At 37.1% G+C, this 72,089-nt stretch overlaps 1 long non-coding RNA gene across 5 annotated transcripts; it reads right to left on the bottom strand.

Moving 5' to 3' along the window:
* Nucleotides 1-27,603: 27,603 nt before the first annotated feature.
* Nucleotides 27,604-63,695, bottom strand: LOC120543220. 5 transcript variants are annotated; one of them, XR_005636317.1, is made up of 10 exons: nucleotides 42,283-42,484; nucleotides 41,561-41,798; nucleotides 40,867-41,048; nucleotides 40,369-40,735; nucleotides 40,025-40,278; nucleotides 39,780-39,882; nucleotides 39,030-39,147; nucleotides 38,235-38,946; nucleotides 33,483-33,654; nucleotides 27,604-28,245 (listed from the first exon to the last, which is right to left on the bottom strand). It is a non-coding gene; the product is annotated as an uncharacterized LOC120543220 (long non-coding RNA). The 5 variants fall into 5 exon arrangements; XR_005636318.1 differs by having other exon boundaries at nucleotides 38,235-38,401; XR_005636316.1 differs by lacking the exon at nucleotides 42,283-42,484 and adding an exon at nucleotides 63,597-63,695 and having other exon boundaries at nucleotides 38,235-39,147.
* Nucleotides 63,696-72,089: the final 8,394 nt, after the last annotated feature.

Below are 72,089 nucleotides of genomic sequence, written 5' to 3'. Positions count from 1 at the left end.
TCTAATGGGCCCTGAGCTCACTGCCCAGCAGCATGCAGCTCGATTGGCATTCGCCATAGAATATCAGAATTGGCAGATGCACTACTGGTGCCCTGTGCTTTTTACAGATGAGAGCAGGTTCACCCTGAGCATGTGACAGAAGTGAAAGGGTCTGGAGAAGCCATGGAAAACATTATGCTGCCTGTAACATCATTCAGCATGAGCAGTTTGGTGGTGGGTTAATGATTGTCTGGGGAGGCATATCCATGGAGGGTCACACAGACCGCTACATGCTTGACAAAGGCACCTTGGCTGCCATTAGGTATCAGGATGAAATCCTTGGACCCATTGTCAGACCCTATGCTGGTAAAGTGGCTCCTGGTGCACGACAATTCCTGGCCTCATGTGGTGAGAGTATGCAGGCAGTTCCTGGAGGATGAAGGAATTGATACCATTGACTGGCCACCACACTTCCCTGACCTAAATCCAATAGAACACCTCTGGGACATTATGTTTTGGTCCATCCAATGCCACCAGGTTGCACCTCAGACTTTCCAGGAGCTCAGTGATGTAGTGTGTTAAAGAAGCAATGAAAAGAAAAGGAAACATTCTGAAAATAACGTAACATGATTGTCAATGTAATTGTTTTGTCACTGTTGTGAGTGATGAGTGTTGCTGTCATATATATATATATATATATATATATATATATATATATATATATATATATATATATATATATATTTACACACACACACACACACACATAAACATATTATATACATATCTATACATATACACACACACACATATACATACATATATATATATCTACATATATACACATACATATACATACACACATACATACATACACACACATATATACACACAAATACATATATATATATATATATACATACACACACACATATATAAACATATATATACATATACATACATATCTACATATATACACACACAGCTATTTCGTATCAGTGCAATACGCTGCTTGTTAAAACGGATAACTCCCGCTCTTACGTGCAAGTCTGCGTGGATATTATGAACTATCATATTTGTTCAAGTTCTATTTAAATTTTAAATAGAAGGAATTTTTATTTAGTCGACAGAAATATCTTTGGTAGGAATGGTAAAAACAGACAGGAATATTATTCTGAATAAATCAACTCAAACCTTAAACAACTTATAATATTTTGCTCTCCATAAAAATATATCCTGTCTAAATTATACAAGTTAGAAATAAAGTAAACGTTAAAAGAACAAACATTCAAATTTCTTTACTCTTATGTAATTTTATATAAAAATAAACTTAGATTTTAAATATCCCAAAAGATTTTGCTCTCCATAAAAATATATCCTGTCAAAATTATACAAATTCAAATATGAACATGCTGCATAACAAAACCTGGAAATATAAATAAAATGTGTTCCTTTCAGCAATAACAAATCAAATCATTCAGTTGTCTTTGCTCATATGTCATTTTAGAGCTGGACGCCTGGCATCTTTTTTTGGCAACAAGTTCGTTTCTGTTTGGTGTGAGGTTCTGTGTTGTGGAGATTCTCAGGATGGATTGCAGGTGCTCATCAGTGAGGCGACTCCTGTGTGCTGTTTTGTTAGTCTTTATCACTGAGAAGAGCTTCTCACACAGATATGTGCTACCAAACATGCACAAGGTTCGAGCCGCATGTAGACGGACTTTTTTTGTTCTTCAAAGTCACCAAAGCGCCGTGCAAACTCAGTGCGCTCAGTTTATCAGCAAAGTGCGATTTGGGAACACCGTAGTGACGACTTGGTTTAACATTACTTGGCAACAGGGAAAGTGGGGCAATTGCACTGGTGCATTTGTGTCTCCCATAAAAGCAGCTTCACTTGAAATCACTTTGTGATTGTGCACGGTAAAACGTCCGCTGAAGTGTCAGATTCTTATTTAATTCTTCTGCTTTCTGTATCTTCTGCATTGCATTCAGGTTACCCTGATGTTTTGTCTCATAGTGCCGTCTTAGATTAAATTCTGTAATTACAGCCACATTAGCTCCACAAATGAGACACACGGGTTCAGTAAACATATACTCAGCCTCCCATCGGTTTTAAAGGCTCTATTTTCAGAATCAACTTTTCTCTTCAGCATCGTGTGAGCTAGCCGCAATAACTTGCAGCATCATAAGCTAGACTTGATTAACGCGGTAAGTGTTCGGCAAGGCAGCTGAAGCGCTGCATTATGGGATCTGTAGTTTATTGTGTTACCAGCGCTTCATATACCCGGCCATTAATAACAATAATACAGTATATAAAATGATCTCGGGGCGGATATAATTACACGCGGGCGGATGTGGCCCGCTGCCCTTGAGTTTGACACATATGGACTAAATAGAACTTGAAAAGATATATTTTTTCAAATGTGATCGCGCAATTCAGATAGAGTTGACGCGCACTACAGCCTGCATGCCTCAATAAGTCATCCTCCCCTCGCTCTTACTTTTTACCGCTCATCTAATGAATACACTGAGTATGGCTTTACCAAAACAATCATTGATGGCTAATAAAGTATCCATTATTCGAGTATGTAGATCGGGATATATATATACATATATATATATACCAGCGTATCGCAGCGAGAAGTAGTGTGTTAAAAAGCTAGAAAAGAAAAGGGAACATTTTAAAAATAACGTAACATGACTGTCAATATACAGTATTTGTTTTGTGAGTGTTACTGAGTGTTGCTGTCATCAAGGATTTGATTATCATTATTTCTTTCAATCAGGTTCGTATTTGTAGGATGTGTTGTGTTCAAGTTACATTCCGTGTTTGTCAATCGTTGTAAAGATGACAGGTTTCATTCATCGATTCGTTTCTTACTGCATCAATAAACAGCTCGTCTTCTTCTTTATCTGAGACCTGACACACTGCATGCACGGGTTTTTTACACTGTCTTCCTTTAGCGGACATTGACTTTTTCCACGTGTGCTTTGTTTCCGCAGTAGCTGGATTTATGATATATATCATATTTTTGCTGCCTTTTCAATTGTGTAATTGGTTTTGTTCAGCTCTTTGGAACTGTTGCTTTTATCTGTGCACTGCGCCAGTTCACGTGAGCCTTGGTGTACATGCATCGAAGTTCCCAGCTGTGCTGGTGCCATCTCGTGCTATGTCCATGGCTGTATTTAATGTTACCTTAGTCCTGGCACTTAAAACTTTCTCTCGCAGTTTCGCTGAGTTTGTGTCAAACACCACCCTGACCATCTCATCTTCCTCTCCATAAGCACAGTCCTTCACCCGTGAATATTTAGTGGAGTTTGCTATTGGATTGCCGCTGACGGACGGCCTTATATGGGCAGGCACTAAATTACAAACGCCAGCGCAGCCTGTCTATGAACTTAATTTAAAGTGTAGGTTTACATGTGCTTTGTTTCAAGTAGCAGAACTCATGAATATGGTTGTATATGTCACTCGCCGCTTCTTATTGTTTAGCTGCCTTCTCAATTATATAATGCATGTTTTCTTCAGCGCTTTTGAGGTCTTCCTGGTTTTCTATGTACTGCGTGATTACGGGGAGGCGTGATGATGTCACACGAAACTCCACCCCACGGCGTTCAAGCTCATCTCCATTACAGTAAATGGAGAAAACAGCTTCCAGTTATGACCATTACGCGTAGAATTTCGATATAAAACCTGCCCAACTTTTGTAAGGAAGCTGTAAGGAATGAACCTGCCAAATTTCAGCCTTCCACCCACACGGGAAGTTGGAGAATTAGTGATGAGTGAGTGAGTGAGTGAGGGCTTTGCCTTTTATTAGTATAGATATATACATATACATCCACATATATATACATGTGCACAAAACCACTCTTTATCAAGGCTTCCGTCGGTTAGTCTTTTGAAATGAAATTTTCCTCCAATCAGTCTTAGCAGCGCTTTCTTCCGACTGTTACATTTTTGTAGCTCTGATGTGTACATCAATGTATCATTACTTCTTTAACACACTATTCCGCAGGCACAGGTATTTTGCTATATATATATATGAATTACCTCAAAGAGCTGAGACTTTTGATATCATGACGTGTACAAAAACTGGGTCTCCTGCCCAGCAAAGTCGAGCAGCCAGCGTCGTAGCTGTGCCGCCTTTGAGACGCTGACGCGTTTCTGCCTAAGTCAAAGTGAGCACTTTTAATTTTTCTTCCTCCCCTGCGCTATAGCCCAGACAAGTGCAAACACGGGACCCCTTTTCTACACCACGGCAAAATAATATTAAGGCGATTCCACTTTCTTTTGCCGTAATCGATTATGAGGTCCCAGCTCGGATTATGAAGATACGCACAGGAGTGAAGGACTGACAGTGCCATCACAGCCGATTAATGGCGGAACGCCTCACCAGTCTACACAAGACCCACTGCGACTGTCCCCAAAAGGCGATCATAACGCAGCAACACATCTCTGTACTATATAAAGAAAAAGGCAACTTTCCTTTACACCTTTTTCCTTTTATCCCAAACCAAAGCCTTTCTCTTAACACTGCAGAGGACACAAAACTAATTTTTAATTGCCGGTAAGGCACATTACCAGAGGCACAAATTTGAACGCTCACATAGAAAATGTAATTTCTATACCACAGCCGTGTGCGCTTTCAAAAGGGATCTACTACCGAGAGATGATCCATATACATTTTAGCTGCTGTTAGTTACTTACCTGTTGTGTTACAGTCTTTAAAATGTAGTTTACCCGCAACCACTCCAGTAGTGCTCAATGTACCTCCATCCATCCATTTTCTAACCCGCTAAATCCGAATACAGGGTCACGGGGTCTGCTGGAGCAATCCCAGCCAACACAGGGCACAAGGCAGGAACCAATCCTGGGCAGGGTGCCAACCCACCGCAGCTCAATGTACCTGTACTTTTAAAACGTAATGTTTTACTGTTTAATAACTTATAGACTATATTTATTATTTTTCGCTGCACTCAGTGACCAAAGCTATACACACACATATAGACACATACAAACATACACACAAGTATATGTATGTGTATATATATGTATGTATGTATGTGTATATATATATATATACACAACACACACACACACACACATACATACATACACACATATATATAATTTGTGTGTGTATTGAGACGGACAGCCGGGTCCCATGCCCGGCCGGCGCCTGATGCATACGCCCTGGGGAGCATCATGGACTTTGCAATACCTCCCGGGCGCTTGGGGGCAGTCTCCTGGCAGTGGATTCCCCCTCAATCTCCCCGTGGCTCCATGGGACATGGAGTCCACCACAACAGCCCGTTGGGAGATGGGGTGGCCGCTAGGAAGTGTTGAGATCCAGCCACCACACTGGAGGTTTATCAGCCCCACCCGGAGGTGCAATTAAGACCAGCTGTCAGCACCTGACCTGGTGGGGAATGCTGCCTCCCAGCAATCGAGGCTAGAATCAGAGGCTGCTTTCAGGATTGTGCAGAATTGGTTTTGTGGTTTGGTGCTTGGGACTGTTGTTTGCTGTGCACTGGCAAGACGTGGTCACAGTGACAACAAAGAATCAACCTTGTGGTGACACGTGCTTTCATGTAAATTTTACCTTAGTCTGGCACTTAAACTTTTTCGCAGTTTGTGTGATTTGTAAGGATATACACTACCATTCATTTGTTGTTGATATGACAGTCCTAACCACTGTGAAATAGTAGGAGTTTGCTATGGATTTCGACAGCTACGGAATACGCTTTGATGGCAGCAATAATACAAACAATACTTGACAATCATGTACTTAATTTAAAGTTTAGGTTTTCATAAGCTTTGCTTTCCGAATGCAGAACTCATGAATATGGTTGCTATATATTACTCAGCGTTTCTATTGTTTACAGTGCTATCAATTATATTAATCATGTTTTTTCAAAGTCCTTTTGAGTCTTCCTGGTTTTCATTACTGCGTGATTACGAGAGCGTGATTTGATGTCAATAATCACCCTATATCAATCATCTCATTACAGTAAATGGAAAAAACAACAGTTATACCATATACTATGCATAGAATGTTGAAATGAAACTCTCTCAAACTTTGTAAGAACTGTAGAATGAACCTCATTAAATTTTGCTTTTCCACCTACTGGAAGTTGGAAATTAGTGCATGAGTATTTGAGTATATATTTTAACCTATATTATTACAATAAAAGATATATACATATACATCCACATATATATACATGTGCACAAAACCACTCTTTTATCAAGGCTTCCGTCGGTTAGTCTTTTGAAATGAAATTTTCCTCCAATCAGTCGTAGCAACGCGCTTTCTTCCGACTGTTACATTTTTGTAGCTCTGATGTGTACATCAATGTAATCGATGTTCCAGGAAATCATGCATTGACAGAAGTTCCCTTTGTTTGGAATGCAAAGTGTGATTAAATGGCATTATTTTTAACGCATTATGGAGCACATGCATGAGGCTTCTCAGCTGTGCTTGTGCTAAGAAAAGGAAACATTTTAAAAATAATGTAACCTTTTGTAAGTAGTGCCTGGAGGATTCAGAGTGTGGAGAAACTCTAAGTAGAGCAGCATGTGTATTACCTTGTGGATTTTTCTGTGAGTATTTGGTGGCAGCGTCACAAAGTTGGTTATGCAAGACTGCGTTAGCTGCGGAGCTCAGCTCAGAGCAAAAGAGGGTGGGAGGGGGATGATGATGACACCCCCACCTGCCTTAACTGTCAATCCCCACAAAGACAGTCTCTTGAATTTGCATAAGCAAGCCCTCACCATCAATTCTTAGTTACAAAAGTGCAAAACTCGTTTATATCCCTCCTCTCATTAAACTTGTATTCGCATTAGCCCTGGGCATGACAAGCGCAGCGCTTCATGAACTTAATTTAAACTTTAGGTTTACACCGTGCTTTGTTTCCGAAGTAGCTGCACTCATGAATATGGCTGTATATGTCACTCGCTTCGCTTCTTATTGTTTAGCTGCGTTCTCAATTATATAATGCATGTTTTCTTCAGCGCTTTTGGAGCTCTTCCTTGTTTTCTACGTGCGTTGACAGTCAGTTCACGTGATTACGTGGGAGGCATGATGATGTCACAAAACTTCGCCCCACGGCCATCGAGCTGAACTTCATTACAGTATATGGAGAAAAATAGCTTCCAGTTATGACCATTCGCGTAGAATTTCGAAATGAAACCTGTCCAACTTTTGTAAGTAAGCTGTAAGGAATAGCCTGCCAAATTTCAGCCTTCCACCTACCGGAAAGTTGGAGAATTAGTGATGAGTGAGTGAGTGGTGAGTCAGTCAGTCAGTCAGTCAGTCAGTCAGTCAGTCAGTCAGTCAGTCAGTCAGTCAGTCAGTCAGTCAGTCAGTCAGTCAGTCAGTCAGTCAGTCAGTCAGTCAGTGAGGGCTTTGCCTTTTATTAGTATAGATAAGTTAGTAGGGAAAAGGATGGCCTAGAGCCAGAAGAAATTTCTTCCTTAGTGTCAGACTACCAACTGCATTATTGCAAAATCAAAACAAAAAATGATAATGCAATTTTCTGGCACACATGTTCATCCAAATATTCACTTTTCTGTTAAACACAAATAAAAACATTTTTTTTCCAAGACAGAACAAAAAGTTCCTCTAAAAATAAGTCTTGTCCTTGTCTCTCTGTAATTTTCAAAACATACTTTTCTCCTGCAGCTTTTCACGGATGAAAAACAAAGCAATGTGAGGAGTGCTTTTGTCTCTTGACACTGCAATGAACGTCAATGGCACAGATTGATGATGTCATCAACACAAAATGCAAATAAATAAATAAATGAAACCCTGCCGAAATTCCAAAACAAGAAAAACATAAAATGGTAGAAATGGCACAGAAATGTGCTCATAAATCACTAAATTCTGGCATAAGAAAAGGAATTTGCCCATGCATTCAATTTTACAAATACACCTATTATATTGTAAGAGTAGCTATTATATTGTGACAATACATTATCTCACTCTAGGGAGATGACAGAATTATGTTGCTTGTCTGTAAAGTATATTCATTCCAATTCATTCTGAAGTAACTCTAGCTAGGTTTATTACCATAACTTAGGGTAAGTTATAATAGTACACATAGCAAAGTTGTATTTTGCCATTTTATTTAAAAATATATTCCAGTCATTACTTTTTATTAAATCAAGTACAAAGAGTTGCTTCTGTCCACTGTGAGCTGTGCTTGCTTTTTAAACATACAAGGCATTTTATTGTTAACATTGCATAAAATATTTGAAAATGAATGAGCATGGGGTCTTTCCATCAGAAAATATTGTCCAGGTGAATTTTATAATAAGCTAAGTATAGTGTAATACCAGTAGTGGGATGGAAGGTCACAGCTGATGAGGTCAGAAAATGCAAAAAATTTAGGAATGCATCAAGCTTATTTGATGATGACAGAATGGAAATAATTACTAAATAAATAATAACAATTGTTAATTGTGTAGGCAGTGGTTAATTACAGGGGCATCATAACAGTGACAAAACAATTACATTGACAATCATGTTACGTTATTTTCAAAATGTTTCCTTTTATTTCTTTCCTTCTTTAACACATTACTTCCGCTGCCAAGCTGCTGGTATTTTGATATATATATATATATATATATATATATATATATATATATATATATATATACATACAGATATATATATATATATATATAAATAGATAGATATGACAACAACACTCATATCAATGACAAAACAATTACATTAACAATCATGTTACGTTATTTTTAAAATTTTTGCTTTTCTTTTTCGTACCTTCTTTAACACACTTCTCCATGCGGGTATTCTGCTAGTATATATTTATACACACACACACATAAACATATATATAAATATACACACATATATATAGTATATATAAATATACATCCACATATATATACATGTGCACAAAACCACTCTTTTATCAAGGCTTCCGTCGGTTAGTCTTTTGAAATGAAATTTTCCTCCAATCAGTCGTAGCAACGCGCTTTCTTCCGACTGTTACATTTTTGTAGCTCTGATGTGTACATCAATGTAATCGGTGTACCAGGAAATCATGCATTGACAGAAGTTCCCCTTTGTTTGGAATGCAAAGTGTGATTAAATGCATCATTTTTTAACGCATTATGGAGCACATGCATTGAGGCTTCTCAGCTGTGCTTGTGCTAAGAAAAGGAAACATTTTAAAAATAATGTAACCTTTTGTAAGTAGTGCCTGGAGGATTCAGAGTGTGGAGAAACTCTAGAGACAGCGTGTGTATTACCTTGTGGATTTTTCTGTGAGTATTTGGTGGCAGCGTCACAAAGTTGGTTATGCAAGACTGCGTTAGCTGCGGAGCTCAGCTCAGAGTGAAATGAGGTGAATGGGAGGGGAGATGATGACGTGATACCCCCCAGCTGCCTTAACTGTCAATCCCCCCCACAAAGACAGTCTCTCTGAATTTGCATAAGCACAGCCCCTCACCATCAATGTTAACTTAGTTACAAAGTGATCAAAACTCTCGTTTATATCCTGCGTCCTCTCATTAAACTTGTATTCTGCATTAGCCGTGGGCATGACAAACACCAGCGGCAGCCTGTCTATGAACTTAATTTAAACTTTAGGTTTACACCGTGCTTTGTTTCCGAAGTAGCTGCACTCATGAATATGGTTGTATATGTCACTCGCTCGCTTCTTATTGTTTCGCTGCCTTCTCAATTATATAATGCATGTTTTCTTCAGCGCTTTTTGGAGCTCTTCCTTGTGTTCTACGTACTGCGTTGACAGTCAGTTCACGTGATTACGTGGGAGGCGTGATGATGTCACACGAAACTCCGCCCCCCCACAGCCATCGAGCTGAACTCCATTACAGTATATGGAGAAAAATAGCTTCCAGTTATGACCATTACGCGTAGAATTTCGAAATGAAACCTGTCCAACTTTTGTAAGTAAGCTGTAAGGAATGAGCCTGACAAATTTCAGCCTTCCACCTACACGGAAAGTTGGAGAATTAGTGATGAGTGAGTCAGTCAGTCAGTGAGGGCTTTGCCTTTTATTAGTATAGATAAGTTAGTAGGGAAAAGGATGGCCTAGAGCCAGAAGAAATTTCTTCCTTAGTGTCAGACTACCAACTGCATTATTGCAAAATCAAAACAAAAAATGATAATGCAATTTTCTGGCACACATGTTCATCCAAATATTCACTTTTCTGTTAAACACAAATAAAAACATTTTTTTTCCAAGACAGAACAAAAAGTTCCTCTAAAAATAAGTCTTGTCCTTGTCTCTCTGTAATTTTCAAAACATACTTTTCTCCTGCAGCTTTTCACGGATGAAAAACAAAGCAATGTGAGGAGTGCTTTTGTCTGCGGCACTGCAATGAACGTCAATGGCACAGATTGATGATGTCATCAACACAAAATGCAAATAAATAAATAAATGAAACCCTGACAGAAATTCCAAAACAAGAAAAACATAAAATGGTAGAAATGGCACAGAAATGTGCTCATAAATCACTAAATTCTGGCATAAGAAAAGGAATTTGCCCATGCATTCAATTTTACAAATACACCTATTATATTGTAAGAGTAGCTATTATATTGTGACAATACATTATCTCACTCTAGGGAGATGACAGAATTATGTTGCTTGTCTGTAAAGTATATTCATTCCAATTCATTCTGAAGTAACTCTAGCTAGGTTTATTACCATAACTTAGGGTAAGTTATAATAGTACACCATAGCAAAGTTGTATTTTGCCATTTTATTTGAAAATATATTCCAGTCATTACTTTTTATTAAATCAAGTACAAAGAGTTGCTTCTGTCCACTGTGCAGCTGTGCTTGCTTTTAAACATACAAGGCATTTTATTGTTAACATTGCATAAAATATTTGAAAATGAATGAGCATGGGGTCTTTCCATCAGAAAATATTGTCCAGGTGAATTTTATAATAAGCTAAGTATAGTGTAATACCAGTAGTGGGATGGAAGGTCACAGCTGATGAGGTCAGAAAATGCAAAAAATTTAGGAATGCATCAAGCTTATTTGATGATGACAGAATGGAAATAATTACTAAATAAATAATAACAATTGTTAATTGTGTAGGCAGTGGTTAATTACAGGGGCAATTGTTTTACTCAAACAAGTAAGCCTCATTCCTTTGTTGTTTCACAAACATGTTATTGTTAAATATGCTGTCAAACTGACATTTACTGAACAATCTAGCTGGTTGTCATCAGTTTCCCAAGCTTTAATTTTATTTAACTTGTTACAGAAAAATATCTGTACTTCTGTCATAGATACTTCACAAATTTTGTTTTGCATATGGTGGAAGAAACAGTATGCCCTGGGGGAAATAAGGGTCCTGGACAAATAGATGAAAACAAAAATAGAATGGGAGACCTGAAAGCATAGTCAATATTTACTTTTAAGTCAAATAAAGAAAGAAACACCAGAATGGCAGATGATCAAGCACCAAAAAAAAAGAAAAAGTTTGATGCACAAAAAAGCTTAGGCAAAGTTCCTAAACGTATCTAGTATACTTTACTCATATAAATCTTACATCCAAGACAAATTTTTATATTTGAACCCAAAGCTTGAAGATCAGGATTACTACACAGCCGTCTTAGGTATTGTTTGTGTGATGACATAAGTTATATAACCAACAACAACAATGCATGTACTTATCAATAGATTGTAAGTAATTTTGAATTTCTTCATTTGTAGATGTACTGCTAGAGGTGGAGGAGGTAATGGCAGACCACAAGCACTTAAAAAAGGATCAATGGATGAAACTGGGTCAAAAAACGACCAGCAGGTGAAAATCAGGAAGACGTCATATTCACGGTTAGCCCAAAAAGCTAAGCAAAATCATACACAAAAAGCATTCTAATGAGGTCAAGCTTTGGTCAAAAGGAAAATTGTCTAAACCCAGAACGTTAATTAAACCTTGTAGACAAAATTTCTTTGCAAAATTCTAAAATCCAAAGTCAAAACAGCCAAAGAGAAGTTGTGCAATGAACATTTCATCTACAATCTTGGTCAAACTAAAAGTACATATCACTAACATTTACACTGTCACAAAAATGATGTCAAATATCACACAATAAATGGCTTATAAAAAATGACATTGTAAAACACGCAATGGCACTGCATAATAAAGAAAAAATATGTATAATAGTTTTAGTCTTAAAGACAAAATCAAATGTGAAAATCAATAATACAAATAAATTTGCCATAGGCTATAGCCCCTAGTTAATAAGTAAAAAAGCAGTCTTGACATAAATCAAAAAGACAATTTAATTAAAACAATAGATGGTCCAAGTTGCTTTGTAACCTCAAACAATATTACTTCTGAGTGTCTCTGGAAACTGTTATTGATCTAAGCATAACATCTACCAATTCATAGGTTTGGTTCAGAACCAGTAAGACTAAATCATTCATCTTTTTGTAAAGCAATGCCAATTAAGATGCTCTCAAATAATTTAAAAATGTCCAAATCTGAGCTGAGCAATGTTTGCCAAAAAACAGCTGTCTAAAAAGAACAAAACAATGCAAACAAAACTTTGAGAAAAAGGGGAAATCATGTACTGTCAAGAAAAAAAATGTCTGAGCACACTGTCTGTTGCTTCTGGTTATTCGTGAGCATACTAATGTGGTACTTTTGTGCCTGTTATGCTAAACACCATAATTCCTGAAGTCTGAATGTTGTTAACCTTGTGTACATTTTCATGTTAGTTACATGTTTTGTTGTTAGTTACATTGGAAATGCAACACAATTTTTTCTTTAAGTAATAGTAAAAGTTTTAACAATGTTTTAGTAACATGTTTAGGCAACCTTCTGTGTCAAAGTGTGTTACGTTTAATGTTTAAAAATGTATAAAGTATGTTAAAAAAAGCTGTTTCTTTATTCACAGACACATCTGTAAAGAAATATACAGCTTTTCACAGCCATTGCAACAAATCCTTTTTTTAAAATGTTCAATGGTTAATTAACACAACAATTACAGAAGCCTACGAAAAAACTCGTAATCCCGGCCGGCCTTAAATCCCTTCACACCTCTCCATAAGCCTCTTTTGTGTTGTAAATATGTCGATCAGCACAATTAATAAGCAGCCTGCTATCCCATCCCCCACCCACCACCGCTGCTCAGTTCGCAAAGAAGGTTCTCAGTACTAAGTGTTTATCTTGGAATGAAGTGCCTGGAGTTGTAAATAATATATCGATATTTGGAATACATGCATTTCATGTGTGTTCCGTGTCTATAATGATCTATGTAAACACATCGCTAAAACAGAAACATTTTTCATGTTTTAGTAATAAATGACAAAATATAGACATAAAGTGTATAAAGTGTGAAGACTGAAGTCCAAATATCAAATAAACACTTTCACAAAAGGTACAAGTATAACAAAACAAGTGTACTTTTATTCAAGAATATAACCAAAGAAAAAGAAGTTGCCTTAGGGTAAGTCAAATGACTTAAGTGGTACAGTGGCAAGCATTGCTGACTCTTAGTCGAGAGGTTCCCGGTTCAATTCCTAGGTCCGCCAGTTACCGTTGTGAGCTGCTATTTTTATTACTATTATATAATAAAAACATACATTTGATTTGAATCTGTAACAGCTGATGTAAATGTATGGTACTTGTAAAAGTTAGCATTTTTTTTCACTTTTATTCAGTCACGCTCACGATACATACAAAACCCCCACAGATCTGTTGCTGTTAGTTTTTATTTGAAACTGGGAATAACTGTAGATGTGATTTGTGTTTTGAGACAATGGAACTGGAAATTCTCAGATCTGGAAGGATAAAAACTGAAACACAAATGCTGTATAGTACATTTCTGAAAACATTGTGGCACTGATGCAATATTATTCATATTCATTCGCATACATTCATGTGGTTGTAATTAGTGATGACGTTTTTTTTTCCCCCGATCTTGCCCGATCTCTACATTTTGGTATATAGTGGTGTTTCTTTTGTATTCCAGGACATGCAGAGGAAAGATCGTTGTACACATTGAACACACACGAAATGTATGTATGTATGAAAAAAGTTTCTGCTTTAGCGATGTGTTTACATAGATCATTGTAGACACAGAACACACATGAAATTTGTATACAATTCTAGACACACCACTCCCAGATAAACCATTTGAGCACTGAGAATCTCCTTTGCAACTTGATTTGCAGAGGTGGGGGTCAACGGGATAGCAGGCTGCTTTCTGCTTGTGCTGATTGACACATATATAACACAAAAGATGCTGGCAGAGAGGTGTGATGGGATTTAAGGTGGCCCTGGATTACGGGTTTTTTGTAGGCTTCAGTAATTCTAGTGTTAAATCATTCTACTGCCACTCTGATCTGCTTCATCTTCCTTACCGAGGATTAGGATTTGGTGCCACATACACACCAGTCTGACACACGCACTGTTTAACAGATGATCCATTGCAGAATCTGAGTTTTTTAATAAGTGATGACCTGCTAATGTAACTGTGACTAAGCTCCACAGATGTGCACACAGACTGATCCACTGCACACTGAAACCAAATTCCATGCTGCTAAGGTGGTCAGTTATGAAAAGTCCCTAATTTCCATTGTACTTATGCATTTTAATATATGAAATGTATTACATGACTGGAAGCCATGGGAGCATGACATGACCTCCCTTGACTGGCTAATGTCATATAAATAAAGCCTGTGATTATAAATCACTGAACAAGTTATGTAGTGTGATGGGGCTTTTATGCATTAGAAAGATCATTTTAAAAATAATAATAAAAATGCAATAAGTACTTAATTCAATTACTGTCCAACAACAGTATGTAAGACAGAAATCAACTCTGGACAGAACAACAATCCAGTCCACCACATAGAGTACTCATGACTGTACAAACACAGTCCCTCTTTGAAAAACACATTTAGCTTAACATGCATGTTTTTGAGATGTCAGAGTATTCCCATAAACACCCATTCAGACATGAGCTTGTTTTTATTTTTGTAATAACCAGAAAAGAATTTGGGAGTTGGAGGTGATCAAACCACTAGGGTCAAGTAACCATAATATACTACTGTACAATTCACAATGTTTTGGCAGAACACAGATACAATGGCTAAAACTGTAAAGTTTAACTTTAGTTGGGCAAATGTTGAACAGATGTGGCAAAGTCCAAAAGGAATAAACTGGGCTAAGCTTTTAATTGTGGAGACAGTCAAAGAGCAGTAGAATATGTTTGAAAACATTTTACATATAATGCAGGGCAGGTACATTACAACATTTGGAGTTAGAAATTTTTTTTTTTAAAACCCATAGTAGGTAAAAAAGGAGATAAAAAGAAGCTACAAAGAAAAAAAGCAGCTGTAAAGTTGTATATGTCTAATAATGACAGCAACCATTAAGAATGAGAAGCCAAAAAGCAGTTGAAGAGAAATATTGCAGTTAAGGCATAGATGATCCAAATGGATTTTTTCAGTATTTTAGTAGTAAAAGGACACTCAAGGAGGAGATGAAGTATATCGGAAGCAGTTAGGGGAACGTAAAATAAATATAATGAACTGTGAAATGGCAAATGCTCCAAATTAGCATTGTTGTGAAATTTTCCCATATGATGAAATTGATAACTCAGCATTAACAGGGACTACTAAGGAAGTACTTAGTAATCTGAAAACTTTAAGGGGATAAGGAAACCCTTATCTTGGATTAAATAAACTGAAATCTAACAAATCACCTTGACCAGATAAGATGTATCCTTCAGTGTTTCCCTGTTGCATATTTTTCTGAAGTCATTGCACACTGGGGAAATTCCTAAGAACAGGAAAATAGCTACTATTTATTCTATTATAAAAAAGGGTGATTGAGCAGGTCCTAGTAATCTTAGACCATTAAGATAAATGTACATCATGGGTAAATTACTGGAAGAAATTAGTAAGGAGAAAATTGAGCAGCCCATGGAAAAAACAAGAGTTTTACTGAACAGTCAGCATGAATTCTGATAGGTTATGTTGTGTTTGACTAACGTGCTGGAATTCTGTAAGGAAGCCTGTTGGGCTTACAGGCCCCGTGCTCGCTTGGTTCAGTTCTTATTTATCAAATCGATTCCAGTATGTACAGAAATGTGCAGACAGTACTCCATCATTATACACAGAAGTTCAATATGGTGTCCCGCAGGGATCGGTACTGGGACCTTTACTGTTTTCACTTTACATGCTTCCACTGGGATCTCTCATTAGGAAACATAATGTTAATTTTCACTCGTATGCAGATGACACCCAGTTATACCTTTCATTTAAATCAAATGAAGTTTCTCCAATGTTGTCTTTAATTAGTTGTGTTAGTGAATTAAAGGAATGGATGAATGAGAACTACTTGTCTTTAAATACAGATAAAACAGAGATGTTAATTGTTGGAGGGAATGACGGTGATCACAGCAATATTTTGTCGTCATTTAACTCAGTTGGAATCCCAATTAATTTTACTGAATCAGCCCGCAATCTAGGAGTTATCTTTGATTCTAGCATGTCATTTAAAGCACATATTACAAAGTCGTCCAAAACATGTTTTTTCCATCTTAAAAATGTTAGGAAATTAAGGTGCTTTCTAAATAAACAGGATTGTGAGAAATTAATTCATGCATTTATCTCTAGTAGGATTGACTACTGCAATGCGGTGTTCACTGGCTGTTCAAACTGTTCTCTATACAGCCTCCAGTTAATCCAAAATGCGGCTGCAAGAATTATTACAAGAACAAGAAAATATGAACACATAACTCCAGTTCTTAAATCTTTACACTGGCTCCCAGTTAAGTTTAGGGCAGATTTCAAAATCCTCCTTTTAACATATAAAGCATTAAATGGCCAAGGTCCAGCTTACTTGTCTGAACTTATGATTTACAAACCTGAGCGCACATTAAGATCGCAAGATGCCGGTCTGCTTAGGATTCCAAGGATTAATAAAATAACAGTGGGAGGTCGAGCTTTTAGTTACAGGGCCCCTAAACTGTGGAATGGCCTTCCTGCTTCCATAAGAGATGCCCCTTCAGTCTCAGCCTTTAAATCCCGGCTTAAACGTTCTTAAACGCTAGATTTACGGGGGAGAAAAACAATACACCTCTCTGAAGAGTGTCTGGGAGGCTGTAGTCACTGCTCCACAAAAAGCTGATCGTCAACAGATCAAGAAACTGACAAACTCCATGAATGGAAAGGCTTATGACTGTTATTGGAAAGAAGGGTGGCTATATTGGTCATTGATTGATTGATTTGTTTTTTTTGAAATGTCAGAGATGTTTATTTGTAAATTTTGAGGTGTTTGTTTATTATTCTCACTATAACAGATGAAAATAAACAAGTGAGATGGGAAAATTTTCATTTTTCCTTTAGTTGCATAATAAATCTGCACACTAATAGTTGCCTAATAATTGTGCGCACATATGTATTCCCCTGATGATGTTCACACTCACATTTCCGTTGTGAAACATTCAGGTTTCAGGTTTATTAACATTTTGGATTGACTGATAGCACTGTGTTTGTTCCATATTAAAATTAATCCTCAAAAATACAACTTGCCTAATAATTGTGCACACGGTGTATATATAACAATATAATGGTCCATGGAATGGCCAAATTATTACAAATAGCATTGCTGCTTTCGCATTGTTACTCTCAGTGCACCACTCAGAGTATTTTAACCCACTGTATCTGAGTGTGGAATCACCGCTGTACAGCAGCTGAAGGGAAAGCTCTATAGCAGGCTGTGTAAAGAGCACAGAGGATTATCGGGATACAGCATCTCGCACACGCTGCCTCAGCCAGAGCCTTTCCTGCACGAACTTCAAGGTTCAGAAACAGTTTCATCCCAAGAGCTATAAACTCACTCAATCAGTCCAGTGCTACCGGTAGAATTGTTTGTACTTAGAATTACAATTAGCTACCTGTACACTTCCACTACAATTGCAATATTGCACAGCCATAGCCACTATCTGCAAGATATGTACATGTACGTATACTGTACTTATGCGTTCATATTGTATATATTTTGTTTTTTATCATATTGTTATTTGTTTATGGAGAATTTGCATACTGAATCTCAACGTATGATACAATAATAAAGGAGTTCAATTCAATTCAAAAGAACAGAACAAGTATTTACAGATGATGACTGGCTTCTAAATGGATTTAGATTTCCATGAGCTATCTTCTTGGAGCTCTTAATATTTTTAAGATCAAAGTATGTATATTAAATTATACAGATACATTTTTTACTTCATTTAGATACTGTATACTGTTAATAATAAAGCATGTTGGCACGGTGGTGCAGTGGTAGCGATGAGCTGGTGTCACGTTTAGGGATTGCTCCTGCCTCGTGCTGTATGCTTGCTGGGACAGGTGCAACCTTGGATGGATAGATCGATGGAATAATTAAACATGTATTACAAAGACTGTTCAATGTTCATTAAAAAATTTTGAAAAATCGACATTCTAATCTTACAGCTGGTTTGACATTTTAGAGCTTATTGTGGTGATTGGTTATGTGGAGAAAGAAAAGGAAGGACAGGAATTGGTGGTTGGTACATTTGATAGACACAGTACTGCTGCAATAAATTTCATCGAGAGTCACGCATGTCACAGTAAACATCTTGAGGGAGGCAGGATTAATCTCTGGACGGGGCACCAGCTTTAAAGCATTTCATCATGAAAATGATATCAAATATACATCTTAGTATTCTAAAACAGAGACCTCTAATAGCATGAATGTAATGTACTATAAGTGAAGATCAGTGCCATAAAAGAAAGCTTGTTTAAGAAGCAGGTACTGGTTCACACACATAGAATACAAAGCATTTAACGTGCTACTTTTGTTACAATGGGATTTGAGAAACTAGAAAATTAAACATTTATTTTAAGATGAATTTTACAATGTTCTAGTTTAATTACAAAATAAGCTATGAGATTAAAGTGGAAATTTTGAAATTAAAGATGACATTTCAACCTTTTTTTCTTCCTGTATCCTAATACACTTCTGTATGACACTATGATGGTGGGCCTTAAGTTGCCTTTTCACAGCAATTTTGATATCTGACCACTTCTTTTTTTATTTTTGTGCGACTTTCTGAACTTGAACTTTTGAGTGTCTCCGCCACTGTGTATCATTTGATCAACTTCCTTTTGTTATTTATACCACTGCTTAAGCGAACAAATACTACGTTTTTTACTTGCCTCAACTTAGCATTTGCTGAAATTCTGTTTCTTCACATGCTTTTGCCATTGTCTTTTAAAAAAAACACTAAACAGGGAAGGTGACATTTATATTGATTTGCATATTAAAATATGCAAAATTCTGGGAGGAGTCAGGTTACTTTTCATGCTGACCAGGATTTATGGATCTGAAATGCATGGAAGTTGGCTTACGCACAGTTTTGTGCATCTAAATTTTTTGTGTGTACACACATTTCCACTTTTCTCCGTACTCCATGTTTTAGTGCTAGTTTTATGCACGGTGTTTTGCCTGACTCCCCTGGTGTTCTGTGTGCAGTTTTGTTCTCTGGGCTACAAAAGAAAATACAAGTGCTAAAAAAGTCCACAGAAGAGCAACTGGGCTGATTATAGGACAGCTGGGTAGCTACAAGAAAAATTAAAGGAGCTGAACCTTTTTAGTTTAACCAAATTGAGATTAAAATGTGACATGATTAAAATTTTAAAATGATCAAACAATTTAGTACAGAGGATTGTGAATGATACTTTAAAGTTCTTCAACGGGAACATGGGGGCACAGCTGGAAACTTGTTGAGGGTACATTTTGTACAGAAATCTTCTTCACACAGGGAACCACAGAAACAGAGTAGGACTTTTGGGACAATCAAAACTTGCACTGAAATTATTGTGGATGAATTAGGTGGATAGGATTGGTAAATTTTGTTGGGCTGAATGTTCTATTCTCATCAAATTTTTCTAATGCTCTAATATAAATGCTGAAAATAATATAAGAAAGGATCTGAAGTCAGGATGCTGGATCAGTGAGCTTGTAGTTCTAACCATTGACTGAATAGCATATTTAATTTTAAATAAACAATATATTCTTATACAGATTAGCAGTACTGTGTATGTGTACTGTATGGCATAAATATTAAATTGAGTTCATTCTCAAAAGGTCCTGCTCTGTAAATTAAATATAGAATTTACAATTCACACGATTATTTTTGTTCTGGAGAATTTATAATAATATTTGAACCCTGAGATGTCTTCCGAAGATGAAAATGTAAAAAAAAAAAAAAAAAAAGAAGACGACTTCATGAATGCTCTAGAGTATGCCAAATCACCATTGCTTGTCAAGGATCCTCAAGTAAGATACGCTTAAAACTGAAGTGCAGCAAAAATGACCTTGCCTCCAAAATCTCTGTTGTAAGGTAAAATGTTGTCATCTTTATTTTACTTACTTTAAATGTGTTAAATAAAAACTAAGCTTATTTTAACAGCCATAGTCATGTCGCATATATATATATATATATATATATACTAATAAAAGGCAAAGCCCTCACTGACTCACTCACTCATTACTAATTCTCCAACTTCCCGTGTAGGTAGAAGACTGAAATTTGGCAGGCTTATTCCTTACAGCTTACTTACAAAAGTTAAGCAGGTTTCATTTAAAAATTCTACACGTAACGGTCATAATGGTCGATAACGGTCGACAACGTTCGCCATGTTGAACTTTCTTATTTATGGCCCCATCTTCACAAAATTTGGTAGGTGACTTCCCTGCGCTAACCGACACCGATGTACGTACTTATTTCGATGGTATGACGCCACTGTCGGCCGCCATATTGAACTTTCCAACGTCACTAATTTTCCAACTTCTCGTGTAGGTAGAAGGCTAAAATTTGGCAGGCTCATTACTTACAACTTACTTACAAACGTTAAGCAGGTTTCATTTTGAAATTCTACACATAACGGTCAACAACGTTCGCCATGTTGAACTTTCTTATTTATGGCCCCATCTTCACGAAATTTGGTAGGCAGCTTCCCTGCGCTAACCGAAACTGATGTATGTGCTTATTTCGGTGGTATGACGCCACTGTCGGCCGCCATATTGAACTTTTCAACGTCACTAATTCTCCAACTTCCCGTGTAGGTAGAAGGCTGAAATTTGGCAGGCTCATTCCTTACAGTTTACTTACAAATGTTAAGCAGGTTTCATTTAAAAATTCTACATGTAACAGTCATAACGGTCGACAGCGTCCACCATGTTGAACTTTCTTATTTATGGCCCCATCTTCATGAAATTTGAGGGAATTTTGAGGGAAGTCTGGGTTTCTCTACTTAAGCTGCTACCCCCGTGACCCGACCTTGGATAAGGGGAAGAGGATGGATGGGCTTCCCTGTGCTAACCGAAACTGATGTACGTACTCATTTTGGTGGTATGATGCCACTGTCGGCTGCCATATTGAACTTTCCAAAGGTCTTTGTTACTTATGGGCCCATCTTCAAGAAATTTGGTATGCGGGTTCCCAATGCTAACTGAATCCTACTTACGTACATATATAGGTCCATAGCCTGCAGCTCGGTCACTGTGTGAGGCAGCATTGGGTCCCCCATCCCCTATATAAGGCCGTCCGTCGCTCTGGTCTCTTCATTCCCTTTCTTGCTTCGTCACGGGATTCACGTCTCCCTGCTGATAACTACAGCCTTTTTTATTTAATCCACGGCTTCTCTGCTGTTTTATTGTTCCTTTATTACGATTATAGTTATTGTGTAGGTATTTTAGACTTCCTTTACATTGTTCAGGTACCCATTTCCTTTATCATTCCAACCGTACCCCCATTAACATGTCTATCGAGGTGATCACCATCGATCAAAGAACTGTCACTTACTGATTGGTTTCCATGCCCAGAGATGGCACCTGCCTTTTCAATTCTCTGTGTTACATATTGCACGGCCATATCAGGCTCACTCTTGATATCCAGAGGAACATTGTGTCTTATGTATTGAATGACTGGGACAGGTTCAAGGTGTGGACTGATGACGGTACAGGAGATAATTATACCACACAGGAGCACTATAAGAGTGAAATGCTTAAGCTCTTCACCTATAGTTCTGCATGTGAGTTGATGGCTGCCGCTGACTTGTTCGGTTGTTGCTTTCAAGTGTACTGAAATGGCCAAATATTTTACACCTTTGGACAACCGCCAATGCCTCTTAAACATCTTAGATTGACAGGTGATGATTTCAGTAGTGGACACTTTGATGTTTATGAATGTTTCAACTCTCAAAAGCTAGATGTGAAGTTATCAATGAAACCGGTTGTTTGCTTACAACGCTTGATAGATGCCGAATGTCACTTCAACACAAGTCCTGCAAATACTGTCGTAATTGAAACAAACCATGAAACTCAAACCGATTATGACAGCAGCAATCCAAGCTGTGAGATTTAAAACAAGATTACTTTTCACATGGCCAACTGTACGTTGCATGCTGAAGAGTAAGCTCAGCGCACAGCTTTGTCATATTACAACCGGAGGGCCGAAATGACAATGTGGTATACAAAGAGATCCTTAACAAATAATTATTGGTATATTTTCCCTCAGTTTAAAAATGTTTAATTTCCTTCTTAATAAAAATTTTAAGGCAGTACTTCGCCGCTGCGAAGCACGGATATTTTGCAAGTGTATATATATATATATATATATATATATATATATATATATATATATATATATATATATATATATATATATATATATATATATATGAACTTACTATCTTCCAGAAAGTTAAAGACAACCTTTTAAAATCAATTTTAATTTAGTAATATTTTTCTGCAGACAGGGCAAAGCTCCTTATCAATGATTTCATTACTTGAAATAAAAATACAGATTGCATTGGATGAGTTTGTCTACATGCACTTTTGCACTTTTTGCTGTTTAACAAATTATGGTGCATCATTAGGAAGGTTTTAGAAAAACTACAATTAAACCTAAAGTACACCTGCAGATTCATTTTTCCTTCATAAATATTTTAAGTAATGAGAGGAACAGTAAACCAAAGTTAGCTTAAATGTGTATTTCTAAATCAACACAACAAAAGCACATCAGTAAAGATTATAATAAAAAATAATTGTTTGAATGTAAATTTTAAGTATAAGAATTATTTCATATTTGAGTTACCTTCTTGTACTATTATCTATTTATTTTTAAGGACTTACATTTGAAATTTAGAGTTGATTGCAGGTTCTTATCTCTGATTATTAATAAGATAAACAGCAAACTTGGTTTGCTGCTTGTAGTATGCAATTAGGCTCATAATAGCTGTTGCGAGTGCCACTTAAATTAGACTTACTACTCACATTAAATTAAAATGCATCTTGTCAGAACTTTCTTTATAATGTAAACAGTAGACAGCTACCAATGAAAAATCATTTTTATTTTTTAATTGGAACAAAGAAACCTGAATTTTTGCCCCTCAGGTTAATTCTGCAAAGCAACCACTTGCATTACACATGTTGCTCTGGTGCATTACAAACTCCTGTGTAGTTTCTGCTCATCAAGGTGGGCAACAATCTCACACATACTTCATACAAACTAGTCTTGCTGCCCACTGTTCATCTTCCATTACGAAGTAGTAGTGACTATAAAAAGTATCAACTCTTATGAAGTTTTAACATTCTTTTTAATATATAACATTGAATCACAGTGAATTAAATTTTTTTGCTCTTACACTGATCATGTAGGAATAGCCTCTTTAATAGGATGCTCTGCTGTGTCTCTGGGCTTTATACAAGCTTGCTAAGCACTGAGGTTCACATCTGTCTTAAGCTTGGTCAAACTTTCCCTTTTATACTTGACTGTAAATAAAAAATGTGCTTTCATCTGTTTTTTCTGTCCAGACCACCCCTTTTTTTTCAGTCTTCTATCCACTCTATTTGTTAGTGCTTCTGTCAATCGCTTCTGCTGTGTTTGGTGCTTTATGCAAAAGCATGAAAGTTAACATAATATTAATAAATACTGACAAGTATTTTGCAATAAATAAAAATCACACAGGCTGGATTATTTAATTTTTTCTGTAAAGTCACCAAATTTTAATCAAATACATCAAGGCATTTTTGAGATTTTGGGGTATGTAGTTTTTCTGTTGTGGGGTATTTATATTTATTTTAAAGCACTTTGAGCTACTGTTTGTATGAAAATGTGCTATATAAATAAATATTGTTGTTATATTTAAATATTGATATATTCACTGATTTCTTGTTACTGAATTGACCGATTCTACATTTTTTTTTATCCCTTTAACACTGGAATTACCAGAGCCTATGAAAAAACTTGTAAATCCATCCCACCTTAAATTGCTTCTTAAAATCATTCACAGCTCTCCACCAGAGTCTTTTGTCATCTAAATGTGCTGATAAAAATCAGGCTGCAAGCAGCCGGCTATTCCATCCCCCCACCGACTTAGAACATGCACAAACTTCTCCCAGCTCATGCCTTGATGGATTTTCTGGGAGTGAAGTGGAGTTTTAGAGTGGAAATAATAGATCGTTGTTTGGAGCACACGCATTTCATGTCTGTTCCGTTTCTACAGTAATCTGTGTAAACACATTGTTTAAACAGAAACGTTTTTTATATTCTACTAGTAGATGACAAAATGTAGGCATAAACAATATAATGTATGAAGCCTGAAGTATCACAGAAATACTTTCACAAAAGGTACAAATCTAACACAACAATTGCATTTTTTTTTCTAAAATATAACTGCAGAAACAAAAAGCCGCCTTAACATGCGACATTGACACCTGTTTATTATGACTTCCTCCGTGGTGCGATAGCATCAGCTGCCGCCTGGGTATCAAAAGGTCACGAGTTCATCCTACACCACTCTGGTAATTCTAGTGTTAAAAATCTTTTTTCACTATAATGCTGCACAACAATACAAGTAGAAACTTTATGTTCTATATTGAAGTGTTAACTTTGGTATTTTAATAAATAAACTATTGTTGGTGTTTGTGTGTCTGCTTACATCCCTTCAGCGATATCTTACAAGTAGTTAAACTTACTTGTGAAAAGAATGGAAATAAATGCGATCAACTCAGAGAGGGAGAGGCAAGATCGTTGTACCATGTGAACATCACTGACAGAATAACACTGAATAAAAAAAGCAGTAACCTTTACACGTAGCAAAAATTTACAGTGGGTGTTACAGACTCAAATCAAATATATGTTTTGATTACACAATATAATAGTAATAATAATAACAGCTCACTACTCAAAACGGAGAATGGAAGGAAGACCCAGGATCAAACCCATAACCTCTTGATTTAGAGGCTGTCGTTCTTATCTCTAATCCACCCATGAAGTTAATAAACAGACTTCAGTTTTTACATATTGGCAGCAACATGTAGATTGAATCATTTCTTTTTTATTTGCTTATACTCTTGAATAAAGGTGCACTAGTTTTGTTATACCTTTTGTGGAAGTATTTGATATTTGGACTTCAGTCTTCACACATTAATTTTTACTATAACATGAAATAAAATTCTCTTTTAGTTATGTGTTCAAGATTTCTTGCCCCACATTTCCTATCATCCTACATTTACAGAGATTGTTGTAGATGCGGAACACACATGAAATGTATGTATTCCAAATAATGAGATGTTATTTACCATATACAATTCAAGGCACCTCACACCCAGGTAAGCAGATTTGAGCTGGGAGAACTTCAGCTGTGTCGGTGGGGGATGGGATAGTAGTATGCCTGCTGCATGTGCTGATCCACATATTTGCATAACAAAGATGCTGATGAAGTGGTGTGAAGGAATTTAAGGTGGTATTACAATTTTTTTGTAGGCTTCAGGGATTCTAGTGTTAACTAAATAGGAAATAGTGTTTTTGTTGATGAATGTGTGAGTGAGTGAATGAGTCAGTCACTTTGCATTGTAAATATTGTGAGGTTTCTAAATTATTTTGGAAGAGAAACGGGCTGTTCACTCAGAACTTCAGTACAACCTGGCACTGCTTGAACAGTGTTGCAAAGATGAGTGGGGAAAAAAGTAAAGTACTGTTGGATATTAAAGTTTGATAGTTGGATATTAATATTTTATTGGCATTATACCTTTTGGTGCTTGTCTTGCCTTAGCTTACTTTTCCATCCTGCCTTCCTATATATATATATATATATATATATATATATATATATATATTAGATAGATATCTATTATAAAAGAAAATCCTGTGACAAGACATGATCTTGAAGAGAGACAGAGAGGCAGAGACACTTTCACTTCCCATGACACGGTCAAGGCACATATTACTGACATCCATTGGAAGCATGTTCCCGTGAGACGGTGACTTGTCAAACAAGATCATGGTAATGTAACCTCTCAGTTGTTGCACTGCCCTGCTTACAACCATTTTCAAACAAGATCACAGTCATCTAAAAAGTGAAGAAGAAAGAGCAGCTCTAAAACAATTGAAGTTGAAGATGACACGACAACGACTAAGTGAAGAAGAAAGAGCAGCACGTCAAAAAAAGATCCAAAAGCGCTGGAGAAAAAAGAATGCTCAACAAAACGCAAAAAAGAACAATAATAATCTGATTAAGTGAAGAAGAAAGAGAAGCTCAAACTAAATTAATAAGTTAAACATCACGCTTTCACGACTAAGCAAAGAAGAAAGAGCAACGTGTCGAAAAAGAGACCCAAATGCGTTAGAGAGAAAAGAATGCACAAAAAAGGGATAATTAGGTGAAAGGGATAATTGATAAAATAACGGAACAGTAAACACTGATCGAATATATGGACATAGGTGATATGTCGGAAGTATGTAGATATTGTATGGCTTTAAAGTTTAAGTTGGAGACTTGTAGATCAGCGAATTTGTGTTGCCATCAGGAAAAGTACCTCTACTTCCCAAAGAAGAGGCGTTTCCACGAGAATTAAAAGATTTATTTTTTGGTGAACGGGAAATCCAGAAACATTACAGACAAAATATAAGTGTTTACAATAATCTTTTCGTGTTAGCATCATTCAATGCACAAAATGTTGATTTACACAATAATGGACCATACGTTACGAGAATGTGTGGTCCCGCAACAATTAAAGCTAAGACAAGTTTAATTTTGAAAAAAACACAATTTGGTCAGGTGTATATTTATGATCATGGAGAAGCGCTGCAAAATAGAATCAAAAGAGTTAAAACAATCTGACGTACTAGAAATTATACAGCCAATAATGGATACAAATCCATATGTCCAAAAGTATTGCACTTTACACAACATTTTTCTAGAGAACAGGGACAAAGAAGTTCTGGATTTCTATCTGAATCCAAAAGATCACAGTCACGTTTATAATAAACTAACATGTGACAAATTGTCGGCGATAATAGTGTAGAAAGACGGAGATATCAAAGACAGAGTAAATATGTATATCCAAAGGCAAATCATGATTTCTCATTTCTATCAAATACATCGCCACATTCAGATCCATTACTCTTTCCTTTGCTTTTCCCAGCTAGCAAAGCAGGATGGTCGTACAATATGAAACAAATGCATTCAGAAAAAAGTATAACACCCACATTTATTACAATGACGTGCAATCCACAATGGCCAGAAATCCGCAGATTCTTGAGAACAATGCCACCGGCTACATCAGGTCTGGATATTCCCACTTTCGTAAGCAGATTGTTTTATCAGAAAGTCTTACGTTTATTAAATGAACTCAAAATGGTGTTTGAGCAAATCAGGTGCAGCGAGGACGGCTGTTGTACAGGCTTTGAAATGATCACCGTGCAGTGCGAGAAGCAGAATACGCAGCATGGCAGGAGGAGCAGTAAGCAAGCAGGTGATCCATCTGCATCTGCAAAGCATGCATTCAGCCAATCCCATCACAATGCAAGCAGCAGAGATGCGAAGTGGCTGGTGCGTGGCACACCCTGGGGTAAGGGGGAAGGGGTGGGTTCGCAAAGCGAGCAGGGGACGAAGCCCCCTAGTATATATTGTAAGAAAGGAAAATGTGATAGCCAGTCAAATAAAGTTTTGGGGAACCACCCCATGTAATGTCCAACGGACAGGTCAAAAAATGCTGAAACACAACAGGTTCAACCAAGCATTTGACAAACTCATAAGGCAAAACGGGGGGTATTTATACAGAAACAGAAATGGCTACAGGAAATTAAAGGTGGTAAGTGACGTCTTGTTTCGGACTTCTTTGTGAAGTCATCAACGAGGGCCGTAAATACACTTCAGACATTTTGGCTCCGCGATACGTCGGTTTACTTTTATTCTTTGCTTCTGTGGAAAAAGAAAGAGAAAGGTCAGTACCCTGTTTAACCCACCGTCTTTCAACCGTCTACTCGCCGTGGGTTTTGTCGACTGTCTCCTAATCGTGCGTGCATGACAATATATATACAGTGATCCCTCACTATATCGTGTTTCGACTTTTGCGGCTTCACTCCATCGCGGATTTTATATGTAAGCATATCTAAATATATATCACGGATTTTTCACTGGTTCGCAGATTTCTGTGGACAATGGGTCTTTTAATTTATGGTACATGCTTCCTCAGTTGGTTTGCCCAGTTGATTTCATACAAGGGACACAATTGGTGGATGGCTGAGAAGCTACCCAATCAAGCAAGTATTATGTATTAAATAAAACTCCTCAATGATATATGATATGCTTCCCGCGCAGTGCTTCGCATACATAAAAGCTCTAACAGCACCTATTGATTTTTGATTATTTGCTTTTCTTTCTCTCTCTTTGACATTCTCTTCACCTGATGGAGGGGGTGTGAGCAGAGGGGATGTTCGCACGCTGTCCTAGAGGATACAGACTACCTTCACATTGCTCCCTTTATTGCGGCTGCTTTGTTGGGCAGTGCTTTGCATACTTAAGAGCACCTATTTATTTTTGATTGTTTGATTTTCTTTCTCTGTCTGTCTCTCTCTGATATTCTCTGCTTCTGATGCGCACTCCTTTGAAGAGGAAGATATGTTTGCATTCTTTTAATTGTGAGACGGAACTGTCATCTCTGTCTTGTCATGGAGCACAGTTTAAACTCTTGAAAAAGAGACAAATGTTTGCAGTGTTTTAAAGTCACCGTCTCTACAACCTCCTGTGTTTCTGTGCAAATATGTGACCCAAGCGTGACAATATAAAAATAAAATAAATTTATGGTTTTTACTTTGAGGATTTTCACCTTTCGCGGGGTGTTCTGGAATGCAACCCCCGCGATCAAGGAGGGATCATTGTATATATATATATATATATATATATATATATATATATATATATATATATATATATATATATATATATATATATATATATATACAGTATACATATATATAGTAGGTGTCATAGATATACTGTATCTATGTGAATAATGTAGTGCATATGTAGATAACAATAGCTCAGAAAGAAAAACAAAACAAAAAACAGAGTCAGATGCACTCTATGCAAAGTAGGTGACTTACCACAATCAATAAAGCAAGATAAAAGCAGGTAAATTTCTGTCCTCTTACAAAAGGTAATTTACTTCAGGAAAGAAGTATATTATTTGTCTCTTTTAAGTTATGTAGAGGCATACATGTCATTCACTTTAAATATATCTAGCAATTAGGTAGATAAAAGTATAAGTAATAAGAGATTGTACATTCAAATGTGTTTCAGTAGCACAGTAAAGGATGAAATGAACAGACAAGCCTGACTAAAAAAAACAAAGTCTGAAAAAAATATTAAAATGTATTAGCATTTAAAAAGTTTCCATATTGGACCCCAATATTGATAAGTATAGTACAAAGAGCTTTATATGATTATAGTTGCCTTAAAGTCATAAAATTTAATGAAAAGGATACTGTACGCAACTTTCCAAGGACAAGGTTTTCATCAGTGTCTATTTGTATATATGCAGTATTCTCTTAGTCTGCAAACACACCAGCCAACGTAAAGCTTATATGAAATATATGTAAATGTTTGGTACTACTCTTTTGGAGATACAGCAATTAAGGCCAATTACAGTATATACAAACAAGCACTTTATATAGAGTGTGGTTTTAAAAAGTGTGGATTTCAGTGTCTGTACAGGTTGACAATTTTAGCCCACAACACACTTGACAGACACCAGCTAAATGCCCCACATATATGTCATTTGCACAGTAAGCTGATCTTCTTTTTTAAGAAAATGGCAGTTGCATTCAAAATTCCCACATATTGGTGAAAATTAGAATGCTTCATGACACTCTGACCAAGGGTTGTGCGGTTTGAAAACAAGAATGTGAGGTGGAAAATGAATGCATATTAATGACAAGAATTATTACATGCCAGAACAGAATTTTTTCATGCTGTTCAGCTTTATTGGTCAAAACTGAGAATTGCAAAAAACTGAATTTATATTTAATGTCCTGTATATTACAACAGGCTATACTTTTTATATTTTCCTATATAAAACATATAAATTAGGTTCTCATTAAACATGGCAGCATCACCAAATTTAATTTAGATTTAGTGAGTAAGTACACTAAATTTCTTTTCAGTCTGTCTATCTGTAAAAAATTAACAATTATCTTTTTCAGTGTGCTGTATAGTATATATATTTGTTGTAGCTGCATTTACCCAAAATTACCAAAGTTCTGCAGCTTTAGTTTGCTTCATGAGATTCAGGCAACAGCTTGACATGCTGAAACGATTCTACAGACAAAATATCTTTTTTTTAAAAGCTTTAGTAAAATTTCAAAGTAAAAAAGTTCACACAAAAATAGAGATAAATTGTCATAGAAAAGAAAAGTTCTTGTTTTAAAAAAGTTATGTTTAATGCTTATTAATCTTTTTTCATTCTTTAAATTTGCTAATACTGTTGAACCATTTTCAACCAGTCAGAAAACTGTACAGGTATGCCTATTCCATTTACAAACTGGATCCATGCTAGCTAAGAGACTATTCCAAAACAACCACTGACTTAATTAACACACTGTATTGCAGATATATAGTAGCTAAGAAAGTTCTATCTTATATTAACTTACAGGGGGAATGGCTATACCATAATCTGTAGCTATAAGAGAAAATTATATTCTGGTTAAGTTAAGCAAACACTAATATGAGATAAGCTTAAAGCATCAACTTACTAAGATTGGCTCTTACATGTCCGACCCCTAATTGTTTATGCAGGGGCAGAGACAATTAGTATATTTTACTTCAATAAGAGCCACAAACTTTATTTTTGACCTAACTATTGTTTTCAAATCACTAGCAATAAAACTGCAAACAAACACTTAAAAGTGTATTATTTCAAACATTGTCTGTTTCTTGAAGAAGACACAGTTTATTCACAGGTCTGTCCAGTGTGCTGGTTTTGGTCTGCACACAAACTCTTCTGACTGCACCTTTGGCATCTGGCATTGTCTTAATGACTCAACCCATTACCCAGGAATTGCGGGGTGCAGCATCATCTACAATTAAAACCATGTGCCCTGGTTCAAAATTTCTTTTTGGTGCAAGCCATTTTTCATGTTCTGTAAGTATTGGCAAATACTCTTTAGACCATCTTTTCCAAAACAAATAAGCCATATATTGAACTTGCTTCCAACGTCTTTGAGTGTACTGATCATTTTTAGAAAAGAGTCCAGGAGGCATGTTGAGTTGTGTCTTTAGTAATAGCAAGTGATTGGGTTGTGAGTGCTTCTAAATCATTTGGGTCATTTGATGTCTTTGTGAGGGGTCTGTTATGGATGATTGAATCTACTTCACTCATCACCGTTTGGAGACTTTCATCATCCAGGGTTTGTTGGTTAAGTATTGAGTTTAGAATCTTTCTTATGCTTCTGATTTGTCTCTCCCATACTCCACCTTGATAAGAGATTGATGGTGGATTGAAGATCCACTTAGTTTCTTTCTTCATCATAGCTGATTTTTTCTTGGTCGAGATTTTTAACTGCTTCTCGTAGCTCTCTTTCTGCTCCAATAAAGTTTGTTCCATTATCTCAGCACATGATTTCAACTTGTCCTCTTCTACAAATGAATTGACTTATGGCATTGTCTAAGCTTTGTGCAGTATCTCTGATTGTCAGACAAGTGAAAATTACTCCATACCTCTTGACCAGAATTATTCCTGTTTTGACTTGAAAGGGACCAAAATAATCAACTCCAACACTGGAGAAAGGTGGTTGGTCAGGTACTTTTTTGTTCTCCTGCTTTCACATTGTATCTTCTGCAAGTTGCGCACTTTGAAATGATTTTTCTGCTAGCTGAATTTGCTTGAGGTATCCAATATTTCTGGCGCAACTGTGTGAGCATATAATAGTGCCCACAATGTCCAGTTTCTTTATGAATGTGTTGCAGTTTAAGGGAGGTAATATATGAATGCTTGTGAAGAATAGCAGGATGTTTAGCTTCTTCTGGCATTGCAGTTTTGTTGAGTCTTCTTCCAACTCTCAGTATTCCATCTTGTATGACAAGATCAAGTTTGAAGATTTGACTGTTCTTTTTTACACAAGTATTTTTCTTTAATGCCTTTAATTCTTCTGGGTAACCTTTAGAATGGCTGACCTCTAGCTCAAATGTTTTTCTTTCATTTTTTTAAGTGCAGCAGTGTCTTTAAACGTGAGGAGCCAAGCCACTGCTTTCTTCAAGCGCAGCCATTCTGAAAAGTAGTTTTAGTTTATTGATGAGCTCGGATTTTAATTTCTGCATCATTTTCAGAAATTGAATCGCTCAGTTGATCTCGTCTTTTCAGCCACTCATGTTCTGGCTTCAATAAGAAACTTGGGCCCTATGACCATGTGGTGCTTCTGATGAAATTGCCTATGCTTAACTCTTTGTGTACTTGATCTGCTGGATTCTGGGCAGATGTGACATACCTCCACTGTGAAGGTCGGGAATAATCTCTGAACTCTCACTGAGATTCTATCAGCAACAAAGGTCTTGAATCTAGTGCTTTCATTTGAAATGTATTTGAGCACTGAGGTGCTGTCAGTCCAAAATGTGGATTCTTGTAGGGATATTTGATGCTCACCTTTTAACATTTTGTCCATTTTGACTACTAAAACAGCTGAGGTCAGCTCCAATCTTGGAATTGTGACCTGCTTCAATGGTGCAACTCTTGACTTGCCCATCAGGAATGAACAATGTTTTTTGCCTTCTTAATTAGTCAAGAGAAAATATGTGACAGTGTCATATCCATCTTCACTGGCATCTGCAAAATTGTGCATTTGTGCTGACTTTTTGGTTATAAACTGTAAGGGTTTGATGCATCTGTCTACATTATAGTCCGCTAGTAACTGTAAGTCATCCATCCATTTTTTCCATTTCTGAATGTTTTTGACTTCAATTTCTTTGTCCCACCCTCATTTATCTTTGCACAAGTCTCTTAAAATAAGCTTTGCTGACAGTATGGTGGATGATAGAAACCCAATGGGATCATAAACTGAGCTACCACTGGACCCCCCAGGGTACATTCAGTTGGAAGCAAACTGTGGCTCAAGTCTAAATCCTTGTTCAGGAATAGACAATAAAACTGCTCTGCTTTTACTCACCCACTTAGTCAGGTGGAATCCCCCGCTGAGGCATAGAGGTTGAAAGTCCTTGCCAGCTTTATTGCTTGTTCTTCTTTTCCCACTGACTTTAAGCAGTCATCTACATAGAAGGTTATTGAGTACAGTGTTAATGGCTTTCCTGGGAAATGTGTCTCTGGCATCTTCAGCTGTTCTACATAAAGCATAAGAAGCACAACTGGGTGAAAAAGATGTACTGTAATTTTAAATTTATCCAAGTCTTTACTTAGATTACATTCAGGCCACCAAAAAAAGCATAAGAAATCAGTAACTTTTTCTGGGAATTTAACTTGGTAAAACATTGATTTAATGTCTGCCATTAATGCTACAGGCTCCTCTCTGAATCTTGTAAGGACACCAATGAGTGTTAGTTATTCCTGGACCATTTAACAGTTGTTCATTAGGTGCAGTCCTCTGGTTTGTGGCTATGCAAAGACCACTCCAGTCTTATTTTTCGTGGGATGTACCACAAGTTGCCTTTGTTGCAATTCAGGCATTCTTTGGGTACCTTGACAGCAATGACCCTTCGCAGTAAGGTCTTTCATGAAGGCCTTGAAATTTTTGTGGAAACCATAGTTTCTGCCCAGTTTTCTCTTGAGCCCAATAGCACGCTGTTCAGTAATACAGCAATTGTTTATGGAGGAATTTTTTAGACAAAAATTAAATAAATAAATAAAAGTACTGTGAAATGTGAGCATAAATAAGTAAATGTGTCATGAAATGAGAGCCTAAGTAAATACATTTGTCATGAAATGAGAGCATAAATAAATAAATGTATCATGAAATGTTTTTTGTTGCTCATTTATGTATTTCATTTTGCCCATAACATTCCTCCAAACCATCATGAAATACGACTTGAAATAAAACTGCCACTTTCACTCGTCAAAGTTGAGAGGGTGGGTTTTAACACAACTTCTAGATATTGATTAGTGAATCGACTTCTGTAGATTGACTATGCCTAATTCAACATGGCTGTGTGTGAGACAGCACACGAATTAATTAGAAAAGTGCTTACTACTGCCGATGAAATGGATTCTGCCGAAGATATCACATATTTCAGAGAGGGAATTGAAGACATATCGGAAGAAATTACAATGTTGGTGGCCCTTTCAGGCTCTGAAACCATTTTTGAAAATATCGAAGAACTGGTGGGACGGACTCGACTACACTCCATTTCAGGTGACGCAGTTCCCTGCTCTGGACATCCTTCCTTTGACATTCCAGCTGAGTCAATAGAGCACTTTCTGTTGTGCAGTTTAAAAGTATGACAGATTGTAGATCTATATGGTGTATCAAAGAAGATGATCACAAGGCGAATGAGCCAATTTGATATACGGTAAGCTGCACCGACTGTATTAGTTTAGATACTTTGACGTGGAATGCCTAAAGCAACGCCAACTAATATTTTGAACTGAATATTTGACCCTTGTTTTACAAGTATAAAGTCAGATGTATATTCGCAGCTACTTTTTCAAACAACTTTACAGCTCTGATCAGTGGCAAACATGATACTTTCTTATCTACCACACTGATCTTTGATATTTAGCAGGCAGTGTAAAAGGCTTTAATCACTTTTGGACATCAGACGATTAGCAGTTTTATGATAACGAGCACCCCGATTTAACACTAACGAAACTGCAATTTAACCGAAAACTGTCACAAGTTAGATGTCTCAATACCATTTAAGAAGTGTGAGCCATGTTTTACAGATAATTTAACTAGTTTACCCACATTATACTAGGCAAAATCTAATTTACAGAAAGGATGTCTTTTACTACAAAAACGGTAAACATTATGTGGTCTAACCCTTTAAAATGCATGCTCTCACAGATTAGAGCTGTATAGTTGTGTGTGTAGCCAGTCATATAACTTACGTCTCATCTATTTTGCAGTGTTTCAGATCTTTATTCCCAAATCTCAGATGACGAGTTGGATTCTGTTATCTCTAACATTCAAAGATATCACCCAAACATGGTATGCAAGATGAGATGTGAGTTTAAGATTTTGCCATCAGCAAACCAGATGCAGAATTTACCCTAAAAAATATATTATTCATATAGTTGCCAGAATGCAAATATCAGTGTGCAGAGTAGATCCAAAAGGGGTTGTGATGAGAACTTTGAGGCCGCATACATTAAGACGGCATCAGTATTCTGTTCCTGGACCTAATTGTCTGTGGCACATAGATGGAAACCACAAGTTGATCAGATAAGCTGCAGCGGTCATAAATACACTTCAAATAGGGAAATATTAACCCTCCAGTTTTCTATAAATCACTTATCAATAGGCTTAAGTATAGTGATATACTGTAATGAATCCAAATTTATAGTGAACATGCAGTTACTCTAGTTGATATCACGTCATCATATATTGCTTTTATCATGCTTAGTAGATCAACTTCTGTATGGACAATGTAGTTCCAGTAAGAACCGTATGCTGCTATGCTAACAACAAGCTGAGGAGACTTTGTGCCAGCAAAGCAGTAGGTCCAGATGGAGTATCGCCACGACTGCTGAAGGCCTGTGTGTTGGAGCTGGGGAGTCCTCTACAGCCTGAACCTGGAACAGAGGAGAGTCCCGAGGCTTTGGAAAACATCTCGCATCACCCCAGTCCCAAAGGTATCATGTCCTGGTGAGCTGAACAACTTCCGGCCTGTCGCTGTGATGTCACATGCGATGATGACAATGGAGCAGCTGCTGCGTCATCACCTGAGGCCATAGGTCCGCCACTCCCTCAACCCTCTGCAGTTCACATACCAGGAGAAGGTGGGAGCGAAGGATGGCATCATCTATATGCTACACTGATCCCTCTCCCACTTGGACAGAGGCAGTAGTGCAATAAGAATTATGTTTCTGGACTTCTGTAGCGCCTTCAACACCATCCAACCTCTGCTCCTAAGGGACAAGCTGACAGAGATGGGAGTAGATTCATACCTGGCAGCATGGATCGTGGAATATCTTAAAGACAGACCTTAGTATGTGTGTCTTGGGAACTGCAGGTCTGACATGGTGGTCAGCAACACAGGAGCGCCACAGGGGACTGTACTTTCTCCGGCCCTGTTCAACCTATATACATCGGACTTCCAATACAACTCGGAAGCCTGCCACATGCAAAAGTTTGCAGATGACACTGCTATCGTGGGCTGTATCAGGAGTGGGCAGGAGGAGGAGTATAGGAAACTAATCAAAGACTTTGTTAAATGGTGCGACTCAAACCACCTACAACTAAACACCAGCAAAACAAAGGAGCTGGTGGTGGATTTTAGGAGGCCCAGGCCCCTCATGGACCCTGTGATCATCAGAGGTGACTGTGTGCAGAGGGTACAGTCCTATAAATACCTGGGAGTGCAGCTGGATGATAAATTAGACTGGACTGCCAATACTGATGTTCTGTGTAAGAAAGGACAGAGCCAACTATACTTCCTTAGAAGGCTGGCATCTTTCAACATCTGCAATAAGATGCTGCAGATGTTCTATCAGACAGTTGTGGCGAGTGCCCTCTTCTATGCGGTGGTGTGCTGGGGAGGCAGCATAAAGATGATGGATGCCTCACGCCTGGACAAACTGGTGAGGAAGGCATGCTCTATTGTAGGCACAGAGCTGGACAGTTTGACATCCGTGGCAGAGCGACGAGCACTGAGCAAGCTCCTGTCAATAATGGAAAATCCACTGAACAGGATCATCTCCAGACAGAGGAGGAGCTTCAGCGACAGACTGCTGTCACTGTCCTCCTCCACTGACAGACTGAGGAGATCGTTCCTCCTCCACACTATGCGACTCTTCAATTCCACCCCGGGGTAAACGTTAATATTATACAAAATTATTGTCTGTCTGTTATACCTTCATTGTTATCACTCTTTAATTTAATATTGTTTTTTATCAGTATGCTGCTGCTGGAGTATGTGAATTTTTCCTTGGGATTAATAAAGTATCTATCTATCTATCTATCTATCTATCTATCTATCTATCTATCTATCTATCTATCTATCTATCTATCTATCTATCAGTCTGCTGAATCTGCTAGTGTTTATCCTAAAAATGTTTTCCTTGTGCAGGTGGAGGTTTGCCTAAAAATGAGAGACTGACTTCTACATCTTAAGTCTCTCATTTTGTCCAATAACAGTACTCCACAGGATATTACAGAGAGTGTCTGTCTGCTTAAGTGGTGTAAATTTCATAAGTGTTGACTTTAATTCAGAATATCTCAACAATTTTTTTTTCACCCAACAGAATTGAGAGGATGTGGAGAGATGTGTATGAGCATGTACTTGGCATTTTCAACTCCATATTTTTCACATTGGAAAGACAGCAACTTCTTGAGCCAGACAATGAGCTTCATTTGTTCTCACTGCACTGGAATTTCCTTCCATTAATACAAAGGAACCTTAAGTCCTTCCAGAATGCCTGGAACCACCACGGCCTGCGAAGTGAAGGAAACCAAACTCCTTTACAACTGCGGATGGGACGCATGGCACAAGATCTAGATGACCCCACAGAGGTACTGATTGTAGTTTGCATTATACTGAAATATTCTGTACAATAACACATTCATGGATTCTAACAAAAGAATCTGGATTCTAGGGGGGAATGAAATTTGATATTGTTCCCATTTCTGGGGACAACTATAACCAGGAGATACTGTCATGATCAATTTTCAACAAACTTTGGAATAAAAACAATAAGTAACCAGTTGGGAGTTTATACTTGTGGAAAAAATATGAATACAAATACTTACTGTATTTAGCATCAGTTACGAAGTTGACTGGGTTGGACCTCATAGCCACCATAGCAGTGTGTCTGTGCCAGAGATTCAACTGCCTCGTGATCTCACTGATGCAGAAGCTGCCTCATTGCCTGCTCCAGCAGACAGCTGTGATAATGCAGTGGCCAACTATGTAGAAACTGTGCAACATATTAGAAGCATATTAAACTGATTAGGGTGACAGTTTTTCTTTTTTTTAAAAAATGTATTGTCTTTATTTCATGCGACTGAATTATCTGTTACCTAGCATGTATATTGTCCTAGCAAGATAACAAAGACTGATTTGTGAGGAATAAAGACACTGAGAAAAGACTGTGTCCAAAAAATATTTTATCCTAATTTTAAGCTTCAGTAGTAATAAGGAATTGCATAGTACAGCTAACCATTCGAAAGTTATACAACTGTCCTGTAAATGAAACAGAAGTCAACATCAATAACAAATGTGTGGATAAGTAACATTTCAATGATCAGACAAGGCCAAAACCAGAATAAATACGGCTAATTGAAGCTTCAAGAGAGGTCGCAAAGTTTGAGTAGTTCTGGAGGTTTGCTGGTATCCTCAGTTTTTCGAAACATGCGGCTGATGTTATACAGGTACCAGTTGATAGCTCAACATTAAGCTCCTTTGGCAAGATCTCCCATCCCACCCAGAATTTAAGGAGTTCAGCCAACTCTCTTGATGATGCTGCAAAATAAGTGAAGTGTAAGACATGATTTTTATCAGGAGGTGGTGCCTTCCTTGACACAGAGCAAAATATATAAACATACCATTTTCAATGAACATTCTTAAGAAACCTGCAACCCAGCACTTGGTTTCCACACAGAACTCTTCATCATCTTCATCGCTACAAGCATCTGTCGGCCAGTTAATTCTCTCCAGAATCATCTTTAAAGAGAATATTCACACAAATGAAAATCACAAACTGCCAAGTTGAGTAATTTGCTTGTTGCCAGACCGGGTTAATATGCCTATTTTGAAAGATTTAAATCATCCTCAAAAACTGCTACCTGAAATAAGTTATAAATGGTGCAAAAACTACAACTCAAAGATGGGTTATCTCTGGTGTGTAGTCCATATCTTTTGCCCTTGGGAACATCAGGAGACCAACATCTGCCCTAGCTGTCAGCAGGGGCCAAAGCATACTTTCCTTAAGGCCATGTCTCAACTGTTTTACCTGCTGTGTGGTCCTTCTTACAACCTGCAAAAGCAACTTTAATAAAACTTATGAAATCAATAGTACATTTTATGCAACATTAAAAAGTGGATTGAGTGTGGGAGAGGAAAAGTGATGGGTCACTCAAGGGAGCATCATAAATTCACAATAATAAGGAGTCTGCTGAGCTAATACTCTCTAGAGAGCAGAAAATGGCATTTTTTTTGACTTTTATAAGTAAAAGTAGTGTTGCTATGAATCACAAACTGGCTATGTAACATATAAATCAACTTAAAGCAGGATTTCAACCTTGCATATGTTTTTAAACTTAACAGCATGTAGCAACATTTTATTGTGTAGCCACCTCCTGTTAGTTGTGGATACAGCTGGCAGATCCCACGCCAGGGCAAGGTGTGATATTGTGTCCTCCTGCTCTGTCGTAAGTGCTGTATCTCCTTGCAGCTAGACTAAAAAAAAAAATACAGGGAATGGCTATTGGTGATATAATGTAAAATTCAGTTATTCAAATGAACAGAAAAATAAAACAAACTTAATTTATCAATGCTTTTTGAGTAAATGCAAAAAAAATGTTTGAGTTTTGGCACTTACTAGTTGTATTGTGGCTCTGTAGTCCAGGTCTGCACAATCTTTAGTTGCCACAGTTGCCAACTCTGGTTGACCTCAGAGTAATACATGTATGATAACAGGACTCAGTCCAACCAGACAAGGCCCATCCTGCTAGAAAGAGTGCCCCAATATTCTTCCAGCTGCTTCAAAAAGACTGCTCTCAACGAGACACTCAGAATTGCTTGGGATCAGGTGGTCAGGTTCTCCTTCAAACAATAATGTCTGTACTACATTTCCTGATAAGGAACAAGCACAGCAGTTTAAAATCATCCACATTAGATGAAACAAATAACCAGGAAATAGAGAAAAAAATGTGTCACACTCACCAATATTCATATTGAAACCAAATTGAATCTTTCCCAGCAGTGTGCTAAAAATGTGTCGAACCACACCCTCTCCAACAGCTGCATATCCTACATTAATGACATCAATGTTATCACTCACACAATAGGATAGAAAAAACAAGATTTCTCTAAAATGTGTTCACTGTACAATGTACTTCCAGGGTACAGGTAACTGGGGAGGCCAATTTTGCTTTCTTTTATAAAAGTAAAGAAGAGATTTTCACTATCTTCCTCGCTAACAGATTATATCCATTTTCAGAACAAGTGGTCTTTCATGTTCATTATCTTTTAGCAAAGCCATTTTAAAATCCTTTGCTGCTTACTGTGGATCACTTAGGTTTTTCCCAATCTGTGGAAAAATAAACAGCATAGGTCATTCTTTGCATAAACTTTTATATAATGCATCCTAAGACAAAAACTTTTGTAAAACTCAACGCAAGAACATTTGCAGTCATTAGTTCCCGTATTTATGAAACTAACCAATTTTCTCCTTCAACTCATCTCCAGTAATGTCAGGGTAAGGTTCTGTACTGTTTGCAGTACTTGCTGAGGAAGATGGTCTGACTTCAGTTGCTGTGTTTCTGCTGTGTAGGTCATAGTTGGGAAAGGTTGGCTCTGCTACCACTGGCTCATCACTGCCTGTACACGCCTGATCAGAACTCCTAAACAGAAAATTTTACATCATGAACATTAATCTAGTTTCAAACAACTGTTTACAGTTATAAGTTAACACATGGAAGCACTGTATACAAAATTGAGAATGAGATGACATACCCTTAATAATTATGCCTGTGGTCTTTAATGAGGGTAAAGGGGAATGCTTGTTGACATGTTATACATAAAACCATGGGCCCAGGTGCATTTTGAGGATTAACATTCTTAAAAAAAAAAGCACAATCTTGTAATTTTGTGATACACAGATAAAATCCCAGTGTCCAAAGTAATAGGGTCCAAATATACAAGCTTTCAATGTATTTGAATTTAAAAAATGTGAAAGTTTCTAATTTATCATATTAAACTAAACACACAACATACAGAGAGATGTCCTTTGCTTATTATTTTCAAGTACTCTAAAAGCTTTCCAAGTCGAGAATCTGCATTTTTTTTTTCATTTTAAAAAGTGCTTCACAAACTCTTAATTGCATGAGGTCCAGAGTGCTAAAATGAAACTTACAGCATTAACAGGTAGACTTCTTTGCAGAGGACGAATACAAATTGTTGCTTGTCCAAAACTTTTCTCTGATGCTTTTAAATACTGTACTGTGTATCCCTCATGTTGACAGGGAATAAGTTCCAAATTTCTGCACCGTGTTGTCCCTGCAATTTTTAGAAGCGCAAACCCTCCAGCATCTGTAAGCTTGGGGAGGCCTCAATTAGCTTTTCGTAAAGGACTTCTGGGTCAGCTTCATTTCCTGTGCAACAAGCAAAATAAAATAACTTAAGCTAAATATCAAAGGTTCCAAAGTTCTGGTCTAACACTGGCACTATCAAATTTGCTTTGTTGCTCTGTCTTTAACCAACTGTACAAGATGTCACTCTATTTGATGATAGTTGAACAAACAAAATCAAACATTTCTTGGTTATTCCTTGTGCAGGCAGGGTAACAATTTGTAATGTGAATAAGTATGGGTGTATTTCATCATCTACTTATCCTGTGCTTGAGACCTAAAAAGAGGTCCAGCAGCCAGGTGCAGAGAAATGGAACAATGCAAGAAGACTGACTTTCCAGTTTGAATTACATATGACACATTTTACTTACTTATGTCATTTCACATTAATGATCTTTTCACATTACTGACATTATTCTGCAAAACCAAAATTATTTCTCTACTTCCATACTTTACATTACATTAACTGGGCTGCTTATTTGTGGTCTAATAATATTACATACTGTACCTGTGAAGGAGATCCTCTTTTGTCCAAGTCCAGAGGCAGCAAGGTTCGCTTTGACAAATACACTTGGTATTTTGGTAGAAGTCTGGTCACTTAGACAACAGAAATTACGTGTTTACATTATGAGATGTACTAAGTTTGGAGAGGGCATCCTTCTGGTAGACCTAAACTGCTTTCTTGGGTTGTTTGAGCCCCCATATGGGGCAAATAGCCGTGCTACCTCTGCTGTTAATTAAAAGAAGCAACACATTTAATTTTTGACATGCAGCAATATAGTTGTTTACAAGATAAAATTTAATGTGTTCAATAAATGTGCTCATCACTGTATTTCTTTCACTGCAACACTGAAAGCCCAGTTGAATGTAGAGAAGAATCATCCTTTCTGGAATGTGGGCACCGTGTTTTGAGGATTGTTCAGGAAAGCAAGAAGTAGCAACATACTACAAATAACTACATTCTCATAATTATATTTTTTTTTACAAAAACAGATGTAAATGTACAAAGGATGAGAATAGAAGGATAAAACTGAATCAGGATACCAGGAAACACTATATAAAAAACATCCTCACTAAAATGCAAGGAGCCACAGGCCTTAGAAAGAGAGAGAGGGAGAGAAAGCAGAAATAAATATTTAAAACCCAATTTAAACAGTAATCATGGTGGGTGGTGAAAAACAAAGAAAGATGTGTTGTTTGATTATGATAAAGGAAAAACAAAATAGGTAAAACAACAACAGCAAAAAAAACAGAAACCAATTGGTGGTAGAAAAAGCAGAAAAAGGCAAAGGTAGTTAACTAAAAATTGCATAGAATAAAAAATACAATTACATGAAAAATATAGACAATGTGATATTAGAAAATAGAACATATTGGTAAACATAGAAAAAATGAGAAAAAAATAAAATAGTCACATATAGAGAAATCAAGGAAAAATACATGTATAACAACATAGGAAGTTAGTAACAGAAAGCTATTTTATAGCATGAAAAATTAACTCAAAATTGTTTTCACAGTGTTTCTTCTGTGGGTTACTGAATGTACTAAATATAATAATACTTGCTACAATATATGTGTATAACTAACAAACCGTTAAGGGGGAAGAAACATTTAGTTGGCACTTTTGAATCATCATTATGATTACTTACTGTTTTCAGGAATTCTTGAGTTCCTATTTCGTGAAAGTTTAACTGTCCCTGAAGATTTTCAGTACAAATTGTGCTACCAGAATCTGTAACGGCATATATTTCTACATACCCTTCACTATTCTTAGATTTTACTTTAACAAGGACCAAATGCAGTGCATACAGGCAGTCCCCGGGTTACGTACAAGATAGGGACTGTAAGTTTGTTCTTAAGTTGAATTTGTAAGTAAGTCAGAACAGGTACAGTATTTTAATAAATGCTACTGTTGACAGAAGGTAACCAAGTGCTGTGCCAATGAATGATGGAGTTTCACCTCTCTCTGACCTTCTTATTATTTTTACTTTATTTTCCATGGTGATGGTTTTTCTCTTCTTTACCCTATCACCAGCACTTGCATCAGATTTGTGTTTCAGAGACATTGTTGAAGGGTGAAGACAAAACGTTAAGATGAGCTCTTCTGCACAGCACTGTACACGCTATCAGAGCAGGAAGGCACCCCTCGTCAGCATGTCTGGTGTACTGACGAGAGACAACTTCCTGCTATGTACGTAACAGTACAAGCAGGCTTACTATTGAGAATAAATGGGGGCAGTGAGGGGTGATTCACCACCCACCCACGACACAGTCACCTCCACTTGCATACAGTATGCTGCCTGCAGCGTTAGCCCACCGATATCAAAGAGGGTGTAGCCAAAGGCAGGTAGTGAATCTCACACCACCACCTCCATTCAACAGTCAGCCATCCGCTGCACCATTCACCCTCAATGGCCTCCGTTCAGCCACAACCGTGTCACCTCTTGCAGCATCACCAGCTGCCCACCGAGAACAAATGGGACAGCCGTTCAAGGGACACTGCAAGGCTGTGTGGTGGAGGGGCAGTGAAACGAATCCAGCCTCTGTTCAGTCGGGAGCAGTAGCTGCGGCAGCATGGTGGGCAAGCAGTGAACCATCAACCTCTGCCCCATCAAGCCTCCATCCTGCACACGAGCGCTTGCCGTTCACCCAGCCGCCCACTGAGAATGAATGGGGTGGGGCCCCCATCACCCCATTCATCAACCGGAGCAGCCCAAGGGACACTACAGTGCACGAGCAGTAAAACTGCCCCCCTCAAGCCACTGCTTGCAGCGTTCCCAGGCTGGAGATGACAGAGCGGCAGTTACTGAGGAGCCTGCGTCGTGTCCCCCAGACAGATGAAGGAGCAGCTGTGGCCCAGTTCGTAAGTTGTATGTCAGATGTCCGTTACTTTGGGACTACCTGTATTTTTTTCAGGTCCCGAAAAGGGTACAAGTCCCCTTCTCGGTTTCCACTTCAGTTGGAGTTACCTCACTAGAAATAGTGTTAGTGGATGTTGCACCATCGTCTTTTTTGATGTGCAAGATGTCTGGGTGCTGCAAAGAACATATTTGATATTTCATTCTTTCTTTACAATTCTTACCAAGGTGCCCCGGTTTGAGACAATGAAAACATTAACCTTTAGATTTTAGAAAGTCAGTCGCATAGTGTGGGGGAGGAACGATCTCCATGATCGACAGGAGCCTGCTCAATGCCCGTCGTTCTGCCACAGATGTCAAACTGTCCAGCTCTATGTCTACAATAGAGCCTGCCTTCCTCACCAGTTTGTCCAGGCTTGAGGCATCCCTCTTCTTTATGCTGCCTCCCCAGCACACCACCGCGTAGAAGAGGGCGCTCGCCACAACCGTCTGATAGAACATCTGCAGATGTTGAAGGACGCCAGCCTTCTAAGGAAGTATAGTTGGCTCTGTCCTTTTTTGCACAGAGCATCAGTATTGGTAGTCCAGTCCAATTTATCATCCAGCTGCACTCCCAGATATTTATAAGTCTGCACCCTCTGCACACAGTCACCTCTGATGATCACGGGGTCCATGAGGGGCCTGGGCCTCCTAAAATCCACCACCAGCTCTTTGGTTTTGCTGGTGTTTAGTTGTAGGTGGTTTGAGTCGCACCATTTAACAAAGTCCTTGATAAGTTTCCTATACTCCTCCAACTGCCCACTCCTGATGCAGCCCACGATAGCAGTGTCATCAGCAAACTTTTGCACGTGGCAGAACTCCGAGTTGTATTGGAAGTCCAATGTATACTGGCTGAACAGGACCGGAGAAAGTACAGTCCCTGCGGCGCTCCTGTGTTGCTGACCATAATGTCAGACCTGCAGTTCCTGAGACGCACATACTCAGGGTCTCTCTTTAAGATTTATGTGGCGGTTCTTTAATTTTACTACATTTAGCAAGAGTATGCTGGCCACTGCAGAATACACAAAGCTTTTTAAATGCACAGACAGCAGTTGCAGTCTTTTTGAGCTAGCTTTATCGAATCCCATTTTCGGCAGCTTTGGAAATACTTGTAGTGAAAATACCCCCTGATCTCTGGCCTCTCTTCAGAAGAGATTGCCAGTCTTTTCTTTTCTCTCTGTGATATCTTGTACAGCATTATTAAAAGGGATCCATTATCATCTTAGTATGTCGATGTAGAAAGGTGATCCATATTTGCCCTTCTCTCTTCCCTTTGTCTAAATTCATAAGCCCAGTTTCACCATTTATCTTATAAAGAATATGGGAGCTTTGAGAGTATTATACAGATATTTAGATTGTTGTTGAATGTGTCACGGCTCCCTGCATTGGCTATGGTGTCCATACAGCTATCCAGAAATGTTGCTTAGTCTCTCAGGGACGCTCCATCATTCTGCTTTATTTGAGGCCACTTCAATGCTTTATCCATGTATGCATCAGCTACGAATATATGGTCACCATAGCAACTTTCAAGTTGCCTTCTGGCCTTTGCATAGTCTTGATTTGGGAGCAATCGTGCACAGCTCTTAACCATTTCCTGGGCAGGACCTTTGGTATATTGGATTAGATTATCTAATTTATCTTGAGGGTTCCCTAACACATCATCTACAGCGTGATCAAAGGCCCTGATAAAGTCTGCATAAGAGAATTGATCACCTGCAAATAAATGGACTTGTCTGAGTGGTACTTCACCACGAGAAGCAGGAGGTGCTGGAGCTTCCTTTTGTTTATCTCTTTGTTGGGCTAGCATTTTAACAGCTTCGGCTCATGCCTTCTGATGTTCGGTTTGCCTCTCCATGAACTCAGGTGTATCCCACAACTCTAGCCTGGCACCTTGAGCGGTTGTCTGTGATGGCAGAGGGTGATTTTTACTTTTAACTTTGTGTGGAGCTTGTGCTGGATTCCATGCTATTTTGATCTCGTGCATCAGCTACGAATATATGGTCACCATAGCAACTTTCAAGTTGCCTTCTGGCCTTTGCATAGTCTTGATTTGGGAGCAATCGTGCACAGCTCTTAACCATTTCCTGGGCAGGACCTTTGGTATATTGGATTAGATTATCTAATTTATCTTGAGGGTTCCCTAACACATCATCTACAGCGTGATCAAAGGCCCTGATAAAGTCTGCATAAGAGAATTGATCACCTGCAAATAAATGGACTTGTCTGAGTGGTACTTCACCACGAGAAGCAGGAGGTGCTGGAGCTTCCTTTTGTTTATCTCTTTGTTGGGCTAGCATTTTAACAGCTTCGGCTCATGCCTTCTGATGTTCGGTTTGCCTCTCCATGAACTCAGGTGTATCCCACAACTCTAGCCTGGCACCTTGAGCGGTTGTCTGTGATGGCAGAGGGTGATTTTTACTTTTAACTTTGTGTGGAGCTTGTGCTGGATTCCATGCTATTTTGATCTCGTAGTTGTAATCTGCTAAGTTGATCCACTAAGTGATCATTAACTAGGCTCATTATACTCTTTGCAAATTCATTGAAATCCTTAGATTTAGAAGCAATGTGCCTTTTCGATTTATTACCTCTAGCCAGTAGGGGTAATATTTTATTCAGCTCCTCAAGATGAGCTTGCACACAGTGATAGTTACTTTCATACAGCTCCAATACTACAGAAAAAATTGTGGGATCGCTTTTAAAGCTTTCAATTCTAGACATGAGATCAAAAAGCTGTTTGTGCCCCTCTTTACTTGAGTGCAAAGTGTATTTAATTGATCCTCATTTGAGTCTATACTCATATCACTTTCTGCGGCTTCCCTTCAATTCCATTTAACCATCTTGCAAATGCACTAGCAACTAACAGCGTTTCCAGGCAACTGAATCAAGGCAGCTGCCACGTCACAATTGCAGCGTTCATCAGTCTTTTTCAGTCAAGTCAAACTTCTTTATCATGCCATTAACCAAAAAATTTTCCGCAATGCCTTTAAGTTCTAACATAGTTTGTTTGAGTTTGAGAACTGCATCTTAAACTTTCAAATCCAGACATGCATACAGAAGAGAAGAGCACAGTACCTCTATAGCTTGTCTCTTTTTCTTTCATTAACAAATCTTCAAATTGTAGTGTCCATGTTCAAAGCCTCCGGATGTAGCTGTATTTACCTAAAATTACCAAAGTTCTGCAGCTTTATTTTGCTTCATGGGATTCTGGCAATAGCTTGACACATTGAAATGGAAGGGAAAGGCTACACGATTATCTGTAGCTATGAGAAAAAATTATATTCCTTTCAAATTCAAAAGCAAACACTAATATGAGTTTAACTTAAAGCATCAATTTTCTAATATTGTCTCTTACATTTGTATTTGATAGTGATAATGTCTGAATGACAAAACAGTTATACCTGTAGTCACACACATCCAGTGGTATGGATTAAATTCCTGACCCATTTACTCTCTATGTAGAGTTTATGTTGTTATATATAGAGTGTAGCAGTTTGTCATGGAAATATTTCAGCTTACTTACACTTCATGAAGATAGCCATAATTCTGTGAGTTTAGTGATAATAAACATAATTGTGCGTGGTTGTGTGCATGAATATGCCCAACAATGGACTTGAATGCTTTAACTTGGATAGGTGATTCACTTTGATGTGGGTTATCCAATTTCTAAATATTAATTTTCAGATGGCATATCTGTATGCATAAGGCAAGGTTGACTGCAATATAATACAAACAGTAGGTACTGTATCACACACTATATGATCTGCTTCTTGCGACTGAGAGAACGAGGTGGATGTGTGCAGACTGGCCGACCAACCAAAAGTGTTACCTGGTAAGTAACCATTCAAATAATCAGATTGCAATTCAGACCTATGAATTTAATACTCCAATATTCACTCTGTCAAATAAGCAAACCATCTGCCATGGCACAATGTCAGAGGCTTTGTCTCAGGTGCTGATGTGTGAGGTTTGATCCATAAGTTTAAATTAAGTTCATAGACAGGCTGCCCCTGGCGTTTGTCATGCCTTTGACGAATACGATATTTGCAAGATAAAAGTTTAATGAGAAGATGCAGGGTATAAACGAGACTTTTGATCACTTTGTAACAGAGTTAAAATTGTTGTAACGGAGTTAAAATTGCTAGTGAAAGACTGTGCTTCTGCAAACGAATAGGAAAGCAGGGTGTAAAGCTTAACTTTAAATTAGGTTCATAGACACGCTGCCGCTGGTGTTTGTCATGCCTAAGACGAGTACGATATTCGCGAGATACAAGTTTATTGAGAGGACGCAGGGTATAAACGAGACTTTTCATCACTTTGTAACGGAGTTAAAATTGCTGGTGAAGGACTGTGCTTATGCAAACGAAGATGAGATGGTCAGGGATAGAATAGTGCTTGGCACAAACTCAGCAAAAGTGTGAGAGGAACTTTTAAGTGCCGGGTCTGAGCTAATAATAAATAAAGCTGTGAACATCATGAGATCACACGAGATTGCACAAGCACAGCTAAGAAGCTTTGATGCATGTACTCCGAGCAGCTCACATGAAATGACTTTGCAGGACTGGGACAGGTAAACCCGTGCATGCAGTGTGTGATTTCTCAGATAAAGAGGAAGATGAGCTGTTTATTGATGATGTTTAAGAAAGGAACAACCCTCTAAACAAGCCTTTGTAGACATATCAATAGGAAAGCAAGGTGTAAGCTTAAGTTTAAATTAAGTTCATAGACATGCTACCGCTAAATATTCGCAGGCAAATCCACAACTTAATACCGGAAATGCCTGTTAAACATCTTAGATTCACGAGTACCAATTTGGGTAGTGAACACTTTGATGAGTGGAACCTGTTATCTTTACAACGGTTGACAAACACAGAATATAACTTGAACACAACACATCCTGCAAATACAAACCTGATTGAAAGAAATAAGGATAATCAAATCCTTGGTGACAGCAACACTAATAATAGGGACAAAACATTTACATTAACAATCATGTTACGTTATTTTTAAAATGTTTCCTTTTCTTTTTCATAACTTCTTTAACACACTACTTCTCCGCTGTGATGCGCGGGTATTTTGCTAGTTTATGAATATTTCTTTTCAGAAATTTTCTTGCAATTTTTGAAGGAATCCAGGTAGTGTCAGAATTTTCAATTACTTTGAAAAATACATCCATTAGGCTGCCAAACAGCACCACATACAGTGGCCCCAACTTGATGTTTTGTTGATCCTGAGGCATACTAAGAAACATGGACTATCAGACCCCTCAGTGTTAGGATTCTGTGATGTTGGGAAAGTGCAGAAACTCCTGAAGCTGCCAGGAGGATAAGTTTTAGTAGAATAAACCGAGGGATTTATGATGTCATCAAAGAGCCTTAATTATTTTCCAGGATATGCCAATACATGCACACAGGCCAGTGTTTAAAAGTTCTTCCAACCACCAATATGGTGCGCAAGAGAGTGTTCGGCAGGAGTTAGGACTTCTTATAAAGAGCTTGGTAAGTGGGAAGACATCACAAAAAAAGTTGTGTATAGTAGTTTTGTCAACTATATGCTTCCTTCACTATATACTGTACATCCTTCTCTAATATTTGTTATATTAATGTTATAGTAAAATGTTTTATTTGGTTTTTGTGGCCTTGTGAGCATCCTTAGAGCCCAAAATTATCTTAATTCCTGCTTAATTCTGAACCCGCTTAATTCAAATAAAAATTGTGGTTGGAGCTTGCTCATACAGCAACAAGCAAAAGGCACTGGTCCATATCTGGGCACGCAAAATAACAAAAATGTTTTTGGGAGAAAAACCAGAACATCCAAAGGGAAACAAAACACTAGCAGATTGTCTAGGCAGCGGCCATGAAAAGAGTCTGAAGCCAGAACAATAGATCTGTGAAGCTGTACTGCTAAATTCTGCAACAAAGTGCACTCCTATTTTCTTTAAAGCCTCACTAAATTATTAATCTTCTAAGTGATTGCTCATTTCTTGTACTGCATTTTTTTAAAGCTGATCTAATAGGATATATTTAATATTGTATTAAACTTTAGTATTCATACTACTATTAGGAGAATGACCAGAGTTTAAAAGGATACGTGAAACATGGGTTGGATGGTTATCCCTACCAGAAGAGGGGATGGTTGCTTACCCAGACAGGATGCTCCTAGCAGGCACACAAGAGAGAAAGGTACCAGACCCGGAAGAGATAGCCAGAGTGAATGGACAGACACCCCACTGGAAGTAGAAGATGTTGCTGGGGACTCTTTATTCGTCCAGGATGCTAGATGGCAGCAGTCTTGGATTTCAGGACCCAGTCGGATTCCAGTAGGACATGCTGGGAAATGTTGTCTGGCAGAGTAGCCCTGCTGGGGTCCGTGGGTGTCCCAACAGGGCACTGCAGGGAGACATGCTCCCTGCTATGTTGGACTTCTATATGATCCAGAAGTACTTCCAACGGGCATCAGCCATGGCACCAGAAGTACTCCAGGGTCCGCAATAAATGGGATCACACACAGGTGAGTCATAGCTGGGAGAAAGGAAGGCAACACTTAACTGGAGAATGGCAGTGCAGTGGTGAGAGGAGACAGTAATTGTGGAAAAGAAAGAACCTGTGCTTTGTGCTTGTTACTTTTGAAGGTATTCTTTATTTGAACCTGGGACTGCATTCTTGTCTTCGTGTTTGGGGCTTGGGGATCACTCATGCCATAGGTCCATCACAGTTTTTATTGATGTTTCATTTGTATGAACATCACCCAATCAGATTTCTAGTTACAGTACAGAGATGCCTAATTTAATTTTTTTTCTCCCTATAACAAACTTCTTTTGAAACAATTGAATACAATTATACAATAATAATTAGTAATTGTAATAATTGGCAATGTCATTCATGTCTCTGATGACTCTTCCTATGAAGTCAGTATATAAATTGTGAGAGCATGGGGGTATGAGATCACTGGAAAGGGGCATGTGGCACTCCCAATATCTATGGAAAAGTTACAAAGGTCCAAGTCTTTAGAGCCCTGGTGCATCCTGTCTTGTGAGACATGACACTATCCAGTGACTTGAGACCTGGACTGGACTCTGTTCGGAGAATATTTGGGTACTGCTGGTTTAACTTAGTGTCAAATGAGCGGTAACTCAGGAAATCCCGAATGAGGCCCATTACCTGCATTGTAAGGAAATGTCAGTTACGGCACGATTCCTCTAGGGTGATCCGGCTTGCAGGCTGTGGCAGATAGATGGTCATTTCCGGTGGGTGGGACTGGACCACGTGTTTTCCTGGAGAGTTGCCAACCAGGATCCCAAGCTGTTTCATTGTGTGGTGGGTGCAGCAAAGTGCTGTACCAGTGCATGCTTCCCAACCTGAACCTGAACCTGATAAGTTAAATGATTTGCAGTAAATCACAGTGTTTTGCTTTGTAAAAAAATTAGAAGAAGAAATGTTTCACTCCTAGCAAATTTCACAGAAAAAGAAAGGTGTTTGTTCATGTATGGATGTTTTTGCATGCATTAATTCCACATGTGTCTCCTTATTATTTAGTATTAAAATAAAGAACTCTAGTGAGCAAAAAAAATCACCTGATTTATTTCCTGCCATATGTAGACATTTTGTTGAGTTGCCAGCCATGTTCCTTTAGTAGGATCCCCATTTTGCCAATTATGATAACAATCTTGGCAGTTCTACAGATGTATCAGACAATGTGAAGCTTGGAGAGTGCATGTCCTCATCATCTAATGAAAGGTGTCAAAAATGGGAAAAGGTAGTTGCTAGATAGATGTTTCTGTGGATAAAACACAGTACTCTGTCTTCATGAGGAAAAAATATTGCATGTCACATATTTTAGAAAACACTGCGATCCTTTGCAGTGATGTGAACAAGAGGCATAAATATAATTGATTTGATAGATGTGTTACATATTACATGCATTATGCAACTGCAGAAAAGGCTACAAGTAAGCTTGAGAATGTGAACGTTTGTTTTTTACCTGAGAAAATCCTTAAACTCTTTTTAGTGAGTTTTGCATTTCACAATTGTGAAATCACATGGCAAATGAATTTTAGTGCCAGTTTTGTGAAACAGTATGCAAATTGAAAATAGTAAAAAATTGCCCACTGCATCTCTGTCACAACATGTATATGATATGAAATGCCAATATTATTCTAATTGTAAGTGGCTCAAATTTTACACTGTATGCTTTGTAAAATACAAGGTTTCCATTTTTTTTTTATTTTATGTGTTTTTAATCGTAAATTCATGCATTTCCTGCAAAAAAATACTGATTAACCCAAAATTAGCAAAGCTAAATTTTCATTCAGTTTGATGTCAGTTTGTTTTATGGGAATTTATCTTCCATGCCTAAAAGAACAACATGGCTATAGGTTGTGACATGGAGGTGGAGACCTTAAAAAGTATATCCAGAAAGTGTGAATAAATTAGAAACGTTCAAGGTCAAGGAAGAGTCTAGTACAATTATAAAATAAATTTTGGTATCTACTTACTTACTTACCACTGTATCAGACTGCAGTGTGCTTTAGAGATATGCAAAAAGGGGAACCGATACTTGTAAGATGAGAGTAAAAAACTGGACTAACTTTGTTTTCCTCTCTTTCTCTATTGAAGACATGCTTTTGTTTATAACAAACAGAAAGCACAACATAATTAATTTCAACAACTGAACAGTGGCAGCTAATCATTGTAAAGTTTTATGAGGAAAATTTAACCAGGAAAATAAAACAAATGAGTACAGGATTTCAGAAGCCTTCTACTGGCTCAATATATTTGCTAATGTTTATGGTGGTCTTTAGAAGTGTCTAATTTTCCAGAAAAGTAGAAGTAAACAGAAAAGAAAAAAACTCACTACAGAAACAATAAGGGATGCACATTCAAGACCTAATAAAATGTAAATACACTTTTTCCAAGAAATGACTGTTTGCTCAGATTATTAGGTGATATATACTTAATGGCTTTTTGTTTTATGAGTATATATTTATACTTTTAATGCAACTACTTAATAACAAACTGCCAGTGTGCTAGTCTGTTCTATACCTTTTTTATATATGATTTTTCCTGTTGTAAGGAGTGTGCCAATTTTAATTAAGAAAATAAGTGAAACAAGTGTAAACTAAATTATTAGGCATAGGCTAGCCAGGAGTGTTGTGGAAAAAACTTTCCTCTTTTTTCAAAGATGTCATTCTCAGACACCAGATGAAAATCTATGTGCAAATAAAATTCTTCATTTGCACATAGATATGCACAAATTTCTCAGTCCATGGAGTGAGACATCTATAATATAATTCATTTCCTTTTATGCATTCATATTATTATTATGTCATCTGACTCTTAATATACATAGTTCTATCATTTATCCAATCAGCTACTGCCACCAGTAACTTTGTATACATGTCAATTTTTCCATTATTCTAAATATTGCTTCATTCTTATCACTGCTTCACAATAGGGATGTTTGGGATTTTTTACTAATTTGTCCTCAATTTTTAAGGGGGTGTTTATTACTCATTTACTTCATTTTAACCTTAGTAATTATCTCAATGGTTTCTCTTAAGATGAGGCAACCCTCACATGCTCAAGCTATAAGCTGTGTTTAGTTAACCCATTAGTTAACTTTGGTCCTTTTCCTTATGCCTTAATCTATTGATAAAACTTAATTTAAGTATATACTTGTATTAAATTATAAAATTTACCATGTATAGATTAAAATATTTGATTAAATTCTATAGAAGCCATTTTAATTGGCCTTGATATGGATTCAAAATTTACGTGAATTTATATTAAAGGCAATGGATATGACTCTTTCATAAGAAATGCAATCTTTTGGTGTTTTGGTGATTGTGCTGACTATCTAAGGTTCAGTTTCCACAAGCAATGAATTAGGCTGAAATCTGGTGACTCAAATGGCCATTATCATTAATTCAGTTACATCATTCACTAGACACTTGCAGTTCATGTTAAACTTGCTTTTTTGCAGGTTGGTTTTGGGACATTGGTTCCCCCAGTAACTCTGTGGGATTTCTAAATTGTTAAGTGTGCTACACTATCAGTTTAGATCAAATTATTCTCTAACTTTTACTGTTGAAATTCCAAATGTAATTAGCAATCCTCTATATGAAACATTTTCAGATCACTATTTAATTTTTATCTACTAATGTCCATTCCAATAATTACAGGGGTTAAAATTAAACATGGCTTCATCTATATTACACATTACAGTACACCCAAAAATTTGCGGGGGTTACATTCCTAGAGCACCCACGAATTGTGAAAAACCAACTTTTGGATGTGTTTAAAAGATGCCTTTTAAATGCCTATTTTTATAGTTTCAACCCTAAATACAGTATGCCCCCAAAGCTCTTTAATTTGTTACAAACTCAGCTTAATACATTAATACACTGACTAAAAAAATACCTTAATACATTACCTAAAAACAGAATGTAAAGGTAAACGCAAACACTGTATAGTACTGTACTGTGATGTCTCCCTTGGTGCTAGAATGTAAAATACACGTTACCGCTATACGTACTATAATTCATGCAAGCTTGTTTTCTTTGGTATGCGCTGTAGTTTTCTTTGTTGTAAGTGGAGTAATTACATAATAATTTCATTTCATTAAAATACAGTAAAATGTACAGGTACTCACCAATGATGAATGATATTGATGATGAAGAAGTAGCTGTGCAGTACAATGCACAGGATTTAAAACTCCTCGGGTGGCACCTCTTCTTCAGGCGCTTCAGGAGGAGTCGTATCTTTGTACGGGTCTTCTTCTGGTGGGGTTTCATGCTGGCTTTTCTTTATAGGTTTCAGGAACATTGTGATAGGAAGTTGCTACATTGTCTCCTATAGCGAACTGCTGGTACAATTTCTGTGCTTTCTATTGGATGATGTTACCATCCAAGGGGATGTTCTTCCTGCAGTCAGTGATCCACAGTGCCAAGGCAGATTCCATCCTGATTATAATTTTATTGCTTATGGTCATTACCTTTTTGGCACTATCACAGAAACTTACAGATACGGTACTCCAGATTGCTGCTTTGTTTTTCTTTATGTAGCATACAGTGCTTTCATTAATGCCATAGTGGTGCGCTACTGCAGTATAACTTTTTAGTTCCCGGAGCAAATCCAGGTGTTTAACCTTCTCCTGGAGTGTTTTAAACTTCTGGTGCTTATGCTCAGTTCCAGAAGCCTTAGAAGGTGCAGGGCGATTCAACGACATTGTGTGCGTTTAAGAATAACAAAACAATAACAAAATGGAAAACATGAGGACACTCAGCTGGAGATGTGTCACAAAGCAGCAGTCAATCATCAGCAAGGAGAAATGAATAACGCTCTCGGATTGTCTACTTTCACCATTCCAAACCGCGTTTCCCTCAGCAGTGGTAAACCCACTCACCAGGAGATGCGGCACATGGCAGCAGTCAGTCAGCAGCAAGGAGAAATGAATAACGCTGTCGGATTGGCTACTTTCACCATCCCAAACCGTGTTTCCCTCAGCGGTTGCTTCCTGTTCTCTCTACAGCACAGTACTGCCACAAAAAAAGCCATAAAAAATTGCAGAGGATATTTGCTTTTTCCGCTAACAATTAATAGTTAGGTTCTAAGAAAAAATCCGCAAACAACTGAGTCTGCGAACCCTGAACCACAACTTTGCGGGGGTCTACTGTATATTTAAACTCGTTGTATTATTTATATTATGAAAAAATCTTATATAATTTTTGAGGAAGGACACTGTAGATCAATGAATATGTGACTATATTTTCTCTCTGAAACAGACTTTAAATAAAGCAGATTCTATCAAGACAAAATTAGTTAAAGCAAAACAAATCTCATGGTTTAACAATAGCAGAATGACTCTTTTTTTTATGTTATTAATTTTATTACAATCCATACATAGCAATCAAGTTTTTACAAAAAAAAGAATTATGTTAAGAACAGATCGATCCCCACCCCTGAGAGAGAGAGCAAGCCAAACGGTGTAAGATTTAAGGCTTGTAAACATACCTAAGTTAATAAATTCTCTGTGCTTTATAAACTTATTTTAAAATATTACTGATTAGATCCTGCCATGTTTTGAAAAAAGTCTGTACAGATCCTCTAACTGAGTATTTGATTTTTTCCAATTTCAAATAATATAACACATCAGTTTCCCACTGACTTAAAAGAGGAGAGTTTGGGTTCTTCCAGTTTATCAGAATAAGTCTGCGTGCCAAGAGTGTAGTGAATGCAATCACAATTTGTTTGTCCTTCTCCACTTTAAGCCCCTCTGGAAGAACCCCAAACACAGCTGTTAATGGGTTAGGAGGGATTGGGAGTCCAAGGCTGTCTGAGAGGTAATTAAAATTTTTGTCCAGAATAATGTTAATTTGGTGCAGGCCCAGAACATGTGACCTGTGAGGCTGGGACTTGGTTGCAACGTTCGCAGGTTGGATCATACCCTGGAAACATTTTGAAGAGTTTTAGTCGAGACAGATGTGCTCGATATATAATTTTGAGTTGTATAATTGTATGCTTTGCGCATATGGAGCTTGAGTGAATTCTCTGCATTGCTACTTTCCACTCCTTTTCTGATATTTTAATTGAGAGATACTTTTCCCAGTGTCCTCTTGGATCTTTGAAAGGAAGGGATTGTAAAATGATTTTATATATTGTAGAGATGGAGTCTAATTCCTTAAAATTGAGCAATATTTTTCCAGCGTGGATGAGGGTGCAAGATGAGGAAAATCTGGAAGGTTCTGTTTAACAAAGTTCCTGATTTGAAGATAGTGAAAGAAATGTGTAACTGGAATGTTAAATTTGGAATGTAATTGTTCATAGGATGCAAAGACGTTGTCTATATAAAGATCTCTAAGCAAGTTAATTCCATTTTTTTTCCAGATATTAAAAACTGCATATGTTTGCGAAGGTTGAAAGAGGTGGTTCTCTTGCAGGGGTGCCACTGATAGAAGCTTCTCCGTCTTAAAATGCTTTCTACATTGGTTCCAGATTCTAAGTGAGTGGAGCACAATTGGGTTATTAGTGTATTGCCGATAACATGTGTTTATTGGAGCACAGAGCAAGGAATACAAAGAAGTACTGCAGGATTTTACTTCTATTGCGGTCCAAGCCTGTGTATGTTCTTCTATTTGTGTCCAGGTTCTTATCGCCTGTATATTTGCTGCCCAGTAATAAAACTGGAAGTTAGGTAGAGCCATGCCGCCTTCTGCCTTTTGTCTTTGTAGGGTCGCTCTTTTGATGCGTGGATGTTTTGAATTCCAAATAAATGAGGTTATTGTTGAATCTAATTGCTTAAAGAATGATTTATTAATGTATATTGGGATGTTTTGAAATAAAAAAAGGAGCTTAGGAAGAATATTCATCTTAACAGTGTTAATTCTTCCAGCTAGTGTGAGATGAAGGGTTGACCATCTATGCAAGTCTTGTTTAATTTTTTCCATGCAGACGACGAAATTTTGTTGATAATGGCTCTTAAATGGAGAACAACTCAACAAAAGGTTTACCAAATTAATATTAAAAAAATGTTGCAAGGCAAGACTTTATTTGAATACCACTAGAAATCAATAGGAGAAAATGGTACACACTGTCATGTACTATTTCGAAATGTGTCTAAGTAATAAATAAGGAATTTTAACTGTCACTAAACATTTGCATTGCTTTTATATTTGTATTAACATTAAATAAAATATCTTAATATTACAGACTGAAAATTCACCTTTAAAATTTAGTGGTAATAGGTTAAACCACAACATCCCTATCATTTACATCCACATCCATTTTAATATAATATGAGGAACAGTAATTCTGCTTCCTTGTTAAAATCAAATTAGTAAACATGAAATCACTTACAGGACCTGTTAATTATATTATTAAAAGATAATTACTGACAAACAGAATTCCTAATGCACATAAGTGGTCATTGTTTAAATAAATCAGATTTAGACCCATATATACAGTATTTAATGATGCATACACACATACATATTCAATATGTATTTTTCTTTAAAGTGTGAAATTAATTAAAGCTGTTCCTGCACTTTTCTGTTCAGTTTTTCATCTACATTTTCTTTTTGGGCACTTGACCAAGTTACTATTCATAGCCAGTCAATGGGAAATCTGAGGGACTGAAAAACTAAGGCTTCAGCCTTAGCTCCATCATATTATTCTACATTTATGGACTACAGAATATGGCAAATGAAACTGCAGAAGGCCCTGAAGAGGGTTGTTGCTGGTTGTCCACAGTTATCTGAACTTTGTCTTTGCTTGTTTCGAAGGGAACTTCATAGGCTATTTTTTTATGAATGCTGTTAACTGGAGTTTTAGTTTTCCTCCCCTCTACTATGTCATTTATCCACATCTCTGGCTAGCTAGAACTTGTGCTGACATTATCTCAGTTACAATTTAATGAAAGTTTTTGGATCTTTGTAAACTTTTGTGTTGCTATATTATATGTGTACAGCAAATTTGTGTAGCCTGAAATGGATACATAGGAATTAACTGAATTAAACCTTTACAATGAGACATACTGTCTATAAATTATGATTTTTTTAAATTAAATTAACTAGTCTTGATTGTTATAGAATTGTAATCAATATTTTTAATCAATACATGATATATAATTTTACAATTTAATACAAGTATATACTTATGAAGTTATAACAATGAATTATTAATCACAAGGATAAGAGTTGAATGTAACTAAAGAATTAACTGAATGCTGTTTTAAGATTAAGAACCCAGCCACAGGGGAAGAACAATCCAGTGTGTTTCTTTGTGCTAGTTCCAAGCCCAGAAAAATGAGGAGGGTTACGTCAGGAAGGGCAATCCAGGGTAAAATGTTTCAAATCAATATGCGGGCAACAATACAAATTTCCATACCGGATCGGTCAAGGTCCCGGTTAACAACAGCTGCCAACAGGGTGCTGGCGGAAATTGGTCTACTGTTGGCTAAAGAAGGAGAAGAAGAGGTGAGAAATGTGTCCCGAGGCAGTTGGAGAGGAGGAAGGTAAAGAGAGTGGAACTGAGGGTAAAATCTCTGAATGTTGGCAGTATGACTGGTAAGGGGAGAAAGTTAGCTGATATAATAGAAAAGGAAGGTTGAAACAGAATCTCACAAAAGTGAGTACACCCCTCACATTTCTGTAAATATTTTATTATATCTTTTCACGGGACAACACTGAAGATATAACACTTTGATACAATGTAAAGTAGTCAGTGTACAGCTTGTATAACAATGTAAATTTGCTGTCCCCTCAAAATAAAAGAATAGAGATAAATGCAATCAACTAAGAGAGAGAGAGGCAAGGTTGTTGTACCACATCAACGTCACTGAGAGAATAATAAAAAAAAAACAAGCGCTAACTTTTACAAGTAGCCAAAATTTACACCAGGTGTTACAGACTCAAATCAATTGTATGTTTTACTATATAATAATAATAATAGCAGCTCACTACTGAAAACATGGAGCACCCGGTCTCGAACCTTTAAGTTATAAGACAGTGGTTCTTACCTCTGCACCATTCAAAAACACATATAAACTCCCTGTCGATTGACATTTGAGTTTGGGTTTTTAACTCATTGACAGCAACTTGTAAATCAAATGCCTTATTTTCTTTGGTTATATTCTTAAATAAAAGCTCATATGTTTATTTGATATTTGGATACACTTCACGTCATTATTAGCATAACATGGAAAAGGTTTCCGCTTTAGGTATGTGTTCAGCTTTTCTTGCCTCACATTTCCTTTCATCCTACACTTACCCAGATCTTTGTAGATGTGGAACACACATGCATGTATTCCAAATAATGATATACTTTATTATTTACAGTAAACAACTCCAGGCACCCCATGCACAACTTTTTGCCTAAGTTGAGCTCTGTCAAATGGGGGTGGGACAGCAGGCTGCAGTGCTGATCTACATATTTTCAAAACAAAAGACGCTGATGGAGAGGTGCGAAGGGATTTAAGTTGCGGCCTGGAATAAAAGTTTTTTTCGTAGGTTTCAGGGATTCTAGTGTTAATAGTTAATGAAATAACGAAGGAACTGCTCCCACATGGCTATAGAACAGCTTATCAGTCAATTGTCCAAATACTTTTGTGCCCCTGAAAATACAATATTTTTGCCTAACACACGGTGCGCAACAGTATCAACTGTTGACTGGTAATCAAAACTACATGGGTTCAACACCGTAACTCTTATTCTTACTATTTTTGAATAAAAACATACATTTGATTCCAGTCTGTAACAGCTGCTGTAAATTTATAATTGTAAAGGTTAGCATTGGTTTTATTCTCTCAGTCGCGTTCAAGAAAAAAACAAGCACATTTGATACTGCTGTTTTCACATAAAGAAGACGGTTCTACATTGGAGCAAGAATGCATGTCGCACTTTTGCCATCGCTGTACTTTGTATATGTACATGGGAAGCTCTGCAGTCTACTTGTGACTTTATGCTGTAGGAAGTAAGTAAATAAATAAAGGTAAATAAGTAAATAACATTCTGTCTGGCTCTTATATACAAAGTACAGCGACAGCAGCTTCCACCTTCAGCTGTTGACTCTTCAGTACACAAGCAACTCTCCATGCTAGTGTTTAGATCTGGAAAGTGCATGTGCCCAAAACATTAATATTTATATTTTACTTACATAAAAGCCAGATCGAATGTTATTTACTTTGATTTATTTTCTTACTTCCTACAGAATAATGTCACAAGTAGACTGCAGAGCTTCCTGTGTTTGATTGACACGGGCATGCTCAAAAAATGCATGTGCAATGCCACGAAACGTCCACGCTGACACTTCAGTTCGCAAGCAATGGTATGAGAATGTAGTCAGACGTCTTTTTTGGGTACATGCACTGTCCAGATCTAAACACTAGAGTGTAGAGTCGCTCACCTACTGAAGAATAGCTGAAGATGGAAGCTGCTGTCGCTGTACTTTGTATATAAGAGCCAGATCGAATGTTATTTACCTATTTATCATGATTTATTTGCTTACTTCCTACAGCGTAAAGTCACAAGTAGACTGCAGAGTTTCCTGTGTACATGTACAAAGTACAGTGATGGCAAAAGTGCGACATGCATTCTTTTTCTGATGTAGAGCAGTCGTCATCATCTGAGTTCACCTTTGATATAGCGCATCTTTATGTGAAAACAGCACTATCAGATTGGAGGATGGGATTGTGAATGCGACTGAGAGAATAAAACTGAATAAAAAAGAAAGCTAACCTTTACAAATATCATAAATTTACAGCAGCTGTTACAGACGGGAATCAAATGTATGTTTTTATTCAAAAATAGTAAGAATAAGAGCAGCTCACTTCTCAAAACGGACTCGTCTGAGGTTGAACCCATGAAGTTTTGATTACCAGTCAACACAGTTGATACCATTGCGCCACCGAGGCGATCGCATTAAAGGGGTGTGAACGCTGATGGAGAGGTGCAAAGCGGTTTAAGGTGGGATGGATCTACAAGTTTTTTCGTAGGCTCTGGTAATTCTAGTGTTAAATTAAAACTGCAAGTTTACTCTTCAGTCACATCTTGATTACTATGTTTCAAATCCATTGCGTAGGCACACAGAGACAAAATTTATGAAAATCGTCCAAATACTTATAGACCTGACTATACAGTATATTGTCATCCAAACACACAATCCTTATTTTTAAGTGACGTTACTTCAAACATATAACACTATGCCATTGTGCAAATTATCACATTTTATCATTTTAAAACTACAGAATTTCATGTTTACATTTTATAATCTGCTTAATCCAGGGGGCTGGAGTCTAACCCAGCCAGCATAGGCCACAAGGCAGGAGCAAACCCTGGAGGGTGCAAGCTGATTGCAGGGTGAATATACAGTACATATACTCACACACACACCCACACACACACACACACACCAGGGCCAATTTACTGTTTTTAATGTGCCTACTCCAAACTATAGAATTGAAGTACCATTATGAATTGTCTATCATAGGGCAACTTTTATAATTAGCAAAAAAATCAGATCATGAGATAAAACTGATAGTAAATCTTTAATTAGATTTAGCTGTAGACATTATGATCAGTGCATGACATTATGAACTGTTCTGTTATCTTGAATTAAATGATGTCTTTCAATAATTTTCTAAATATTCCCCATAAATTTTGATATTACATACCTATGTCTGCATAATGTTTTGCTTTCTCTTCCTTCATACACCCATCCTTGATAATACTGCATATACATAGCAATTTAGAGAACGCAATAAATAAGGTTTTACAGTGAGGAATACGGTTAATTAAAAATATGTACCTGTACTTTAGAAATAACATTGAGCTGAGCTGAATTTTGCTTATATATTTTGCAATTTTTCGTTTTCTACAGCTAACTTTACTTCATGTATTATCAATAGACTGCAGAATGTAATATTTGGTTACTAAGCAACCATAATACTGAATCAGTGGCTTTGAAATCTGAAAAATAAAAGGTCTACAGTGAAAATGATGTTAGATGCAAAACATTTTTGATTATCATTATAAAATGAGTAATAGTAAGAGGCACAGTAAGTATCATTTCAATATTAGGTGAACAGCAGGTGATGCTAAATCATGTTAACTTGATAAAATAATCACTTTCTTTTTCTCGGTCCTTTAGTATTAAGTTAATTCATACTGGCTAAAATAAAATTAGTGTTTACTTAACCTTTGAACACAGAAGGAAAAACATAATCTACATTAAGTGGAAATGTACCAAAATGTCCACAAGCAAGGGAAAAAAAAGACTTGTATAGTACTCTTAGTTTGAGCAAACATTACTAGAACACATGTAAAAATGATTTTGACATAATTGTATGTAAAAATCATATAGACACTTTTTAATAGCTCTTCAAATTATAGTGCTGAACAGACAACAAAATGAAAAAGCTATCAGTCAATACTTACAATAAAACTCATTCAAAAGTTGCAACACATTGTCAAGGGCTTCATGACCTTGGTCCTGAATGTTGATTCACAAAATAGCAGAAAACAATAGAATGTCTCAATTTTTGAACCCAGCTATTCTTAAGTGCCCTTGTTACCAACAAGCAGTGATGCTGACTCACACTCTTTCTGCATTTATCACCAAACTCTTAAAGAGCCATTCCTGTTTTCTGCTTATACACATTAAATCAGACTATATTTAATAAATTGTTAGGTTAAGTCTTTTGCTCTGTATTTTGTCCTTTATAAAAACAAACAGGATAAAACAACTATGGTCTCAACGCTAATAACAACAGTAAATGGAACATGTTCTCCCAATTTAAAAGGCATGATTACGTAGTTGCTTACACAAAAAGAAAAGTTCAATAGATGCAATAGCAATAGACAAACAAGTAAAATGTGTGAAACTATAGTGATGATATGAAAAAGATTTGAACAAGTGCAGATTTGAACAAGTGCAACTTTAAGGTCTCACAATAGTAATGCCTATACTTACTCATGTTAAGCTATATCAGTCAGAAGTTGAAGAAGTGCCCAGGAAACAGCACACATAATTACACCAACAAATATTTATTTTATTGTTGCAAAACAATGAAAGAATTATTATTTTTGTGTTTAAATTCAGAAAAATAGTTATTTAGTGAAATGTAACTCTGAACTGTAAAACAATACTACATTTTCTAAACTTAAAAAGCTTTAATTTAAGTTTAGGTTAATCCATCCAAAATATATCTGTTATCTTTTACACTAAATTAGCTTTTAGTTGTCACATTTTCAATAACCTAGTTCTCCACATCAAGGATCTTGAAAAGCCAATTTATTTGTTCATGCCAAGCAGAATTCACTATTGTAAATACTTTATACTTAGGCTTTTTTAAATCAAACCACACATGGCAGGAAGAACTATAATTAAAACTAAGAAGTATGACTTCGTAATTCCAGTGCTTAAATCATTTCACTGGCTTCCAATAAAGTTCAGAGTTGATACTACATTCCTCTTTCTGACATACGTATAAAGTTGTGAATGTCTTAGCCCCGGCCAATTTACCTTACAGAACTTAGCAGTACCTATAAAAAATTGGCATACTGTATATCACAACCTCAAGATGCAGCATCCTTAAAATTCCAATAAAAAATTAAAATATTGTAAGAATGAAATTCTTTAGCAATAGGTCACCCAAACGAATAACCTAGATACCAATCACATATAAGATTCAGCATTTAAATCAAGGCTGAAGACTCATTACTTTAGCATAACCTATTCTTGTCAGAACTGCCCATGAATTTATTTTATATTGTTCTCTCAGACTATTTCTTGATTTTAATAATTGTGTTTGTTTTCCTAGAGTCTCCCAAGACATTAAATTGCATTAAGCGGATGAGAATATTCATACTTCAAATACATTTCATGTAAAATTCCTATAAGAATTAGTTCTCATAATCGCAAAGACATGGATTTAGCATTTCCACCATATTAGTAAATGTAAAAAATATGCCTAATGTGTCAAACATCATTCACGTTACATTCTTTTTTTGCTTAGGAATATACACAATCACAGATTTACTGTATGCTCAAGTACAAAGGAAAATTTTATTTATCTTGTTTTCTTGCATGCATTTCAGAATTCTAACATCAAGGGATCAATGCTGTTCTTCCAAGGTCCCAGTCGAGTAATGGTATACTAAATTTATAGGGCCCAAACGTACCTCAGCAATCTCACCATTACAAATGCTTTAATAATGCATGTAGAGAACAAATTATGAATCTTTTCCATTATAACATTATTACCACCCATGGCACATACATTAGGTTTATTTTAACCTTAGTGATGCATAAGTGCTTAATATGTCTACTTTTATTATCTTATGTGTTTGACTGTCCTTCCTAGAGGATATGCTATGGCATTATCTTGCCCTTATATTAGCACAATCTTTAAAACATGCTGCCCAGTCCTATCTCAGCACTGACACGTTAACAAAGTACCTCCCCTGGTTCTGAGGCAATAAACTGGAGACACAGCACACAAAAGCCATCTATGTCGTTTCCTCAAACTAGTGAACAGTCTTTCCATTACAAAAAAAGATAATCTATTCCTGATTAGGTCATATTATTTGTCCATCTATTGTTACCATTTTCCTAGGGAGTGGACCTGTTCATGCACATGCATGGGTCCTAAATGTATGAACACCACCTCATGTGAATGGTCATGATACTGCTTTTGTCTTTCCTGGCTAGACTATACCATATTGACTGTGCAGCTTATGCACTTCCAAAATTTGAATAAAATCCTTCTAGTTTTGCAGGTTGTTTAACTACTTAAGTAAGAACTGTGTCACAGGGTCGTCACACTGTCTTGGCCAGTTTTGAATTTCCAGTTTAGATTCATACTACATGTCCTCCAAAATGAATAGAACTTGTGCAGCAAAACAGTAAATTCACATTCCGCTTACTTTAAGAAATGCTCAAACTCTACAAATAGCATAATTTTTAATTAAAATTCATGATAACTGTCCTGGCATGTCAAAGAAGACTTTACCTGCAATTTGGTCCATTTGTAATGAGACTTTTTAATCATACATTGTATTTCTTTATCAGCTATTTTTATGTTTTAATTACAAAACACTATAAAACACTTACATTAGCAAGGGTGAGGGCAGAAAACAAGTCAGAAATAATTAACCATCATGGATAATTTTAGTTATTGGAATACTAACTACATTTTTAATATCAGCACCATGAGTGACAATGAGATCCAATACACGATTGTGAAATTGAGCTAGACTTTAGTAATCTGACAAAACCATACAGGTTTGTAATTTTATAGGATGCTAGCAAAATCCGCACGCTTCGCAGCGGAGAAGTAGTGTGTTAAAGAAGTTATGAAAAAGAAAAGGAAACATTTTAAAAAAACGTAACATGATTGTCAATGTAATTGTTTTGTCACTGTTATGAGTGTTGCTGTCATCAAGGATTTGATTATCATTATTTCTTTCAATCAGATTCGTATTTGGAGGACATGTTGTGTTCAAGTTACATTCCATGTTTGTCATCCATTGTAAAGATAACAGGTTTCATTCATCGAAGTGTTAACTACCCAAATCGGTACTCGTGAATCTAAGATGTTTAACAGGCATTCCCGGTATTAACTTGTGGATTTGCCTGCAAATATTTAGCAGCAGCGTGTCTATGAACTTGTGGATTTGCCTGCGAGTATTTAGCGACAGCGTCTCTATGAACTTGTGGATTTGCCTGCGAGTATTTAGCGGCAGCATCTCTATTAAGTTGTGGATTTGCCTGTGAGTATTTAGCGACAGCATGTCTATGAACTTGTGGATTTGCCTGCGAGTATTTAGCGGCAGCATCACAAAGTTGTTTCCTTCTAGCTGCATCAGAAAATACAGTATACCACAATGTCTTGCACGCCTCCTTTTTACTGTTTTCTCACAGCTTGGATTGCTGCTGTCATAATCGGTTTGAGTTTCATGGTTTGTTTCAATTACATTAGTATTTGCAGGACTTGTGTTGAAGTGACGTTCTTCATCTGTCAAGCGTTGTAAGCATGCAACCGGCTTCATCGATAACTTTGCATCCAGCTTTTGAGAGTTGAAACATTCATAAACATCAAAGTGTCCACTACTCAAATCGTCACCTGTGAATCTAAAATGTTTAAGAGGCATTGGCGGTTCTCCAAAGGTGTAAAATGTTTGGCCATTTCGATACACTTGAAAGTGACAACCAAACAATTCAGCGGCAGCTATCAATTCACATGCAGAAGCATAGGTGAAGGGCTTAAGCATTTCACTCTTATAGTGCCCCTGTGTAGTATAATTATCTCCTGTATCGTCATCAGGCCACACCTTGAACCTGTCCTAGTCATTCAATACATAAGACACAATGTTCCTCCGGATATCAAGATTGAGCCTGATATGGCCGTGTAATATGTAACACAGAGAATGGAAAAGGCAGGTGGCATCTCCGGGCATGGAAACCACTCGGTAAGTGACAGTTCTTTGATCGATGGTGATCACCTCGATAGACATGTTAATGGGGGTACGGTTGGAATGGTAAAAGAAATGGGTACCTGAACAATGTAAACTAAGTCCAAAATACCTACACAATAACTATAAGCATAATAATAAACGAACAATAAAACAGCGGAGAAGCCATGGATTAAATAAAAATAAATTAAATAAAAGCCTGCAGTTATCAGCAAGGAGACATAAATACCGTGGCAAAGCAAGGAAAGGAATGAAGAGACCGGAGTGATGGACGGCCTTATATGGGCAGGCAGCCAATTACGTGGGAGGTGTGAGGATGGGGGACGTAACTACACCTCACACTGCAACCGAGCTGCAGGCTTTGGACGTATATATGTACGTAAGTAAGATTCAGTTATGACCTATACACGTAGAACTTTGAAATTAAACCTGCTTAACTTTTGTAAGTAACCTGTAAGGAATGAGCCTGTCAAATTTCAGCCTTCTACCTACACGGGAAGTTAGCGAATTAGTGATGAGTGAGTCAATGAGGGCTTTGCCTTTTATTAGTATAGATTTGTTAAAAGATCTGTTTACAAATCTATATGAAAATTAGTCTCACTTGTCAACACCACAGGATCATAATTATTAGTAAGATCAGATCAGATAGAAGTTGCTGAATTTAATCGTAAAATGAATATGGCCTAGAATATCTGCAATTTTTTTATTCCTATTTGTGATTGATTATATTATAATGTTTAACTTGGGCTCCTCAAAGTGTATAAAATCCATCCATCCATCCATTATCCAACCGGCTATATCCTAACTACAGGGTCACGGGGGTCTGCTGGAGCAAATCCCAGCCAACACAGGGCACAAGGCAGGGGACAAATCCCGGGCAGGGCGCCAGCCCACCGCAAGTGTATAAAATCAAATTTTGGAAAGCAATATGCTGTTCATCATCCAAAAACTGTGCCAAAGCCACTTCCTTTTCAGTATTTCTTAACTTGTGAAGGAAAATAAAACCATCTGTAGTGGCCTCAACTGAAGAAAGACTATAAGTGTTGCTAAAGTATATAATTCTAGGTCTAATTATGCTTTCAATTACTATTTATTTTAGTTGGTATGGATTCTGTGACTTCATCTAGTTTTTAATACGTTTCTATTTCTCCAGTAATATTCACTTGACAGATTTGCTTATCTTCACAGCATGGTGAATATCATCAACTAAAATTCAGAAACAAGTTTTTATACAGATGCTGAAATAATATAAAATATAACCATTAACTTTTTGTTTGCTTGATGTTCATTTTGAGTTGTCCTGTTTGATAGGCTGTAATTACAATGGGGGTCCAGACCATGGGTACCAAGTCTCTGCTTTCTCTTCACAACAGAATACAACAAATGACATTATATACAGAAGGGTGTACCAAGTAGGATGTGAAATCGGGTTAGATTCGAATTTTTGCTAATAATTATGTTCAAGAAACCTTCGACTCTAACCTTATCTCACATCCTACTTGGCACACCCTTCACTATCAGAGTGGTGTATTAGAAAGTACAGCATGCATTCTCTCCAAATCAGGCGTCAAAATAGCCCATCAACCTGCTAACACTCTGTGAATTTTCCTTTTTAAAGCAAAATGCAAGAAAGCTGCATCAGTAACACGGAACACAGCATATAGTATACTATGCAATGCTTGCCCAGCTGTATACTTGGGGGAAAAACAGATAAAACACTTGTAACATACATAGAAGAACATTGCAGTGCTGCAGAAGGAAGGACCCATAATCACTGATATATGCACATACAAGTTCAACCAAATACATGTTTAACTAGGACACAGTGCAAGTAAAATTGAGGCCTAAATACTGAGTATTTATATATATGTGTATATATATATATATATATATATATATATATATATATATATATATATATATATATATATATATATATATATATATATATATATATATATGTGTGTGTGTGTGTGTGTGTGTGTGTGTGTGTGTAGAGCTCATGTTAATACATTTAATAGATAGATAGATAGATACTTTATTAATCCCAAAGGGAAATCCCCATTACTGATAACCATAAAAAAGATTTTTGTTACAGGCATACTTGAGTCTAGAGTTAGGAGAAGAATTGGGTCGAGGTTCATTTGTCCGAGAAGCAGGTTTGGTACTGAGACAGAGAAAGAGGCAAGAAGGAGAAGTGTTTTAACAACTTTTTTAATATCTCTGGGCATCATTTCTACCGTGAAGAGATGCAACAAGGGAAGCACCCATTTATACTACAGTACAATTAACTGCAGATCTCACTAACACACTAAATCATAATTATAAACAAAATTAAAAATTATATAGTGTTAAGTCCAGGAGAATCATAAAATTTTGTATATAGAAATAAACTTGTCTGGACAAAGATTTTTAATTTTAGTAAAGGAAACTGGATGGAACTGTGTAAATATTTCCATTGAAATTATATCAAATCTTCTCAGATAGTGCAGGCAATTATTAACAGGGTGCAGAGAAGTTAAGATGTCGTACAGTAAGTGGGTTGGAAAATATTTCATATCACTCAGCCATCACAGTGTTCGTGACCTCTCCTTGAATGCTTCGTTGTTCTTGTAATGTAATTACATTACCTTAATTTAGGAGCTTTAAAGCATAAAATGATTTCACTCACAGTTATTATTAAATCCTCTTTCTTATAAAGGTGGTAGAGGTTATTTTGTGTCATTAATCTGATCCGAGTGTCATTTAAATGTCATACATTATATGTTTACCTTTGACATTTTTGTATTCCTCATGAAGTAAAACCTTCTAAAGTTCGTTAGGCATTAAGATGCTGTATGAATATAGATGGAGCTGCTTTTCCTGCTGCTGTTCAACTACTGTGATATAAAGCTTTGACCTTAGATATTTGATGCAGTGTTATTAGCAACAGTGGCTGGCCAGGTTCTTTTGGAAAAGGACTACAAATTTCACCACCTGGCATGAATCCATCCATGAATATTCATTCATCCATCCATTTTCTGTTTCTTCCTACAGAGTCATGGGAAGTTGGAGCCTTTACCCAGTAAAAATAGGGACAAAGCAGGATACAACCCTAAACAGTGCAACATACATGGCCTAGCGGTTTAGCTGTCTCCTCCTTATGCTGCAAAAAAGCTGACAGAATCTATGTTAAAAATATCCATTTATTTAATGGATTTTATTATATATTATTATATGTGCCCCATTTTTTTGCTCTCAAGATTGCTCTCTGTACATTTCTCTCTCCCTTTCGGGCCTCATTGGGTTATGCACCAGGGCAGCCACCACAGAGTCCTTTTGGAAGATATGATTGAATTCTATTTTGTCCTTCCTCTGTAATGGGAGTCTCAGTTTCTATGATGTGCCACATTTGTGGCTATCCTATGTTGTGGTGTTACACTTTTTTCCAGTGCAATGATATTTTACATGCTATTCCAGCATTCCTTTTAAGCTTGAAATAAAATGTAAGTGTGCAAACATTCAAAAGGATTAAAGATTGAACATACATCAGTCACATCTATGAGTATGTGTAAATGTCACTTTATTGATACCTTTGAGAATCTTGAAAACCTGCACAATCAGTAACAACTCTATAGTAAGTTGGTCTGGGATGAATCATGCCAATCACATAAAAGACTCTAGTAGAGCTGGAGCTAGCTAGCTATTGGATTCAGTTACTATGGGACAGGTACCCTTGTCAGCTATGCCCTACCAATATTGCAGTGACAGACGACAGACTAATAACACTCAGAGTGGGAAGGAATGTTTAGTTGTAGCTACCCAAATATGGTATTTTCCAGAAAGATTGTGTTAGTCTTCAAGAATTATCTATTGCACAAGAATCATGTCAGTTTTCCAGAATGATCTTTTTCAGCAGCTGAACAACAAAATAGTGTTGCCGCTGCTGATTTAAATTGAGACACTATAGGAAAAGTGACAAGGGGGTTAGGAGACAGGCAGGTCAGTTAAGCTTAAGGAGGGTGGAGAAAATAACTGATTGAGAGCAAACTGTCTGCTAGGGGATTGATCAAAGGGAATGCCTGAGGAAAAATGGAGTGGGGTTTCATTGTATAGTGACCTAGAGAAACAGTGAGGTGAGAGAGAGAAAGTGAAAGAAAGTGCTGTTGAGTGCAGTAATCATGGGTAGGGTGGTTAGTGAACTGAGAAGAACAGGACCTCAACTGGTGGGGTTTGTTGTTTGGAGATGTTCACAGTTTCCTGAATACATAATTAGAGTTTGGGGAGCATCTTTATTTTTAATAAGGCAATACACATATCTGTAAATAAGAAAGGTCTGAATGCTAATTCTGTGTGCAAGTCTCTGTCTCCCAAATCAGTGCTCTTTACAATTAAGGTGAAAAAGGATTTACATGACAAAAAGGCAATCACTCCATATTGCAATACTGCAGAACTACAAACCAATTCCCAGCATGC

The sequence above is a fragment of the Polypterus senegalus genome, chromosome 13 (genome assembly GCF_016835505.1).
Source record: "Polypterus senegalus isolate Bchr_013 chromosome 13, ASM1683550v1, whole genome shotgun sequence".
Classification (NCBI taxonomy): Eukaryota; Metazoa; Chordata; class Cladistia; order Polypteriformes; family Polypteridae; genus Polypterus; species Polypterus senegalus.
This window is presented reverse-complemented; position numbering and strand designations above follow the sequence as displayed.